The 72,089-nt window shown below is 40.9% G+C and overlaps 1 protein-coding gene and 1 pseudogene across 9 annotated transcripts; both read left to right on the forward strand.

The window, feature by feature from the left end:
• The first annotated feature begins 16,656 nt into the window (after positions 1–16,656).
• PRKAB2 (protein kinase AMP-activated non-catalytic subunit beta 2) lies at positions 16,657–44,576 on the forward strand. 9 transcript variants are annotated; one of them, XR_010729405.1, is made up of 9 exons: positions 16,836–17,407; positions 22,159–22,325; positions 23,078–23,171; positions 23,400–23,520; positions 27,263–27,396; positions 36,303–36,371; positions 37,491–37,663; positions 38,627–38,663; positions 39,746–39,833. XR_010729405.1 is itself a non-coding variant. In XM_066261756.1 (8 exons), the coding sequence occupies exons 2-8, from the start codon at positions 17,252–17,254 to the stop codon at positions 39,821–39,823; spliced, it is 819 nt and encodes a 272-aa protein (XP_066117853.1). In that variant the 5' UTR covers positions 16,657–16,674; positions 17,227–17,251; the 3' UTR covers positions 39,824–44,576. The 9 variants fall into 9 exon arrangements, 7 of the variants coding, with proteins under 7 accessions (XP_066117853.1, XP_066117852.1, XP_066117856.1 ...); XM_066261756.1 differs by lacking the exons at positions 37,491–37,663; positions 38,627–38,663 and adding an exon at positions 16,657–16,674 and having other exon boundaries at positions 17,227–17,407; positions 39,746–44,576; XM_066261755.1 differs by lacking the exons at positions 37,491–37,663; positions 38,627–38,663 and adding an exon at positions 16,674–16,692 and having other exon boundaries at positions 17,227–17,407; positions 39,746–44,576.
• A 7,447-nt stretch (positions 44,577–52,023) lies between these two features.
• On the forward strand, positions 52,024–52,849 carry LOC136322567 (ER membrane protein complex subunit 2 pseudogene; annotated as a pseudogene).
• Positions 52,850–72,089: the final 19,240 nt, after the last annotated feature.

Genomic DNA, 72,089 nt, shown 5'->3' on the forward strand with positions numbered 1-72,089 from the left:
CCAATATCTTTAATGCATACAGATGCAAAATCTTTAACAAAATACTAGCAAATCAAATACAACAACACATTAAAAAATAATACATCATGACCAAGTGGAATTCATTTCGGGAGCACAAAAATGGTTCAACATACGTAAATCAATTAACGTAATACACCATATCAACAAAACAAAAGTCATATGATCCTATGATCTATTAAACAAAAGTCAATAGATATAGAAAAGGCATTCAATAAGATGCAACATCCATTTATGTTTAAAACACTCAATAAAATAGATATAGAAGGAAAATACCTCAACATAATAAAAACCATATATGACAAACCATCAGCTAATATTATACTAAATGGTTAAAAAATGAAGGCTTTACTTCTAAAATTAAAAACAAAACAAGGCTGCCACTCTCTTCCTTTTATTCAACATAGTTCTGGAAGTTTTAGCCAGAATAATCAGTCAAAAGAAAGAAATAAAAGGCATTCATATCAGAAAATAAGAAGTAAAGGTATCACTTTTTGCAGATGACATGATCCTGTATGTAGAAAACCCTAAAGACTCCACCAAAAAACTACTAAAAAGAATAAACTAGTACAGTAAAGTTGCAAGATACAAAATCAATAAACAAATGTCTATTACTTTTCTATATGCCAATGATGAAATTTTGGAAAATGAGTTCAAAAAACAATCCCTTTCACAATTGCAACAAAAAAATAAATAAAATACCTAGGAGTAAACTTAACAAAGGATATGAAGGACCTATGTACTGAAAACTACAAAACATTATTGAAAGAAATTGAAAAAGATACAATGAAATAAAAAAAATTTTCATGTTCATGAATTGGAAGAATCAACATACCATATTTCCCCATGTATAAGATGCTCCAATGTATAAGACACACCTTAATTTTGGGGCCCTAAATTTGAAAAAAAGAAAATGTATTACATAAAGTTATTGAACTCAATTTTTATTCATCATAAAATTCATACAAGTCCTCATCACTGTCAAAACTCCCACTGATTAGCTTGTCCTCATCTGTATCTGATGACAAATCATTGTCTTAAACAATGAGTGCAAAAACAAGTGCAAAAAAGCAGAAATGCCAGTAAAAAAATCTACAACCACTGTATAAGATGCACCTAGTTTTTAGACCTCACATTTTTCAGAAAAAAGTGCATCTTATACATGGGGAAATATGGTATCATTAAAATGGCCATAATACCCAAAGCAATGTACAAATTATGCAATTCCCATCCAAATTCCAATGTCATTTTTTCAAAGAAATGGAACAAAAAAAAAAAATCACCAGGTTTGTAGGGAACCATAAAAAAATCTCAAATAGCCAAAGTAATCCTGAGAATAAAACAACGAAGCTGAAAGTATTACAATACCTGACTTCAAATTACACTGTATAGCCACAATAAACAAAACAGCAGAAAAACAGACATACAGACCAATGGAACACAATTGAGAGCCCAGAAATAAAACCACATATACATGGACAAATCATCTTCAACAAAGGAGCCAAAAACACACAATAGAGCCTCTTCAATAAATGGTGCAGGCAAAATTGGAAAGCCACATGCAAAAGAAGGAAACTTGACCAGTTTGTCCCCCTGCACAAAAATTAATTCAAAATGTATCAATGACCTAAATATATATAAGATTTGAAACAATAAATTACATTAAAAAAAAACATAAGTACTAAGCTCATGGACCTTGGCCATAAAGAACAATTTATGAATTTGACCCCAAAGGCAAAAATAAATGAATGGGACTATATCAAACTAAGAAACAACTGCACAGCAAAAGAAACTGACAACAAAACGAATAGGCAGCCATGCCTGACCAGGCAGTGGCGCAGTGGATAGAGTGTAGGACTGGAATGCGGAGGACCCAGGTTTGAGACCCCAAGGTCGCCAGCTTCAGCACAGGCTCATCTGGTTTGAGCAAATCTCACCAGCGTCGACCCAAGGTCACTGGCTAGAGCAAGGTGTTACTCGGTCTGCTGAAGGCCCGCGGTCAAGGCACATATGAGAAAGCAATCAATGAACAACTAAAGTGTCGCAACGAAAAACTGATGATTGATGCGTCTCATCTCTCTCTGTTCCTGTCTGTCTGTCCCTATCTATCCCTCTCTTGACTCTCTCTCTCTGTCTTTGTAAATAAATAAATAAATAAATAACAAATAGGCAGCCAATTAAATGGGAGATGATATTTGTAAACCACAGCCCCGATAGGGAGTTAATAGCCAAAATATATAAAGAACTCACAAAACTCATCAACAAACAATCCAACTAAAAAATGGGGACAGGACCTGAACAGACAATTCTCCTAAGAAGGCATGCAAATGAACAACAGATACATGAAAAGATGCTCATCTTTGCTAGCTATTAGAGAAATGCAAATGAAAACTACAATGAGATACCACCTCACACCTTTTAGACTGGCTATTATCAACAAGACAGATAAAAACAAGTGTTGGAGAGACTATAAAGAAAAAGGAACTCTCATATACTGCTGGTGGGAATGCAAATTAGTACAACCATTATGGAAGACAGTATGATGGTTTCTCAGAAAATTAAGAATAGAATTACCATATGACTCAGCAATTCCTCTACTGGGTATCTACCCCCCAAACTCAAAAACATTGGTTTGTAAAGACACATGCGCCTTCATGTTCATCACAAGATTATTCACAGTGGCCAAGACATAGAAACAACTAAAGTCTCCCTCAACAGAGAATTGGATAAAGAAGATGTGGTACATATATACAGTGGAATACTACTCAGCCATAAGAAATGATGACATAGTGACATTTATAATTTCTTGAGAATTATACTGAGTGGAATAAGTAAATCAGAAAGAGCTAAAAACTGTGATTTCACACGTAGGTGGGATATAAAACTGAAACTCATGGACATAGATAAAAGTGAAGTGATTACCAGGGCAGGGGGGTATGAAAGAGGGGATGAAGGACAGGGGAGGGGAATAGTGTAAAGAGGTATAAATACATGATGACAGAAAATGATTTGACTTTGGGTGATGGGTATACAACATAATCAACAGTTCAAACGCTATAGAAATATTTACCTGAAACCTATGTAATCTTATTTATCAGTCACCTGGTTAAAGTTAATTTTCTAAATAAAATTTTTTTAAAGATTTAATAAAATAGTGAATATGCCTCAATATAAATAAATAAATAAATTTTTTAAAATGGTTAATAATACTTTTATAAAAAGTAATTAAGGCCTGACCAGGTGGTGGCATAATGGATAGAACATCGATCTGGGACTCAGAGGACCCTGGTTTGAATCCCTCAGGCTGCTGGCTTGACTGTAGGCTTATCTGGCTCTGAGTAAAGGCTCACTAGCTTGAGTGCGGGGTTGCCGGCTTGAGCATGGTGTCATAGACAGGACCCCATCGTCACTGGTTTAAGCCCAAAGGTCACTGGCTTGAAGCCTAATGTTGCTGGCTTGCGCCCAAGGTTGCTGGCTTAAGCAAGGAGTCAGTGGCCCAGCTGGAGCCCCCACCCCATCAAGGCACATATATGAAAGCAAATCAATGAACAACTAAAGTGCCTCATCAACAAGTTGATACTTCTCATCTCTCTCCCTTCCTGTCTAGTTGTCTCTGTCTGTTCTTTCTTTCTCTCTCTTTCTCTCACTAAGAAAAAAAAATGATTAAGAAGATTAAGGAGTGCTTAATTTTGAAATGTTTAGGGCAAACTTGTTCTAGAAAATATTCTGGAATAGATCACTAATCTGAGTCAGCATGTCATCTCTATATGTGTTTGAAATACAAGTGATATGTCTTGTCTATAACTTACAGGCATACTTTAGAGATATTTTTATTTTAGTTTCACATCATCATAATAAAACAAGTACCACAATAAAGTGATTCTTAATCATTTTGCTAGTGGAGGGTCTTGCCTTCAATCTGTAAAAAAAAAAAATGCAAAACCTGTGAGGCACAATAAAATAAAGCACAATAAAATGAGATATATTGTATTTCCTCAGTCAAACACAGGATTTAAAAAGTCAATATGTTAATAAAGGAAAAAGGAGCAGTAAATGTCTGTTTTGGCCCTCACTATTTTTTTGATCCTCATGACTGTTTCTCTCTGCTTTCTCAAATTCAACTTTTCTGAAGCACTCACTACTTCACCTGTTTGAAGTTATTTACAGACATCCTTTTACTTCCTTTCATTCACTGAAGGTTTTAGCACCAAACTCTGCCTCTCTCTATAACTACCCCTATAGTTGGTATTAACACCTATGTCAATAATATTTTCACCAATTCAATGTATTATTTAGGATTAGGTTCATCTGCCTATAATAGAAAAATCCAAAGTAACAGTTGCTTAGACAAGATTGAAATTTATTTTTATCTCATATAAAAGTCTGAAGGAAGACAGTCCTGAAATGTCTAACAGCTTCACAGCTCCTCTTTCTTCTCTGCTATCAGCATGTGGTTTCTACCTCATGGTCCAAGATGGCTACTGGAGCTCTTGCTGTTATATGAACATTACACAGAAGAAAGAGAAATGTAGAAGTGTGCAGACCTTTTCTTTTAAGGAGACTTACTAGAAGTTCCATATAACATTTCCACTGAAATGTCATTAGACCTTAGTCACATATACCTAGCTACTAGGGAGGCTAAGAAATGTGTGTCTTTATACAGAGAGGCAATGTGTCCAGGTAAAAATCAAGGTCCTATTATTAAGGAGGAATAAAGAATGAGTCTGAGTGTGGAGGTAGATCTCTAACTCTCTCTGTTTAATGATCTTATTTCAATGATTTTATCATCTACCTCATCTTAGCTACCTACACCCATGGCCATATCTAAGACATTATCATTATCAATAGCTCCAACACCACCAGAATCTCGATGTCAAGCATCCCTCTCCCAAAACCATCTCTTATCTTTTCAGCTTATTCATTCTAATCCCAACAGTCCTTAGACTCCACTGGGCCCTCCATCAACCTGCCCTGTGTTCCCTTTCCAGACCACCAGATTTAAAATAGTGTAACATAATCACACCCTACCCATATACTCTCAGCTTCCTTATTCTTCTTTCCTAAACTTGCTTGGCTGAACTTTACCTTTAGTTATGTGCCAGAAATAAAAGAGCTAAAAATGGCAACAGAATACCACTATGATGACTTATCTTAAATTCATCATGACCAAATCTAAGTGGGCCTTCAGTGCTACCTACCAATCCCACCTTATTTTTTCTAGTCAATTCTCTCTTCTACTCTTTCCTAGTTGATGATTTCACAACCTCTACCTGCTCAAACCTCAAATCTGTCCCCTCTCCCACAGTCAACTTTTTGCTTCTTCTTTCCTCTAAAAAAACAAAAACAATCAGAAGGCTTTCGCCTCTTTTCACTGTCCCCAAGCTTTTTAAATGGGGGCTAGTCACATAGGCACCTGTAATGCCAGTGGTTGAGGCCAGGCAGGTTCACACTGGATTCTGGCAGAGACAGTAGAGGAACTGCAGAGCCAGAAAGTACTGGGCCATTTCTGTTTATTAGAATCTCACAGTGGGTGAACAAAGAAGCAAGGGAAAACCTCTTCTCACAGCAGTGGGTGAGCAAAGAAGAAAATTACCCCTCACAGTGGCAGGCAAGCAATCCACATGGAGGGAAAGTACCCATAGCCTTATATAGGCTACATACACACACATGTGGCTATCTGCCATGTGCTCACACACTAATCATTCAAAGTGCAAGTGAAAAAGCCTAACAGCTGTTTTCCCTGCAGCACCTTCTGCCTTGTGCACATCAAAGGAAAGCAGGTATTGAGCATAAAACATATGGTTGCATACAAACAATTTAGGCACAGTGAGTCTATCAGTTTAGGGTAGTAAGTGGTAAGAACCCTTCCAAAATCCAAGTTCCCAGTTACCAGCCATAGGCCAAACTTGGAAGCTGCCTATGGGTAAGCAGTCTCAGGCCTGGTGTTATGCTCCACCTCCTTGAGGGGGCAGTATCTACATAAATTATTTGGAATTCTCCTGTATAGGAGGTTTGCTCCCCTACATCCTGGTTGGTTTTAATTTTTTTTTTATTTTGGGTTATGGGAAGCATTATTATAGTTCCCAGAGTCAGCTCTTTTCTGCACACTGCCTTTTATCAGTGGTCTCCAATACTGGTCTTCAAACTCTTCTTTAGCCCAGCATTTCTCAAATTGTGGTACTTGAACCAGAACCATCAACACTTTAAGGAAACCAGCTGCTTGCTTGCATTTTGTATGATTAGTGCATAAGCACATGGCAGGGTGACATGTGTATAGCCTATGCAAGGTTACAGCTGCTTGCCCTCAGGGCAAATTGTGGATTGTCTGCCCACCACTGTGAGGGGCCATTTTGCTATTTGTTTGCCTGCTGCCATGATGTAATACTAGTGGCCAAGGCCAGGCAGGTCCACAGTGGATTCTGGCAGATGATAGAGAAACTGCTGAGCCATAAAACATTGGGCAATTTCATTTAATAGTTTTGCAACAGTGGACAAACACACAGGCAGGGGAAAGACACTTCTCAGGCAAAGAAATAGCAAAATAGCCCCTCACACTGGTGGGCAGGCAATCTGCCATCCACAGTCCCCCTAAGCACAAGCACCCATAGCCTCACATAGGCCATACACACGTGGTGCTGCCATGTACTCACGCACCAATCAGGCAAAGTGCTTGCAGCCTAACACAGCTGCTTCCCCACACGTGAGAAGCAGTTTTCCCTTGCCTGTTTGCTTGTCTACTGTTGCAAGACTCTAATAAACCAGAATGGCCCAGAGCTTTCTGGCTCTGCAGCTCCTCTACCATCTGCCCGAATCCAATGTGAACCTGCCAGCGTTACATCTGACATAGTGGTCAGGATTCAGATCACTGCTGGTATGGAGCCACCAACACCCTGGAAGGGTAGAATAAAAAGGTGGCTAATTCCTGTGGCTACTCTGTTAGGAGCCGTGGGCTGGGAATCTTTTAGCTCTGTGAGAAGAAACTGAAAGCTCTGTGCAAGAGACTGCATGAAGTCAAAAGCTCCAGAGTGAGCTGCAGACTGAGTGCTGACAATGACTTTAACTGGAATGAGTGCTAGAGAAGGAGGCTGGCTGCTTTTGAGAGCTCCAGTGTGAAATGCAGGCTGAAAACCAATGGCGCCTGCAATTGGAACAGTTGCTTGAGAAGGAAATGCAGGTTCGAGAACTCCAGTTGGTCCTAGAACATTGGCAGTGACAGTTGTTAGAGAAACAACTGCAGGTACAAGAGCTCAAGCTTCAGCTTCAGGCTGAGAGCTGGCAGCTGCAAAAGCTGAAGTGGTTGCTGAGGAAGGAGCAGCCTTCATGCCAGCGGAGTGGCTCTGAGCTGGCAGGAGCAGGTGTTTCCAACTCCTCCTCTTCTGAGAAGGAGGAGGCTTGGGTTGAAACTTCCATTCACAGACTCAGAGCTTGGCTGGTGGTCACCTAGAAGGTAAAAACCCAGTAGCCAAGAGTGCCTCAGGGGCAGGCATAAGCCCCTCCACAAGTTCTTGAGCACTCTGTGGTCTGGCCCTACATCCAGACACAGCTGATGGAGTTGGGAGCAAAATTCAGGCAGAAACCACTGAGTCCCTGGAAGCTTGGTTGCTATAGTTGTGGGACATAGGGGGTGGATGGCATCATGCTCTCAAGAACAGAGATGGAGAAATTAGCCACAATTACCATGCACTTCACCCTGAGGCAGCATCTTCACAACTACCATGACAATCCAGGAAACCATACCCTATTAGAATGGGTGATGGCTGCCATTCATAATCTGGCAGAATGCTGGAGACTTGCCAGGGGCAGTAAATCTGTGGCAGTTGTTTACTGAGCTGCAGCAGATCCTCCAGGAATTAGGTATGAGGAATGCTTTCAACCTGAGGTTCTGTGGGCCAGATGAGGAAGTATTTATAGCAAGGATGAGGAACCTTATTCTCTGTAGCATCCTGTGAGCCCTTTTTGGGTCACTTGAGCCCCTATGTGGGGCAGCACAACAATACAGTTATACAGATGGTGGCATATTTGGGGAGGTGGAAGTAGCACAAAACAATAAGGTTGTGTAGGCTGCTGCCTGTGTTGCCCCCACAACTAACAAGAGAAAAAGGCCTATAAAGGTTAGTCAAACACAGATGTAGGTAGACTTGATTGTAGCCAGAGAGTATAGGAAGAAATTAGATGGCAGGTCTAATAAACTTCTTCTAGAGCTTTGGTGGCAGCTTAAACCAGAACAGAGGTTCCAGCTGCTGAAAAAGCAGGGGAAGCGGGCAGCCCTGGCAGCTGCCAAGAAAATGGCTGGTATTCAGGTTGCATGGTTGCAAGATTATTTGTTGGAGATATCTGAGGGAGAGGAGGATCCCCAAAACCCATTGTTCCAGTTTGAATAGGGGGAAGGCCGAGGGACCTAATGGATAAGGGGAGGCTGAGGCCCCATGTAAAATTGGTAATCCACTGATCCCCTTCTAATGTACAGCAGGTGTTGACCTTAGAGGAAAATAGGTACTTTTTGCAGCAGAAGCAGCAGCAGCAGCAGCAGCAGCTAAGAGATTTATCAAGGTGGCATAGGCCTTGAGTGTGTTTGACCCCTCCAGGTCCTTTGAGCTTGCTGATGGGTTTGGATCAGGCTTGTGGCAATGACAGAGCACTTTTAGAAAGGCACTGAGTTATATTAATAAAGAGTTGTATGGCTAGGTGCTTGTAATGGACTTTCACCTTGAGTGATTTGCAGAGACAGCTGGGCTGTCTATTGTGGACTGATCATTGAGCGGTGTAATGGACTCCTGGAGCAGGAGACGGAGCACCGGCTCCCTTGCTGAATGGACACGCCACTTGTGGAGAGTACTATAAGAGAGAGACCTTGAAGGGGGGGGACACAGCACCTGTGGAGGCCCTTCTACACCAGGAAGCTGCTTCCATCCAGTTGCAGAGATGCACCGAGGACACTTTCTTCAATGGACATGGCCCTGGACTTTACAGGCCCCCCCCCACATACAATGGGTGGCCTTGTTGGCACCGTGGGGCAAAGGGATAGAGGTGGGTCTCCAGTTAACTCCCTGGGTAGAGTGCTAAGGGAGACATTATGAAGGGCACCTTTATAATTATTGTCATTTTTGGTATAGTGTATGCCTTTATAATTTGGTTGCTATAGTTGTACCATTTCTGTTTATGTAATGTACCTCACTCCTTGCACAGGGACCATTGTGGAAGATAACTGTCACATAGATTGTGAAGTGAGCAACCCTAAAGGGGTGGAATATCAGGAAAACGGCTGTGTTAGGCTTGCTTGCTTGCACTGTGCATGATTAGTGTGTGGGCATGTGGCAGGGCCTCCTGTGTATAGCCTATGTAAGGCTATGGCTGCTTGCCCTCAGGGTGGATTGTGGATTGACTGCCTGCCACTGCAAGAGGCTGTTTTGCTGTTCGTTGACCTGCTGCCATGAGAAGCAGTTTCCCCCTGCCTGCTTGCTCATCTGCTGTTGCAAGACTCTAAGAAATGGAAATGGACCACTACTTTCTGGCTCCGCAGTTCCTCTACCATCTGCCCAAATCCAGTGTGAACCTGCCTGGCCTCAGCCACTGGCATTACAAGCACCATCTGAAACTTGATAAAATTTTTAGACTGCCACCCCAGACTTACTGAATCAATAGCTCTGGGCATGCAGCCTAGATATGGTGTAATGCCAGTGGCTGAGGCCAGGCAGGTTCACACTGGATTCACGCAGATGGTAGAGGAACTGCAGAGCTGGAAAGCTCTGGGCCATTCCCATTTATTAGAGTCTCACAGAGACAGACGAGCAAACAGGCAGGGGAAAACCGCTTCTCACAGCAGCAAGCCAGTGAACAGCAGATGTGCCCTCATAGTGGCAGGCAAGCAATCTGCACTGCGGGAAAGTACTCATAGCCTTACATAGGCTATACTCACATGGCTCTGCCATTATGCAAAGTGCAAGTGAGCAAGCCTAACACAGCTGTTTTTCCTACATGTGGTAAAGTTTGAGAACCACTGATTTAGCCAAAAGGTGAGGGAGGAAGACCTGTCTTGTTTTACCTTGTCAGGCCTCAAACTAATCTGAGGTCTTTATTATACTCTACTGTCTGCCTAAACCAATAGCTGTTGACTTATGAAAATTGGGTTGGGATGAGGAGTGATGTGGAGTGGAGGATATTCAAACTAGCATCTTCCTATCCTTGAGAATTTTATTAAATTTTTATTTATTTATTCATTTTAGAGAGGAGAGAGGGAGAGATGGGAGGGGGGGCGAGGAGCAGGAAGCATCAACTCCCATATATGTGCCTTGACCAGACAAGGGCAGGAATTTGAACCGGCGACCTCAGCGTTCCAGGTCGATGCTTTATCCACTGCGCCACCACAGATCGTGCCCATCCTTGAGTATTTTAAATAAATTTATTTTAAAGCTATCTTCAGAGAATTCTTTTTTCTCTATTTCTTGAATGCAAATTCTCTAATTTCAAGCATCTTCTGACTGTAAACCATGAACCTGGACTTCCTCATGCATTTTATTATTTTGATTAGTAAATTTTAAACTTTTAATTTTGATCAGATTTCAGTCTTTTGGGAAAGGTGCAAAAATAGCACAGAAGGTTTCCTGTACCCATGATCCTTAAAGATAACATTTCACATAACATTACAACAATTATCAATACAATAAAATTAACATTGATACAATTGTATTAACTAAACCACAGACTTTATTCAAATTCCACTGCTTTTCCTCCGGAATTTCCTTTTCCTGTTCCAGGATCAACTCCAAGATCCCATACTACAGTTAGTTGTTATGTATCCTTAATCTCCTCTAATCTTTGAGGAGTCTTTTGCTGCATTTCAAGACCTGACACTTTTTAAAAGAACTAAATTCCAAACTTTATTCTGATTTATTTAGTTTATACCTAATGTTCTTTTTCTGTCACAAAATCTCACTCAGGATACTACATTACTCCTCATTATTAAGCTCCTGTAGATTGTGACAATTTCTCAGATTTCCCTCATTTTTGATGATTACAGTTTTGAGGAGAACTGGTTAGCTATTTTGTTGAATATCCCTTAATTTGTGATTGTCTGATATTTTCCTCATGAATTGGCTGGGATTATGGGTTTGGGGGAGGAGGTCCACAGAGGTAAAGTGTTATTCCCATCACATCAAGGGTACAGGTATTAATGACTTATCACTAACGTTAACCTTGATCACCTAAGGTGGTGTTTTTTAGGTTTTTTCCGTGATACAGTTTTTCTTTCCCCTGTTCCTTTCCAGACTGCACTCTTTGGAGGGAAGTTATTATGCTCAGCATGCTCAGCCCACATTTAAGAGTACAGAGTTGTGCTTCATCTCCTTGAGGGCAGACTATCTACATAAAGCTTTTGTAATTCTTCTGTATAGGCAGAATTCTCCCCCCTTTATTTACTTAATCATTTATTCATAATAGTATAAACTCACAGATATTTATTTTATAACTTAGATTATAATTCAATATTGCATTACTTATTTTATTGCTCAAATTATTGCAGCTTTAGTCATTAGAAACTGTTTCATTGACACATGTGGCCTTTTGACATACCCTCATCGGTGGTTGTTGTTATTAAGCGTTACTTTCTGGCACTATAAGATGATACAGACTTAGTTTGCATATTCCCTTTCCCAGTGCTAGAAGCAGCCATTTCTCCTGGTTCCTTTTGTGAGAAAATAGTATTATAAACTAAAAGCTAGGTGCTAGGTATGCCTGTTGCTACTGGGTTGTCATTGTGTCTATCCACTTCAGAGGACAGAACTTGTAAATACATGTGTCTATACTTATTCATGAATACACATATTTATAATTATTCTACATTTATCCATCTGTATCTATATTAAACAAAGCATGAATTCATAGTGATGTCTCCACCTCTAATCCTGGATTTAGTGATCACATACATAATATTCATTTTCCATATGAAAATATTTACAATTTGAAAGATAAAGATACTCGCCCTAAGGCATACAATGTACCGTTATTAGTCTCTTTGCACCCAATCAATACTCATGTGGTGATGCTGTATACATCAATTAATGCATAATAATTAAGGTGGTAGTTGACATATTATTTCTTCCAATAATGTAAGTCTATAATTTTGTAGGGCATTAGAAATGCATGTTTAATCATCTATAGACATTTCTGTGTCTATAAGTTTCAGGTTTGGGGTCATATCTAATTGAAGTCATAGTGGTTTCCTTGGAGATCTCCAGATTATGAACCATTCCAGAGCAAGGGCTACTCAGCATAGGTCCAGCAAGTACTAGGCCCTCCATCAAGGTTTGTTAATATAAATGGACTATACCTATTATTTTAGGAATTCCTGGCTAAATGTTTAAACTAAACCTCTGTTCTGTCTACTCTCACAGGTCAGTCTTAGGGATCTCATGATATAATTTACATGCAAATCCTTTGGAAACTGAAAAACAGCATTATGATAATATATGAAAAACATACTAGACCCTGATTTATTTTAAATTTTATTTAGAAAATTAAATTTAACAGGGTGACATTGATCAATAAGAGTACATAGGTTTCCGGTAAACATTTCTATAGCATTTGAACTGTTGATTATGTTGTATACCTATCACTCAAAGTCAAATCATTTTCCGTCACCTTATATTTGTCCCTCTTTACACCTTTATCCCCACCCCCTTCCTCACATCTCCACATCCCCCTCCCCCAGTAACCACTTCACTTTTATCTATTAAACCCTTAATTTGGTCCCTCTTCCTTAGGTGGGCAGGCTGTGAGAATTTCACTTCTCAGCTTGTATAAACACTACATATTTAAAATTAAAAATAAGAAACCACAAAATAACTCAAATAGCCAAATAAATCTAGAGAAAGAACAAAAAAGGTGGATATATTAAACTTCCTGTTTTCAAACTATATTACATAGCTATAATAATCAAAACAGTATGGTACCAGCATAAAAACAGACACAAAAACCAATAGAAGAGAATAGAAGCCCAGAAATAAACCTACACATATCCAATTAACTAATCTTTGACAAGGGTACAAAGAACACAAAATGGGAAAGGAGAGTCTCTTTAATAAGTGGTGCTGGAAAACTGTATATCCTTCTTCAAAAGAATGAAACTGGATCCCTATCTTATACCACTCTCAAAAACTAGCTCAAAATAGATTAAAGATTTGGGCCTTGGCTCAGCAGTAGAGCGTCGGCCTGGCATGTGGAAGTCCTGGGTTTGATTCCTGGCCAGGGCACACAGGAGAAGCAACCATCTGCTTCTCCACCTTTCATCCTTCTCTCTCTCTCTTCTCTCTCTCTCTCTTCCCCTCCTGCAGCCATGTCTCAAACGGTTTGAGTAAGTTGGCTCCGGGCGCTGAGGATGGCTGGGTGGCCTCGCCTCAAGTGCTAAAATAGCTCAGTTGCAGAGCAATGAAGCAGTGGTCCCAGATGGGCACAGTATCGCCCCATACGGGACTTGCCAGGTGGATCCCCAGTCGGGACGCATGCAGGAGTCTGCCTCTGCCTCCCTGCCTCTCACTTAATAGAAAAATAAAATAGATTAAAGATTTGAACATGGAACCTGAAACCATAAAATTACTACAAGAAAACATACAGCATAAACTCCTTGACATTGGTCTTGGCGATGATTTTTTAAATTTGAAACCAAAAGCAAAAGCAACAAAAGCAAAAATAAACAAGTGGGACTATATCAAACTGAAAAGCTTCTACACAGCAAAGGAAATAATTATATTGGTATTGGTTAAGAAATATTGCTTCTTTACCTAGTAATTCCTGTATCTAAGGAAAAAAAAAAAACTTGGTACTAGAAAGAAGCAATTAATCCTTCCTACAGTGTCAAATTATTTTTGTCCTGTGTCTAAAACATGCAATATGCAAAGTTAACTTTTATTATTAACTGTGGGCTGACATATAAATGCTATTAGAGTAGAACAGTGTCTTGGATAATTCCCTGACAAGAATATAAATTCTGAGCTGTCCTAAATTAAATTATAGCTGGCCAGAGTGTTCAAGGAAGAGACAGGAGAAGTTAATCAGTTAACAACTGCAGGGCACAATCATCAAAACACTGCCTAAATTCCTGAATGAATATTGAAACTTTGAATTAACTTCTAGGTGGCTATTTCCACAATTCTGTAAAGAGACTAGCCAGTAGCCGAGTACCAGGTACAACTGACCACCTGCATCTCCACATCTACTATACGTGATCTTTCCAGACTGTTGCCCACAGCCAGTCATAACATTTCTTCCTTACAGACTATGCACCTATCCTAGAACTAGCCCCCTTCACCTTTTCCCACCCACTTAATCTATAGCAGTGTAAATTCTTTCAAAACAGCTTACACCTTTCTCCCTCAAACTGGAGGTATAAAGGAACCCATTAACTCCAGTAGCGCTAGCATTTTGTCTTTTCCACCTGGCCCTGTTGCTGGTGGTTCACATGACCGCCCCAGGACCTGGTCCTTTTCTGGCTAGCATTTGGCTCAAAAAACCCTTTCTTTTCAAATAGCATTTAACCGTGAACATTTCTTAACACCCCCAAATCAGATCATCTAAAAAATCATTTCTATTTAGCTTTAGAAAAACAGTTCCTTTTCCTAATGAGTTTTGCATTGGCTAATATAATCCTTGGTTTGCTTCCCCTATGCTGATTTGACCACTCTAAGGAAATATATACATACCAGAGAAACCACCCTGGCATTCTGAATAGTACACAAGTTAGCGATTTAATGTATTATTCTTCCAAGGGCTTTCCTTCAGAGTCCTATGGAAAGGATGAAAGAAATGGGGTAGGGGTGGAGGGGAACCAAATAGGAAGTAAGCAGACAATCAAGATTTTGGAGCTTGACCAGGCTGTGGCACAGTGGATAGAGCGTTGGACTGGGATGCAGAGGACCCAGGTTTGAGACCATCAAGGTCACCAGTTTGAGCGCAGGCTCATCTGGTTTGAGTAAAAGTTCATTAGTTTGGGCCCAAGGTCGCAAGAGGTTACTTGATCTGTTGTAGCCTCATGGTCAAGGCACATATGAGAAAGCAATCAATGAACAACTAAGGTGCCACTTCTTGTCTCTCTCCGTTCCTGTCTATCCCTCTCTCTGACTCTCTCTGTCTCTGTAAAACAAACAAACAAACAAAAAAAAAAGATTTTGGAGGGGTGAGCAAAAAGTTGCTGTAAAAATGTGTATTTTTAATGCAAACTGCCTTTGGTTAAGAGCCAGAAAACAACCGGGTATTAAAGGCAGAGCACAGATGAAAGGGAGACAGTGGATTTGGTGGACTTAAGTGGATGGGGTTTTCAACTTAATATAAAAATGAACTTTGCAATAAATAGCTTACTCATTTAGAAAAGGTGACCTGTGTGACTTCAGGTTCCCCATCACCGGCTGTGTTTAAGCCAAAGTGACATTATCTTGCGAGAAATGTAAACATATCCTTCTGTTTGCAAGTGTTATTAAAGTTTACTCTGTACAAAGTGCGTGCAAATACGAAGAGGAATCAAATCGAGATTTGCTCTCTGCCAACTCTCCAGCAGTGCTTCTTACACTTCAGTGCGTACAGTCTCCCCTGGGGATCTTGTTAAAACGTAGATTTCTATTCTATAGGACGAGGCTCAGATTTTGCAATTGGAATGAGCTCTCAGGTGAGCCAATGCTGCTGGTCTGTGTAACACATGTTGAGTAACAAGGGTTGCTAGTAGGGAATGAGACGCCAGTATAAGTATATATAATACATATCAGTAAAAGCCTGGATTTATCCCAAACCCAGGACTGTCTTTGCCCTTTTCTGTCTACTATTCCTTCTGTTGTTTTTGTTGTTGCTCTCTTTCTTGAACTTCATTTCCTCTAGTGCTGTTCACTGCATATCCTGTTTCTTAGCTTGTAATAGCTTTCTCCTCTTTAGACTGACATTTTACTAATTTGTTAAGGTTTATCTCCTAATCACTCCTTCTCTGGGTCCCCAGTCGGGCTGACTGCTCCCTAAAGCATTACTTTAACCTCGAGCAACCCCACCTTCAGTGGGAAGTCCGTTTTCCTATTCCCTCTAGACTAAGGTGACCAATCATCCTCCTTTAGGCAGGACAGTCCTTCTTTTGTAAAATCCATCCTCCCTCAAAAAGTGTCGGCCTACATGTCTTCCTTTTTGAAATTGGAAGACTAATCTGTAAATGTCCATATTCGATCTATGCAGAGTCGATCCATTGCATGTGATGTGACGTATTTGTATCTAAATGAGTACTTTTTTCTTACAATTATTATTAAAAATTAATAGGCATGTAAGTATAATTACAACATAAAATATTACAAATGTTTTTATTATGCATTTATCATATCACAGTGTATTATTGTTACAATGAATAACATGTTTCTTTTATTTACGATATTGTTTTCTTCAATTAATTTTTTTTCCTCCTTTTCAGTGTAAAAAAGTTGGTCACCTTACTCTAGACCCGCCTCTCCGGTCGCCTGTGACAAACGGTTTTTGGCGAACTTAAAGGCAGCTGAGGCAGCGGGAAGGAAAGCAACACCGCCCTCACGGGTACCGAACACGGGAGCCAGGACGGCGGCCCCAGTGTCATTCGGTACAGAGTCCTCCGTGTGGCAGGCCTGGAGACTCAGCGCAGGGTTTCCGGAAGCCGCTTATCCGGTGGGCAGTCCGGGTCAGGTCCGTAGCTGACAGCCCGCAGGCGCCACCACCCGGCGCAGGCGGAGGAGCGTGGCCGTCCACCACCGAGGCAGCCGCGCTAGAGAGGCCGGCGGGCCTTGGCGCAGCGCGGCTGCGGGGACAGCGCGAGGGAGGGGGGGCGGCAAAACGGGCCTTGTAGCCATTTTAGGAGGAAACCCGGGTCACTAGTGCGGGGTGCGGCTTCAATTTCAATAACTTTATTGGTGGCATTACCCTCAAAACACCCATCGCGCCAGTGGCACGCGAAGGAAGGAACGCTTCGCGGGAGGTGACTCGGGTGCGGGCGTGAGCTCGGGATGCAGGGGAATTCCCGAAAGTGGGTTTCCTGAGCAGCGGACAGCGAGGGGCTTCAGGGATACCAGGCGTTCCTGGAGGTTCAAGAGAGAAGGGACCCTTGGACTTCCCTGCAGCGGGGATTCCCTTAACCTGATCCCCACACGCAGGGGCGAAGCCAGGGGTACCCCTGACGCAGCCGCCGGGGTGTTTCTCGCCCCGTGTTGTTCCCCAAGGCAGGTGGCGCCGGCTTTGAGCTGCAGCCATGGGAAATACCACCAGCGACCGGGTGGCTGGGGAGCGCCACGGCACCAAGGCTGCACGCGCTGAGGGCGCCGGTGGCCATGGCCCTGGCAAGGAGCACAAGATCATGGTGGGCAGCACCGACGACCCCAGCGTCTTCAGCCTGCCGGACTCCAAGGTGAGCGTCCCCACGCCCCCTGTTGGTCCTCATTATGCTGCAGGCTGGGTGTCAGGGCTCCTCTTCCCTTTCTTAGTCCTCATCACACTGACCTGGGTTACGGTGTTTTAATTAAAGGGATTTTTCGGGAACGGCAATATTGAATGGCAGTTCCTCTAGTAGTACTGCCTCAAAACAGAAGTGAGAGTTCTTGTTTTCTGACTAATCTTTTGGCCACATTTTTAGGATGACAGTAGGATACCCCTCACCTACCCCGCCCCCAAATCTTTGGTTCTCTTAACAGGCAGGGGAAAAAGTAGGCTTACAGTTGTGAGTACGTGAAACAGAGTTTATTCTTGTATTATTATTTATTTTGTATTGCAACTGTAAACTTAGTTCTGCTCACCCCGAATATGGATTGTAAGCGCTGGTGGAAAACTTCAGAGGGTAAATTGCCCCAGTTTGCTGACCTCAGTTGGCAGTTTCTCACATTTGCCCTGATGTGGGTAAATAAATTTTTCCTCTGACAACTTCTGTGTATCAGTATCATTATTTTTGCCCTTCTAGGCGCTCAGCACTTCTTACCCTTTTTCCCTTTGGCTTGGCTGTGAGCAGCAACCACTTGCTTATTTGAATACTTTCTCCTAGCCTTGGGGATCAATAAAAGCCTTCGCTGCTCAATTTTTGTCCCATACTCTATAGCTGTGGTAGCTGAAGTTGTGCTTCATTGACGCCTAGCTGCTCCTCAAGTGGCAGAGCAAATAATTCCAGGATTTCTTCATTTCCCAGTAGTACGTCATAATGTCGCCACAGTCTGAAAACGACCATCCACAGCTGCTCTGAAGACCTTGTTCTCAATTCCAAGGACTTTCAGGAAAGCCACAACTTGTGTTCACTCTACTGAAAGGATAGATGGAGCTGACAGCAATGTGATTACCACACAAATATATCTAATCACTTTTAGAGCTGTCAGCACTAAATGCATTATGGCCAACTGGGATGAAGTAGAAAAATGGAGGGATTGAGGAGATTGGAATGTGTTTGATGTTTATCTCTTCCATGAAGTAAAAAGAGAAAGATTTGCCAAGTTGGTAGCACATGGACTTTGGTTATTTTCTTGGATCTCAAATGAGAACATAATCAGAGAAAGGGGAAATGAGGGGATGATTAAAAAGACCATTTCTTGCCCTGGCCGGTTGGCTCGGCGGTAGAGCGTCGGCCTAGCGTGCGGAGGACCCGGGTTCGATTCCCAGCCAGGGCACATAGGAGAAGCGCCCATTTGCTTCTCCACCCCTCCGCCGCACTTTCCTCTCTGTCACTCTCTTCCCCTCCCGCAGCCGAGGCTCCATTGGAGCAAAGATGGCCCGGGCGCTGGGGATGGCTCTGTGGCCTCTGCCTCAGGCGCTAGAGTGGCTCTGGTCGCAATATGGCGATGCCCAGGATGGGCAGAGCATCGCCCCCTGGAGGGCAGAGCACCGCCCCTGGTGGGCGTGCCGGGTGGATCCCGGTCGGGTGCATGCGGGAGTCTGTCTGACTGTCTCTCCCTGTTTCCAGCTTCAGAAAAATGAAAAAAAAAAAAAAAAAAAAAAAAAAAAAGACCATTTCTTGGGGTTTCTTCTCTGTTCCTTCTTCCTCTTCAGGACTTCTTTCTTATCATTTGGGCTGTCCACCCAGCCATTTGAATTTACTTCTTCAAAGCTTTACAAGGTGAACTGCCTCACAGTATTTTTACCCTTTTCCTACATTGATGACTCAGGATTTAAGTACAGTGTATTTGTCAAACTGTGACTGTGGTAATCAGTGAGTGCCCTGAATAAAAGCCAGGTTTCTGTATCTGAAATGGAGCCTAATTTGAATCATCCTTTTCCTTACCTCAGTCTTGTCATTTGGAAAATAAGATAATTGGTTCAGATAATTCCTAAGGTCTCCTTCATAGCTGAAATTGTATAGTTCTCAAATTATTGTCTGTACTTCTTCTCTTAATGTCTTTTAAGAGACATTAAGACATTTTAAGCTGAAATACTAATTGTTTTGTCTCTTTTCCTCATGACTTTGCTGGCTATTTAATTTGAAGTAAACAGTCTTTCTGCTAGTCAGCTGTACTGATGCCTACTACAGAAATGTCATGTTATACTGGAAGGGCTTTCTTCCAAAGCTAAGCATATTAATAGTTTGTAGCTTTCAAATTCTAAACTGAAATCTTACATCATAAATGTAATTGATAGAAACAGTGGCTCTGGGGCCTACATTGCTTTGAATGTCAACCTTCTTCAGTTCTGAATTCTGTTTATGTATTAAAATCACCTGACATTTGTTTAAACACTTTATGGAAAATTTGAAACATTTTCCATGTTTCAAAGTATAGGGAGAACAATGTAATGGAGTTCTAAATACTGTCGCCCTGTTAAAACAATGATCAAATTATGAATGAATATTTATCATCCATACCCAATTCACTCCCCCCTTATCATCAGTTACTTTGAAGCAAATTCTAGACATATCAAATATTATTATTTTATCTAAATATTTAAGGATATATCTCTAAAGAGGAGGTATTTTTTATTTCTTTGTGTAACATGTCATAGCATTATTATGTGGGAAATTTAAAGAAATTTCCAGGTCCTATATCTGAATCAGAATCTGAGGATTATTTTTAAGCATATGTAAAAACTTCTATAATTCTAATGCAGCCTGTCAGACAAGAGTGCATTGCTTTAAGAATATGGAGATCAGGTTTTCTCCTAAGACACTTACATAATGTGAAAGGCCCTTCAATTTCCTTTCTCTGTTTACTTTGGATTATGCTGTCACTGGTGTCTCAATGCAATTTTGAGGAATATCTAGGGGTGGTATGGAAGGTAACCTACCCCAGCCATTTTGAAAATAAAGCCTAATGAATAAGCTACTACTATTTTTTTAAACCACATTATTTTATTTGTTAATCTTTTGGCTTAATACTGTACAGTCTTATTAACCTGTTTACCAAAGTCATTTAAGCTGATGTAAAAGCCAAGATCAACAATCTTTTTCTATAAAGGGCCAGATAGTAAATATTTTAGACTTTTTGGACCATAAAGTCTCTCACAACTACCCAGTCCTGCCACACTGTAGCATGAAATCATTTGTAGGTACAAAATAAATAATGAATATTATATTTTTCAATAAAACTTTATTTATAAAAGCATCTGGCTCGCCGGCCAAAGTTTGCCAACTCTTCTTCTTAAGGAACGTATGTGAAGACAGTGTTCTAAGATATGAATTCTGCCTGACTCTTGAGCTAGATCCAGATAGATCCAGGCCAGAACAGATTACTTCAGAGACTGTCTGATCGATCCCTCCCCTATTCCCCAGGTGTGCTTGTTTCTTTGGAAAAGGCCCTCTGTTTCCCCTTATCTAGGGCAGCTGTTGCCCTAATACCTCTGACCATTCTGCTTTTCTATATAATTCTCCAACACCTGCTACAGGGCTTGGAGTATATCCACATTATCTTGCTGATGCCCAAAGGAGCCTCATGTAAGTTCCCTTAATAAACTCTTGATGTAGTTATGGTGTTGTCAGCCTATTTCTTCAGTCTCAGCCCCGGGAAATTTTCCCAACATGGTAAGGGAAACTAAGTAAGGAGTCAATATTTTTCAGAATCCTACAGACCTCATTTGATATTGGAACTGCTTTTGTTGAAAGAAGCTGTGTTTTTGATCTGCTGTTCCTTGAGACTCCAGAATTTTCATTCCTACTCCTGAAATAATAATTAGTATAAACCTGACATGGGTGAGCAAATAAAATTTCGTAACAACTTCTCAAAATTTAAGAAACCAATGATCTGGTTTTTATATGGGGGTTTTTTTTGTATATATATATATATATATATATATATATTTTTTTTTTTTTTTTTTTTTTTTTTTTGTATTTTTCTGAAGCTGGAAACAGGGAGAGACAGTCAGACAGACTCCCGCATGCGCCTGACCGGGATTCACCCGGCACACCCACCAGGGGCGACGCTCTGCCCACCAGGGGCGATGCTCTGCCCCTCCGGGGTGTCGCTCTGCCGTGACCAGAGCCACTCTAGCACCTGGGGCAGAGGCCAAGGAGCCATCCCCAGCGCCCGGGCCATCTTTGCTCCAATGGAGCCTTGGCTGCGGGAGGGGAAGAGAGAGACAGAGAGGAAGGAGGGGAGGAGGTGGAGAAGCAAATGGGCGCTTCTCCCATGTGCCCTGGCTGGGAATCGAACCCGGGTCCTCCGCACGCCAGGCCGACGCTCTACCGCTGAGCCAACCGGCCAGGGCCTGTTTTTATATTTTTAATATCATCTGTAACCTGTTAGCTAAAATGGAGTTTATGAATTACTTACGAATTTCGGTACCTCTAATTTCCATTACAGCTGATGATTGAGAGCTGTTCATATTTGCATGTGCAATATACATGGCTAACTTAGTTTTTTTTTTTTATAGAATCATACTTTGTTTCCACATTTTTTCCTCTTAAGAGGCACTCAGAAGCATATTATAGTTGCCTGTGTGTGAGTTAATGTGATAATAGGAAATAGACTTGGAAGTTAGGATGGCATTTGGGCAGCCCTTGAACATGAGCCTTTGACTATTTTGGTCCTAGATGAGTTATTTCTCTATAGTGTGCTCAAAACCTGATTTAGTTGCTAATTTCTAGGCTTATTGATCTTTAGCAGAAACCTAACACCCCTCTCTGCCTTAGGGAGTAGAGTGACCTTTTAACAATTCCTGGGTCACAATTGAGGGATGACCTAATCCTTCTTACAGCTCCCTGGGGACAAAGACTTTGTATCATGGCAGCAGGATTTGGAGGACTCGGTAAAGCCCACACAGCAGGCCCGGCCCACTGTTATCCGCTGGTCTGAAGGAGGCAAGGAGGTCTTCATCTCTGGGTCCTTCAACAATTGGAGCACCAAGATTCCACTGATTAAGAGGTGAAGACAAGTGTCTTGATTGAGTCTACAGAGTCCAAGAGTTGAGACTGGGTTACTTTTCTCCACATGCTAGGGACTCTTGAACATTTTCTGTGACCAGTGACTGTATCTGTGACTTTTTTTAAACCTCATAGTGAGTCAGAGGTGTTTTACCACTCAAAGGGGCTTACAGCTCTGTGGGTACATTCTGGAGGACTTATTAATTCAAGTCCTTTCTGTGCTTGTGCGAAGTGTTCTGTAACTAGCTAGGTCCAGTTACTCTGACTTTTGCACTAGAATGAAACACATTGTGATGTTCTAGGAAGTAATATTATTTGTTGCCTGCAGAGCAATACAGTAATGAGTTATTTAACTGGTTATCAGAAAGGCCTACTTATCAGTACATAATTTTCCAGAGGATGCTCACCAAAATGTGGAAAGGTTACTTTGAGCCACTTCTGTATCCTGAAGGGATCTCTTCTGCTGAAGCAGGATAGCTGTACTAAGGTCAAACATTTTAGGAGATTAACATCTTTATTATTCTTTTCCAGACATTAATTAAGAACTAAGTTATTGGGAGGGGCTGGAAAACACATGCTGAACATGATGTAAGAAAGGAAACTGGGTTTAGGAATTATTTTTTACTCCAGGGGGTATAATCACTTAGCAATGTGGGAGATAATTGGTATAATATTTTGGTTGACTCACGTTTTTACATTACATTCTGTCTTTTGATAGGAACTTGACCTGTTTAACTTTGTTTTCTTCTGCAGCCATAATGACTTTGTTGCCATCCTGGACCTCCCTGAGGGAGAGCACCAGTACAAGTTCTTTGTGGATGGACAGTGGGTTTATGATCCATCAGAGGTAAGGCCTTGATCACTGACTTGAGTCAGTCTCCTCTTAGCTATTCCCCTTGGTGTCAAACTTCATTGCTGCCAGAAATGATGAGTAGCAGCTCTCCTATACTGGAGGATTTCTCTCTAGGTAAAAGATGGAGGTAGCATGTATGATCATTTTTGAAAAGAGGACAGTTGAGTTGAACAGATGGATTTCAAGCAGGGACTCATAAATTTTTTTCATTCACTGTTTCAGCCTGTGGTTACCAGTCAGCTTGGCACGGTTAACAATTTGATCCATGTCAAAAAATCTGATTTTGAGGTGTTTGATGCTTTAAAACTAGATTCAATGGAAAGCTCGGAGACATCTTGTCGAGGTAATTTTGTTGTATTTGCTCTTTCTTGACGTGTTTTTTGTATAATGCATGCTCCTTCCCAAGAGTGGTTTTTATTTGTTTTTTTCATATTCTCCTCAGGAATCTTCTGAGTTATATACAGGGTAGGGCAAAAGTAGATTTAGAGTTTTGAATATGCAAAACAGCTTATTCTTTTATTTTTTATTAATTATTATATTATCTTTTATATGGACAACCGTAAACTACATTTTGCTCCTATATAATTCTGTAAACATTTAGGTCCCCTTCTCTAAGACAAAAAAAAATCTTGGTTTAGAACATTTGATTTTACTTTTTAAACAGGATCTATAGTAAGGCTTTTGTTTTACATTGTAACCCAATACACACACATACACACACACACAACTGTAACACAAGTCTTACAGAACGTTTGCCTTCATTACATGTGATGCATTCATTTTCTATTTTATCTTCTTTTGTAAGCCACTAATGGGCTATGGCCTATAGCTTAGAAAGCTATTTCTAATACTATTTCAAGATTTTTACTGACCTTTGGTGGAATCACCCAGCAGAGGCTAGATGCTGTCTGGTTTGCCTTATTATGCTCCTTCAACTTAATCCTGCCAGTTGATAACTCAGTGATAGTTCTGCAATGTTATAGGACCCGATAGGTATGGCAGTCTTTGGGGGAAAAGGGTTTACAAAAGCCCCACAATTCTTTTACATGCATGTTAACTGAAGTTTTGTAAGTTTTTGATTAAAAATTCCTTGGGAGAGTAGAAGGCCTGTATCCTTTCCTTTCAGTATTATTTTTTCCAGAGCTTCTATTTCTATGTACATTTGCTGCAGCACCAGAAGAGTAATTTGCTAACCATACTCACAGTTACCTTTTTGTTACTTTACAGTAAAGGCTACAACTGTCTGCAAAACAGTGTGTGCTGTGTTCCTAGTGAGCATACTTTTCTCCCATGTGGGTACAAAGCCTGCCTCTGCTTCTGACTAGCTTTGCCATCACAGACAAGTCCTTCAACCTCTTTGGTTCTCAGTTCCTTATGAGTAAAATCAGAGGCTTAGAGTCTCACTGATTCTCAGCTGAAGAGATACAGTACCTAAAATGGGGCATATTAGAATCTCAGTCACAAAGGTGGCTTACTAAAATAAGCAGTTTATAAAAGAATAATCAATAGTATAATTGTCTTGGCTGGTAGGGCAGTGATTAAAAAGAGTTTAAAAATACTGAATTAAATAATAATCCACGTGTAATCATGCATTACATGATTCTGGCAAAGCAACCAATAAATAATAGATATACAATCATAATTTTATAGAGAGAGGACTAGCACATTTTTGATATTTCTTTCTTCCCTCTTTCATTCAATTTCCTGATCCACTGAGGTAAGGTTTAGAATACATTTTATTAGAAATCTGCAAACAGTGGGTTTTAACCTACACTCAGTGACCATCTTGCTATATATGTGATGTTGGACAAATCACTTTACCAATTTTTTTTTATTTGGATGAAAAGAAAATAAAAACTTTTTAAGTACTGCCTAGGGGTATTTTATGGATCATATGACAAAATAACTGCAAGTATTCTATAAAGTTTTAAGTTATATATATTTTTAAGATGTTGTTTAATATAACAGTATTACTACTGTTTTCTTTTGCCTCTCATATACTTAACTGGAATCTGAGTTCTTCTACTGAACTGGTTATTAAAATCTCTTTTACTAGAGACAATAAAACAATTGTTTTTCAACCTTTTTACGCTTTGGGACTGGTGGAAATAGGAGAATCATTTCAGGAACCACTAAGGCAAAAATCACCCTGAGCATAAGCAGATTTGACTAAGATCATTGTGTCTATAATCTTCATACAGCATCGGGGTGGTTAACTCTTGCACTGACTAACACGAAATTTCTGGCAGACCAGTACGTATATGGACCAGTGGTTGAAAAACACTGCTATAAAAAGCTATTAAAATTTGCTAAGCAAAAAAGTATAATTCTCTTCAATTTTTTGTGTGTATTAACTTCTATTCTTGTCTGTATCCATTTTTAAGATATAATTCACTTACCATAAAATTCACTCTTTTAAAGGTACAATTCAGTAATTTGTATTATATTCACAGAATTGTATAACCAGCACCACTGTCTAATTTCAGAGCATTTCTTATTGCCCAGAAAGAAACTCTGTACCTATCAGGAGTGGCTTCCTATTTCCTTCTCCCTTGTCCCCTGGCAACCACAAGTCTACTTTGTATCTCTGTGGATTTGCCTATTTGGGACATTTCATGTAAATAGGATCATACAATATGTGGTCTTTTGTATTTGACTTCTTTCACTTAATGTGTTTATCTATATTGTAATATGCATTAGTACTATATTCCTTTTTATAGCAGAATAAAATTATATTGTATGGATATACCATTTTGTTTATCCATTCATTAGCTGATGAACATTTGGATTGTTACCACTTTTTGTCTATTAATAAATAATGCTGTTATGAACATTTATGTTCAGGTTTTTGGGTGGACATATGTTTTCATTTCTCTTGGGGATATATATGTATATATCTCCAAGTAGTATAATTTCTGGGTCGTATGGCAACTTTATGTTTAACTTTTGGAGGAACAGCCAAACTGTTTTCCAAAGTAGCTGTACCATTTTACATCCCACCAGCAATGGGAATACTAGTACAGAGTTTCCAATTTCTCCATATACTTGCCAACAATTATTGTCAGTTCTTTTTATTATAGCCATCTTAATGAATGTTAAGTAATATCATACTGTGGTTTTCATTTGCATTTCCCTAATGACTACTACATTATTAGTAATTTTGGCCTCGTTGTTGCAATCATGGTAGTATCAATAGTCTTATTAGGCAGTTATTTATTTATTTATTTATTTGCCAAAAGGGAGAAAGAGAGAGAGAGAGAGAGAGGGAGAGGGAGAGGGACAGACAGGAAGGGAGAAAGATGAGAAGCATCAGTTCTTTGTTGTGGCACCCTAGTTATTTATTGATTGCTTTCTCTTATGTGCCTTGACCAGGGGGCTCCCCTAGAGCCAGTGACCCCTTGCTCAAGCTAGCGACCTTTGGGCTCAAAACAGCTACCATGGGGTCATGTCTATGTTCCCATGCTCAAGCCAATTACCTCGTGCTCAAGCTGGATGAGCCTGCACTCAATCCAGCAACCTTGGGGTTATGAACCTGGGTCCTCAGGATCCCAGGCCAGCGCTCTATCCACTGCGCCACCACCTGGTTAGGCTCAATAGTCTTATTAGAGTTTATAACTTTGTGTGTTTCTTGAGTGGAAAAAAGAAGAAAGCTAATCTTTTCACATTGTTTGACAGTGTACAAGGCCTTGTCACATTTATTATCTTACTTGATTCTTTTAAAAACATTGTGAAATAGGGCAGAGATTATTTTTATGTTATGAATGAGTAAACTGACCATAATGACAAGATTTGTCCTATGTCATATAACTGATAAACAGAAGTAGTTCTTCCCTAAACCGACATCTTTTACCCCTCATCTCCTCAATCTTCTATACATGTTGCCATGTTGAAAAACTTTCTGGTTTCTATTCAGGATGTCTCAGACTTTCTTTTTAGCTCCCTTATAGTTGTAGGCACCACATGTCACAAGTTTATGATCCGTGACTTCTATGTATTTATCATTAGCTGCCATGGTAATGACGTTTCTTTCATGCATTTTTACTAGTTCACCAACTTTCCCTTCTATTTGGATAAATGTCTTCCAGACCTTTCCAGCTCACCACCAGGGCCTTATGGTCAAGAAATGTATGTGTTTCGATCTGAGGAGAGATTCAAATCCCCACCCATATTGCCTCCTCACCTTCTCCAAGTTATTCTTAACAAGGACACTAATATTTCTGTAAGTATCCTGCAAGTATTGCAGGGCTATCTTGAAGTCACTACAACAATTTGAGCTAAAGTTTAGTAATCCTAGAGGTTGGGGTTATTACAAAGGTGTGTGTATGTGTGTGTGTGTGTAAAAGACAAGATCTAATCTTTTTCTACTGTTAGATAGATAGATCTACATATATGAATTGTAACTTTTCCAGGTATTGATGTCAAAATTCATAGTTGTCTTCGGGTCCAAATAATTCAGGCCTAGAGCTATGGATTACTAAAACCAGTTTCAGACACTTATATTCAAACATAAAATAAGGAGTAGTTATCATCTGAGATATAGAAAAGAAGTATAAGGGTTTTTGGAAGTTTTGGGGGGGTTTTGTATAATTTACATCTCTAGTCAATTTACTTGGTTCCTATTAAGGTTGTTTTTGCCTTTTAACCTGAATTTTCCACATGTGTTGTGGGCAAGATTTTTGTCTTAGCTCTATTATGGAAAATGAATAGATGCTGAGGCTTAGTGTTTCTGCCCTAGACTTTTGAATTTTCCTGTAATGAAAATGTATTGATATATTCAAGGATGAGTACATACAGTATTTAAAAGAAATAACATAGACTAGTTTAGAGTTTCTCAGCAATCACAAAGGGCTTGGAGGAGGAGTAAACTGCTTGGTTTAAGAATGTGCATTTAGAGTTCCAAGATGGTGACGGAGTAGGAAGATGTTCCAACAGCCACCTCCCAGGACCAAATTGGATTACAAGTTAATTTAAAAACAGCCAACATTGAATTAAATGAAGAGTCTATAACCAAGGATCTCTGAAGAAGCCACAATGAGACTGGTAGGAAGGGCAGAGATGCAGAAAGGACTGCCCCTCTCCCAGGATCAAGTGGCGGCTGAGGGTCTAAAGGGACTTTCACTGTGGGGAGGGTCACCCTGAGAAGCAAGGGTCCTCAGCCCCAGGCCCAACACCTCATCCTAGAGCTCCAGAGCCTAGAAGAGGCACCCATATACCATTTGGCAGAGAAAAGGGCTGAGGTTTCTGTCTGCAAGAAAGAGACGGAGCTTTTGGAGACACAGGCTCCATCTTAAAGGGCCAGTGCAGAAAATCTCATTCACAGCCACTTATCTGAGATCCTGCAGAGGGAGGGCTGAGAAGACTAGAGTTGCGTGAGGAGAGTGTAAAGTTGGTGGCCCAGGGAGAGACATGGTGGGGGATGGCCACCGGAATCCCTGTGCTGAGTCACTCTCCTATATTGCAGTCACCATCTTTCTTGGGTGAAACAGTCCCCTCTGAGCACCATCAGCCTGAGGAAAAGCAACTGCTCTGCCTGCCAGAGTCTCTCCTGCCCCACCCATGGAGACTGGGTTGTTCTGACAAGCCAGGAATCAGGGGTCGCATCAGTGACTCAGTTTTCTGGCATTGAGGCCAGGGCTTTCCCCCCACACGCTCCTGACTCTAAGACTGGTGCTTCCGCATCACAGGGACTCAGTAGAACCTGACTGTGGGCAGACCACACCTCTGGGTCTCAGAGGCCACACCCACCAGACTCCTGGGACCACACCATACTGAGATCTGTGAAAAAACTCTGGACAGACTGATACCTGGGGCCAAGCCACACCCACCACCCCTCCTAATCCCTGAATTGCCATAGGCTCTATACTCTACCAGAGGTTTTTTTCAGTGGCTAAGCCCAACAAGCAACCAGCAGACAGAGTCTGCAGGAGGCAGGACTCAGGGAACCTTGGCCTTTTAAGTGGACCTTCCCCCAGGCCCAGTGTGGGTAAAACAGCCTAGGCACACAGCTCGGAATTTCCATGTGCACCTGGGTCCAGCAGACACAGCCAAAAACTGAATTGCTTATAGCTCAAAGGTTAAAGAAGGCCAGTCACAGGCAGTGTCTCCCACTGGTCTGCACCACATTCCTTCCAGGGACACCCAGGGATGGCATAGCCAGTTGACAGCTACAGAGAGCATCGGATCAGAACCTAACAACCCTTGCTAGTGGGATAGCCTAAGGAAGGGTTCCTCATATTTGGCCCAGCTGAGGCAAGTTCTGCTCTCTGAGGCCAGTACGTGCACAGCTTCTCTTGTGCATTGGATAGGGTGGAACCTCACAGCCAGATGGCCCAGGTGCTGGATTTCCTGCCATGCTGGGCTATATTCCACAGGGCAAAGGGAGAGAGGCTTGGAGCACGGGCATTTAAAATGAGCATCCCTGCGAGCCCATTGTTGGGTCTGGTCAAGGGGCTTAGCCACTTTCTGGGGGCACAGTCAGCCCCAGGGGAGGACTCTCTCATTCTTCCTCCCTGAGACCAGTGTCTCACCAGCTGTAAGAACTTCTGCACAGGGGACTGCTGGCCTCACTAGATCTGAACCTGCTGCTCACCTTGCTGGGGAGAAATAAAATTTGAGTATCTAGCAGTGGCTGAGGAATTAGGCTCTGGAGTAGGGGGCACTTTCCCCATACTGAGCTAATGACCAAGAGACCCCTGAAATAGGGGTCACACTAATATTATATTCCCAAATTCAGCTGTCCTAACCCACCAAGCTATCAAACTGTAGAGGCATTGGTTGAGTGAGACCAGTCTGAGCCCACACTACATTCATTCTACAGAAGACTATGGGAAGACCAGGCAGCAGCAAGAGAAGGTGGAGCAGCTGAAAAGTAGAGACAAATATTAAAGAGCCTGGGGCTTTTACAGAGCTGCTGTCAGCTCTAAACAAGAGGAAGTTTATCCTTATACACAGGTTGGCCCCTCCCACACTACCCAGGCACAGGAAATGCAGACACAAATAGCAAACAGAGCAATAGATCCAGACAGGTAGCCCAAGGCACGTTACAAACAATGGCTGATGCCAACCCAAAAAGACCTAGAAACAACATAACCAGTAGTGAGTGGCAGACAGCGCCAACCCTAGACTTGGCTAACTACACAAGCAGCATGCACAAAGGTGGAGTCTAGCAGGCACCAGACACTGTGGAGACTAAATACACCCAAGAGGACAGACACTGCACAATGTCTAATACACATGATCAAGGTTGACCCTTAGAGCCAGTCAACCTGAAGAGATTACCACACCCACAAAAGGACCAACTGCATTCAATTCTCACATACTATAGGATAGAAAAGACTACCCTAAAGAAGCATTCCTAGACCAAGGATTTCAAGTGGCCTGGAAATCAGTACCACTGAGCCCATCTTCCTCATAAAAACACCACAACAAATTTCAAAGTCAGACAGCACTACCTAATACACAGACAAAATGGGCAGACAGAAAAATGTGACCCAAATGAATCAACAAGAGAAATCCCCAGAAACAGAACTGAATGAGATGGAAGTAACCAAACTACCAGATGCAGTGTTTAAAATACTGATTTTTAGGATGCTCAAGGATCTTAGAGCAACAATGGATGGTCATAATGAGTACCTAAAAAAAAAAGATAGCAAACATCAAAAAGTATATTGAAATCATAAAAAAGAACCAGTCAGAAATGACAAATACAATATCAGAAATGAAAACTGCACTAGAAAGAATCAACAGTAGGCTGGATGAAGCAGAGGATCAAATCAGTGATTTTGAGGACAAGATAAATGAAAGCAAAGAAGCAAAACAAAAAGAGACTCAAAAAGACTGAGGAAACTCTAAGAGACTTCTGTAAAAATATGAAAAGAAACAACGTCTGCATCATAGGGGTTCCTGAAGGAGAAGAGAATGAACAAGGGATACAGAATATGTTTGAAGAGATCATAGCTGAAAATTGCCCTAAATTGATAAAGGAAAAAGTCACACAAGTCGAAGAAGCACAGGGAGTCCTATTAAAGAGGAACCCAAGGAGGCCTACACCAAGACACATCATAATTAAAATGTCAAAGTTAAGAGAAAAAGAAAGAATACTAAACGCTGCAAGAGAAGAGCAGTCAATTACCTACAGAGGAGCCCCCATAAAGATGACATCTGACTTCTCAACAGAAACACTTGAGGCCAGAAGGGAATGGCAAGAAATACTCAGTGATGCAAAACAAGAACCTACAACCAAGACTACTTTATCCAGCAAGTTTATCATTTAAAATGGAAGGAGAAATAAAAAGCTTCCCAGACAAAAAATAAAATAAAAAAAAGGACTCAAGGAATTCATTACAACCAAACCAGTACTGCAAGAAATGTTAAGGGGCCTGCTGTAAAAAGAGCAAAGGAAAAAAGAAATGGAGAGAAAGATTGTAGATTTAAAGAATAAAATGGTGACAAATAAGTACATATCAATAATAACCTTAAATGTAAATGGATTAAATGCTCTAATCAAAAAGACATAGGGTAACTGTGTGGATAAGAAAACAGGACCCATACATATGCTGTCTATAAGAGACACACCTCAGAACAAAAGATACACATAGATTGAAAATGAAGGGATGGTAAAAGTATTTCATGCAAATGAAAATGGAAAAAAAGCTGGGGTAGCAATACTTATATCTGACAAAATAGCCTTTAAAACAAAGACTATAAATACTAAGGGATAAAAAATATCACAACATAATGATAAATGGAGCAACCCAACAGGAGGATATAACTATTGTAAATATTTATGTGCCTAATATAGGAGCACCTAAATAAATATATAAAGCAGATTTTGATGGACATAAAGGGTGAGATTAACAGTAATACTATAATAGTAGAGGATTTTAATACCCCACTAACATGAATGGATAGATCCTCCAGACAGAAAATTAACAAAAAAAACCAGCAACCTTAAATGACACACTAGATCAACTGTATTTAATTGATATCTTCAGAACCTTTCACCCCAAAGCAGCAGAATATACATTCTTTTCAAGTGCTCATGGTATATTTTCTAGGATAGACCACATGTTAGGACACAAAACAAGTCTCAATAAATTTAAGAAGACTGAAATCATATCAAACATCTTCCCTGATAACAATTACATGAAATAGAGATCAACTACAATAGAAAAATTGAAGAACATTCAAACACTTGGAGGCTAAATAGCGTGTTATTAAATAATGAATGAGTTAACAATGAGATTGAGGAAGAAATCAAAAATTTTCTTTAAACAAATGCCAATGAACATACAACTCAAAATCTATGGAATACAAAAACTGCAGTCCTAAGAGAGGGTAGTTCCTAACATAGCAGGCATGCCTTAAGAAGCAAGAAAAAGCTCAAATAAAGAACTTAATTCTGTACCTAAAAGAACTAGAAAAAGAACAACAAATAAAGCCCAGAGGAAGTAAAAGGAAGGAAATAATAAGGATCAGAGTGGAAATAAATGCCATAGAGTGCCACAAACTAGCACGGCTAGTAATTCCAGGTCCTGAGTGGGAACAGTGCAGAATTAAGAAAATAAACTGAAAGAGAAATAGGATGGGATCAGGAGGCCTCTGCAAGCTGATGGCAAGAACAGAGCGCACTCTCCATCCCTAACCCTGTCTTATTTATAGGTCAGAGAGAGTCATTAGCAAATCAATGATATCTCTGATCATATTTCCAAGGCAACCCAAGAATTCTACCGAGTGCAGAAAACCCCCACCATACATAACATCTTAACTTCACAAAACAAAGTATAAAAAGAAATCAGCCTCAAGTCTTTCCGAGGGACATGGGGGATAGGATGAGTATAAACAATCCAGCACCATAGCTAACATGAAGATGTGAAAGAAAATAGCCTTTAGCAACTTCACAGAACAAGTGAGGTGGGGGGTTGGGCAGACTGTCTGCTTACTGCCAGTTCCCCACATCTCTGTCCCCCAAAATTTTAAACTGCAAAGACCCTGTTAGCTTTCAGTCCTCAACATTAGATCTTCAACAATGCAAAAGATCAATGTAACCAAGAACTGGTTCTTTGAAAAGGTAAACAAGATTGACCAATGTTTAACCAGACTCATCAAGAAAAAAAGAGAGAGGACTCATAAATAAGATTAAAAATGAAAGTGGAGAAGTAACAACCGACACTGCAGAAATACAAAGGATTGTAAGAAAATACAATGAAGATCTATATGCCAAGAAATTGAACAACCTAGGCAAAATGGATAAATTCCTAGAAAGATACAATGTTCCAAAACTCAATTGGGAAGAATCGGAAAACCTAAACAGACCGATTACAACAAATGAAATTGAAGCAGTTATCAAAAAACTCCCAGCAAACAAAATTTCTGGACCAGATGGCTAAACAGGCAAATTTTACCAAACATTCAAAGAACTAACACCTATCCTTCTCACGCTATTTCAAAAACTTCAAGAGGAAAGACTTCCAAGCTCATTTTATGAGGCAAGCATTGTCTTCTTTCCAAAACCAGATAAAGACACTACAAAGAAAGAAAACTATAGGCTAATATCCCTGATGAACGGAGAGGCTAAAATTCTCAACACAATATTAGCAAACCAGATCCAGCAATACATTAAAAAGATCATATATCATGATCAAGTGGGATTTATTCTAGGGAGGCAAGGCTGGGACAGTATTTGCAAATCAATAAACATGATTCATCACACAAAAACAATGAAGGCTAAAAATCACGTGATCATATCAGTAGATGCAGAAAGATCATTTGATAATATCCAGCACACATTTATGATAAAAACTGCTAGCAAAGTGAGAATACAGGGAACATACCTCAATGTAATAAAGGTCATATATGACAAACTGACAACCAACATCATACTCAATGAGCAAAAGTTAAAAGCAATCCCCTTAAGATCAGGAACAAGGCAGGGTGCCTTCTTTCACCACTCTTATTAAACATAGTTCTGAAAGTCCTAGCCACAGCAATCAGACAAAAAGAAATAAAAGGCATCCAAATTGGAAAAGAAGAAATAAAACTATCATTATTTTTTGGTGATATGATACTCTACATAGAAAACTCTAAAATCTCAGTCAAAAAACTACTAGACCTAATAAATGAATTTAGCAAGGTGGCAGAATATAAAATTAATGTTCAGAAATCTGGCATTTTTATTTACCAACAATAAACTGTCAGAGAAATTAAGGAAACAATCCCCTTCACTACTACAACAACAACAAAAAATGAAGTTCCTAGGAATAAATTTAACCAATGAGGTAAAAGACTTGTACTCGGAAAATTATGTCATTGAAAAAAGAAATCAAGGAAGATACAAACAAATGGGAGCATATACCGTGTTCATGGATAGGAAGAATAAACATCATTAAAATGTCTATATTACCCAAAGCAATCTATAAATTGAATGCAATTCCTATTAAAATACCAATGGCATACTTCAAAGATATAGAACAAATATTCCAAAAATTTATATGGAACCAATTAAATGAATTGCCTCAGCAATCTTGACAAAGAAGAATAAAGTGGGAGGTATCACACTTCCTGATATCAAGTTATAATACAAGGCCATTGTACTCAAAACAGCTTGGTACTGGCATAAGAACAGGCATACAGATCAGTGGAACAGAACAGAGAAACCAGAAATAAATCCACGCCTTTATGGTCAAACTGATATTTGACAAAATAAGAGCATACAATGGAGTAAAGACAGTCTCTTTGATAAATGGTGTTGGGGAAAATTGGACAGGTACATGCAAAAAAATGAAACTAGTCCACCAACTTACACCATTCACAAAAATAAACTCAAATTGGATAAAAGACTTAAATGTAAGTTGCAAAACCATAAACATCTTGGAAGAAAACATAGGCAGTAAACTCCAATATCTCTCATAGTAATATTTTTGCTAATTTATTTCCACAGGAAAGTGAAATGAAGGACAAAATAGACAAATGAGACTATATCAAACTAAAAAGCTTTTGCACAGAAAAAGACACCATTAACAAAATAAAAAGACTACCCACACAATGGGAGAAAATATTTGCCAACACATCTGATAAGGGGCTAATAAAATTTATAAAGAACTTCTAAAACTCAATACCAGGAAGGTAAACAATCCAATTTTAAAAATGGGCAAAGGAACTGAATAGACACTTCTCCAAAGAGGACATACAGTTGGCCAAAAGCATATAAAAAAATGTTCAATGTCACTAATCAGAAAAATGCAAATTAAACCCACAATGAGATACCACCTCACACCTGTCAAAATGGTGCTTATTAACAAATCAACATACAATAAGTGCTGGCGAAGGTGTGGAGAAAAGGGAACCCTCCTGCACTGATTGTGGGAATGCAGACTTGTGCAGCCATTGTGGAAAACAGTATGGAGATTCCTCAAAAAATCAAAAATGGAACTGCCTTTTGACCCAACTATCCCACTTTTAGGAATATATCTTAAGAATTTCAAAACACTAATTCAAAAGAACATATACACCCTCATGTTTATTGCAGCATTGTTTACAATAGCTAAGATCTAGAAACAGCCCACGTGTTTGTCAGTGGATGAGTGGATTAAAAAGCTATGGTACATAAACACACTGGAATACTACATGGCTGTGAAAAATAAGGAAATCTTACCTTTTGTGATGGCATGGATGGACCTGGAAATTATTATGCTAAGTGAACTAAGCCAGGCAGAGAAAGAAAATTATCATATGATCTCACTTATATGTGAAATCTAATGAAGAAAGTGAATTGAGGAAAGGAATAGAGGCAAAGGCATGGTCATATGGAGCAGCGGGACAGCTGTCAAAGGGAAAGGGGATGAGGTGAAATTGGGAAGGGATTAGTGAAATTGTATTATACATAACACATAGATACAGATCACACAGGATAGTAAATCCCAGAGAGGAGTTAGGGGAAATCCCAGAGGGAGTTAGGGGAAGGGTGGCAAAGGGAGTATAATGGGGGACCCACAGTAGGGGGTGAGTGAGGGTATTATATTGAGTGGGACACTTGAATCCATGTTAACACAAATTAAAATTAATAAAAAATAATAATAATAAAGATTGTGCATTTAACCCCATTCAGTGATTTCTTTTCTCTTTTAGTGTGACCCAGCCTTGCTTCCCGAGCCCAATCATGTTATGCTGAACCATCTCTATGCATTGTCTATTAAGGTAAGTGGTGGGGCTGACTCTTCACAGAGCTCCCCAAAATGGGAGGGAAGGGTAATATATGTTCTCCAGCTGTTACTTGCTCTGCTGCTTCACTGAAGCTGAGGCTGGCAATAATGGCCAAATTATAAAGAATTTTTTTTAACTAGTGCTTGGGATTTTTGATTTTTTTAAAATCTTGGTGTCAAAAAGCTTCTGCACAGCAAAAGGAACCACCTACAAAACAAAAAGGCAACCAACCGAATGGGAGAAGATATTTACAAACAACAGTTCCAATAAGGGGTTAATACCCAAAATATATAAAGAACTCGTACAACTCAACACCAAACAAACAATTTAATTAAAAAATGGCCTGAGGCATGAGTAGGTAGTGGCACAGTGGGTAGACAGGGACGTAGAGGAACCAGGTTCAAAACTCTGAGGTCACTGGCTTGAGGGTGGGCTCATCCGGCTTGAGCGTGGGGTCGCTGGCTTGAGCATGGGATCATAGACATGACCCCATGGTCACTGGTTTGAACCCAAAGGTCACTGGCTTGAAGTCCAAGGTTGCTGGATTGAGCAAGGGGTCACTCCCTCTGCTGTAGTCCCCTGGTCAAGGCACACATAAGAAAGCAATCAATGAACAACTGAGATGCCACAATGAAGAGATGAGAACATCTCTCTCCCTCCTGTCTGTCCCTATCTGTCCCTCTGCCTGACTCTCTCTCTGTCTCAGTCAAAAAAAAAAAAAAAAAATGGCCTGAGGACCTGTACAGACACTTCTCCCAAGAAAAGATACAAATGGCCAATAGATATATGAAAAGATGTTCAACTTCACTAGCAATTAGGGAAATGCAAATCAAAACTACAGTGAGATACCATCTCACACCTGTTAGAATGGCTGTTATCAACAAAACAAGTAATAAGTATTGGAGAGGTTGTGGAGATAAAAGAACCCTCAATCACCCCATTCACTGCTGGTGGGAATGTAGACTGGTACAGGCACTATGGAAAACAGTCTGGAGTTTCCTAAAAAAATTAAGAATAGAGTTACCGTATGATCCAACAATCCCTCTACTGGGTATCTGCCCAAAATACTTGTAAATATTTACAAAGATATATGCACCCCTATGTTCATTGCAGCATTATTCACAGTGGCTAAGACATGGAAACAACCAAAGTGTCCTTCAATGGATGAATGGATAAAGAAGATATTGGTACATGTAAACAATGGAATACTACTCGGCCATAAGATGAGATATTGCCATTGACAACAACATGGAGGAACCTTGAAAATATTATGCTAAGAGAAATAAGTCAGTCAGAAAGCTAAGAACCATATTATTTCACTCATGGGATATAAAACTGAAACGCATGAACACAAGCAACAGTGTGGTGGTTACCAGAGGGAAGGGGGTGGTAAAGGGTAAAAGGGGCCAAATATATGGTGATGGAAGGTGATTTTTGGTGGTGGGCTCATAATGCCATATATAGATCATGTATTAGAGAAATGTATACTTGAAACATATATAATCTTATTAATCAGTGCTGCCCCAGTAAATTTAAACAATCTTGAGGCTCTATATCTGTGTTCTGGCTAGCTGAATTTCCCTGTGATTGAATGAACAGTTTTGCTCCCTGCTTTCTTTTTGGATAGCTATAACCTTTATACTGCCTGCTTAATTAAGTGTGAGTTCTTAGTACTAGAGTTTTTATTTGCAGAAAAAGAAGTTTAGCCTCCAGTTGAAAGAATGCTTAACTGTGAAATTAAGGCTCCCACTTTTTTAAAGGTGGATACAGCTGCTTTCAGATGCTTGGTTATATATAGCCAATATAGTGCTGTATATACTAGGGGAGAAATGTGACCAGATTTGCCATGCGCCCTCCAACTCCTATTGGTTTCTCTGCTGCATTAGAGTTTAGGTTGAAAATATTTGTTCAATATATTCATAATGGTTTGGCTATTGGAATAAAGTTTTCTATTGCTCTATGTTATCAAACTAAGCTGGTCATCACCAGAATCACCTGGGAAGTTTGTAAAAATTACAGATTCAAATGCTACATCCCCAGGGATTCTGAATAAGTGCATCTAGGAGGGGCCCCAGTAATCTTTTTAAGCTGCTTATATTTCTTAGATGTACATCAGATAAGGGAAATCACTGATCTAGCTTCTTTAACAGATTGCATTTTTAACAGGTACTTTTAAAATCTATATTACTGAATTTTATTTTTATAACAACATTGTGTGGTAAGTATTATTTTTAACCCCTGTCTTATAGATAAAGAAACTAAGGCTCAGAGAAGGTGAAATTGCCAGTAAGTACCAGAGAGAGGACTAAAGTCCAGTCCTCCTGTCCTCATTCCATTTTCTGTCCTAGAGAGGAGTGTGCCAGGTCTTTCCAAGTAGGTCTTGCTCTCACCTGCTCCTCATTTCTACCAAACCCTTCCTGGAGCTGAACTTTTTATCTGCCTTGCTCTGTCATATTTAGACTGTGATCAGCATTCTCTGGTCACAGACCCTTAATCTGGGAAGCATTCATTGTGATAAGCAGTATAGAGGAAAATACAAAGATGCACTGGTTTCTCAATTGGATCTGCTTGGGTTCTTTGGGATCAACTGAATTTTGCCTCCTGTAACTACTCTTTGGCTATCAATGGATGTCCGCAGGCCTACTTTGTTCTATGGTACACAAATGATCTGTAACAGCCTGGGAAATTGTAACTTTTACTTTTCACACTGGTCTTAATTATTGTGATTCACCTTGGCCTTGGCCCAGATTGTTTAGGCTGTTTGGAATCAATCCATTGGACTGAGTGTCTTTCCTAGGAGGATGTTTGGGTCCACTTTATTCAAGGATAGAAAGGGATTCCTGAGACCCCTCTTGATCAGACAAGACTTTTTAAATTCATCCCTGGTATTAAGTGGAACTTAGACCTGCGTCAGGACTTGGAAATGGTTTTTTAAAAGGACCACTGTCCTTTTTTCTCATTTCATTTCAGACTTCCTTCTAGAAATTGATGCCAGGATGTTTCTTTGCTAGTTTTAAATCCAATATTCAAATTTGAAATGGGGGAGTGAGTAGGAGACTATAGCACCTAGTATGTGTCAGGTATTATGCCAGGTATTCTGCTCTAATAATCAGTCACCTTAATTGCAGGTATTATCCTTATAATGATGAGGGAAAAAATGATTTAGAGACATTAAGTAGATTATTCAAAGCCACAAACAGTAACAGAAGGATTCAAGATCAGAACTAAAGTTGATTTGACTCAAAAACCAACCTCCTTCTATAATCAAACTATGTCTCTTAAAAGTGAGCACCTGTGAAGGACTGTCTGGGAAGAGCTGCATACTGCCTGAACTAATGAATAGCTGCATATGTTTCTTTTCCTTGCAGGACAGTGTGATGGTCCTTAGTGCAACCCATCGCTACAAGAAGAAGTATGTCACTACTCTGCTGTACAAGCCCATCTGAAGGAATTCCTTCCTGCCTCCCGGGCTTCAGAAGCATCTCTCTTGCATTTCTGAACTGGACCAGTCTTACCTGAGACTGGAAGGCTGATTTGCTTTGAGGCTGATGTGTGTATTTCAGGGCCTCTAAGTAGAATGCTCTGCTTTTGCATTGGATTGAAGATGAGAGCTTTCTGAGCTCATGAAATTTATTTTAAGAAAAAAAGTTACATATATATATATATACATATGAGAGGAAGGTTAATGGATGTATTCTAGCTAGATGTATTTTCTCTGCCTGTGGTGACTCACCAAGAACTGTTTAGGGGAGCTGCAAAAGAACCTTCATTGCTGGAAGTTTTTTTTCCTAAAATGAATGATGAGCAAACTCAGGACCCTTGATGGGTGGATAGTCTGTCACGGCTACCTTGGCTCTCCAAGAGATGGCCTTGTGCCAGATTCCTGCCGTGCTTACTGCTGCCTCCTTGGAGGGATAGCTTTTCTTGCATGGGTTTTCTGCATTCCCAGAGTACGTGGCACAATCAGTGTTGTTTTTATATAATACCAGATGCCCCACGAGAACCCTTTTTCCTCTCATTTGACATTCTTGCTTTGATAACCTCTTTCAGATCCTATACATGACCCTCCCTTAATCCAAAACGTCATTGGGTAAATGACCCCTTTCAAAGGCTGTGTGAGATTTGGCCCACATCAGAGATTAGGGTTGCCAGAAAGTCTTTTTTTGTCCAGCACAGGCCCAGGCCACTTTGTTACCACTTGTTTTAACTTCTACTTGTTTTAACTTCTAAGGAAGATATGGCTCAGCATTATAAGAAAAGCAGGAATGCAGAAGCCTACGTTCTTACTTTATTTTGATGCCACAGCTTAGACTGCGTTCGCTCATTCTCAGAGGTTTTCCCGCCTGTCCTGGCTCTTGTTGCAGGCTCACTCTCTCAGAGATGACAGCTTTGAAGGTGGGAGTGAACCAGGGAAAGTTTTCATGTCTTTTGTCCTTGGAAGATTTTTATGTGCCTACATTTTTCTTTCATTAAAAAAAAATGCCGGAGAGTGGGTAAGGGGTGGAGGGTGGAGGGTGGAGGGGAAAAAAAAAAAAAAAAAGCCTTTTCATTGGTCTTAAGAGACTGCATAGGAGAACTTCAGGCCCTTGATAAATAGTTCCCAAGATTTTCTCCCCTAGTCTAGCCCTCTACAATCTTTCATTTATGTAGCTGACCCTGTGCCCATCATTACACTAAATACTGCTCTAGATACAGATTTATACAGGCCCATTTGATGCTCCTAAAAGGTTCCTCAACTTAAAGATTCGCTAGGGCAAGAAGCATGAAAAGTACTACTTCCCTGCACTAAGTGTTAGCAGGATCATTTTGTTCTTCTGCCTCTTTTTTAAGATATGGTTGATGATGAAGTGGGGTCAATGATTTCCATTTGTGGAATGAAAAGTAGCTACTCAATCCACTCTTAGGGTTCGAATATAAAACATTTTTTTCCAGGTATCTGGCTCTTCCATTGCAGATAAATGCAAGTCAAACACTCAACACCAGAGGAGGCAAAACTTGGTGCTTGAGCGACTCCTTGACTGTTAAGATGAGCCCAGCCATGCTCAAAGGGCACCCACAGGTCAGTTTAGTTACTTCCTGTTTTTTAAAGCTGACAGAGTTGTCTTGGGGTATATAGACCTCTTAGCTTGTGGGTGTGAAGCAGTAGGGTATGGAGTTGTTTTGTTAGGAATGCAAATTCTAAGTGCTTTGGTGGTTAATCGCTAAGAGTAAATATTGCTTTAGCCACTCAAGGCCACCATCTGCAGCAAAAGCCTTTTGTGGAGAATTTTTAAGGACCCATCCACTTTTTGAATGATGTGCCATTTAAAAAATCCAAGTCAAATCCTATTTTAACCAATTCTTAGGATCTACATTGTCTTCAATTAAACTACAATTTTTTTTTTCTAATACCCATTAAGTAAGTGGGCCAGGTAAGGGGGTTCAAAATATTGGTTGTCACATAAAGGATTTTGTTATCCTCGTATTTCTTGTCAACAGTATTGAAATAGAATTGCCTTGTGTTCAGGTTTTAAATTTTTATTCCACACAGGTATATGTCAGTAACAGGCATCCCCAAACTACGGCCTGCTGGCTTCATGCGGCCCCCTGAGGCCATTTATCCTGTCCCCCGCAGCACTTCCGGAAGGGGCACTTCTTTCATTGGTGGTCAGTGAGAGGAGCACTGTATATGGCGGCCCTCCAATGGTCTGTGGGACAGTGAACTGGCCCCGTGTGTAAAAAGTTTGGGGACCCCTGCAGTAGAGTGAGGCAGGAAAAGAGATCCCTTCAGTTTCTCTCAAACAAGAGGCTTTTTTGAATTGGGTCTGGCTCTAGTGACAGTAGGTTTTGGTGCTGGTGACTTTTACCACTTTCTAATCTGGAAATGTACAGAATGTCAGTTTCCCCAGTTCTGAGGTAATCTTTCAGCCTTATGTGAATAGGAGCCTAGCAGCTGGTATAGAAAGTGATGAGTAAGAGGAACTGAATGGTGACTCCTTCAGTGTTGTGACCCCTTGTTCAAGCAAGTGAAATTGGGCTTCAAGTCAGTCAGCGACCTTTGGGCTCAAGCCCGCGGCCATGGGGTCATATCTGAGATCCCACACTCAAGCTAGCAACCCCGCGCTCAAACTGGTGAGCCCGCGCTCAAGCTGTATGAGCCTGCACTGAAGCTGACAGCCTCAGGGTTTCGAACCTGGGTCCTTTGTGTCCCAGTCCAACGCTCTACCAACTGTACCACCGCCTGGTCAGGCCAACTTATCTTTTTATATTGATTAAAGGGATGTTTTTACTTTCTGCAGAAGAGTTTGGCAGATTTTGAAAATGAATAAAAGTACAAAAAATAACGTTTTTAGCTTTCTGAGGCCGTGGGCTATACGAGTTTTACAGTCAGAAGAGTAAGAAAATAGCTCTCAGGAAGGTTAACCTTTAAAGAACTGTTTTGGGGTTGTGGGAAAATTAAAGAATGACTGATTTGAGGAGTAATACTATAAAAATAAAGACTTGAGTAACTTGGAACTGTCCTTTTTTAAAAAACTTCACATCAGACATTACATACTGGTTGGATCTCACTGTACTGTATAAAACATCTTCAACCCTTGTTTTTGTTCTCTCCCCTTTTTTTCTATATTCTGCTTTAACTTCGTTTGTCAGACAGACTTTACCAGGGTCTCAATCAAACATTACCTAAAATAAACGATATGCAGAACTTTCAGTCATGGTTATTAGCTTGCTTTAAACGTAGAGTTGAATGGGATTTAATCACTATAGGCAACACCCCTATAAGGCATTCCTGGCCTCAATAGTGTTGGCTTTTTAAAACAATGCTTATATGGTAAAGAAACCCTATAAAAGAAGAATCCAAGAGAAGTTTCTGAGAGGAGCCTAAAACCCTGGCCCACTCACTTCCAATTATTTCTAGTCTTTTGTAGTCCTAGTGGATCTGAGATAAAACCTTTAAAAAGTGTCAATACTCCATGTATGCTGCTAAAATGAAGTTACATTTGGAATCAAGTGTTACCTCCCGGCTGGGTTTATATTAATCTGCGTTATAAAGGAAGGAGACATACTAATGATAGAATTCTCTGTTTTTAACTTGGGAAATAGGGCTTATAAAATTTTGACCTCAACTAAAAATGATATGCAATAGTCTGTGTTTGTAGGTGTTTGAAATACATTCTATTCTCAAAGATTTCTAAATCCTCATGGTCTAGTGATTTGGGGCATGGGCTTACTAGCTTATACATTGTTTCTGCATATTATGACTTATCCTTAAAGCCAAGTTCTTGCTGTCTTCTACCAGGGACTGTTGATTCCAGTTCCCAGTGGGATAGAGGACTCAGGGGTAGGAGTTCAGAACTCTGGATCTAGGGATTTGTCTGTTCTTAAGCACCAGTCGCAACTGAAGCTTGAAGGGCTGTGATTTCTGTAATGAGTCCAAACTTTTAGAGTAAAAAAATTAATCTAATTTTAAATCATAGAAAAGATTCAAGTCTGTTACTTATGAAATCCACTTCTTAGTAATGGAATCTCTCTAGGGTTTGTATTGGGCTTTGTCTTGATTTGCTTTTCTCAGTTGTGCTTTGAAGTGAATAAGTTGTTGAAAATTAAATTTTTATTAGTTTCAACATTAATTGGAGATAAATTAAGTGTGTGTGGCACAGTGCTTTTGAAGTAAGATTGTTGTGAAATACTACACACAGCATTTTGTAGTCAGGTTAAATGGTCAAGGGATACCTACCATAAGTATTATATATTGATCATCTTACTTTTCTTTTCCATCTATAGGACACTTACCTTAACCAGGTTCAGGTGCTAGAACAGCCAAGCTTACTGATATGATTAGTCCTAATCTCTACACTGGGCCCCACATGTGAGACTTGTTTGAATTTTGGTAAATTGGAAGGTGGTGGTAATTACACTGAAGCATTTTGAATGAATGAAGCTCAGTCATAAATGGGGAATAAGACTATAATTTGAAGAGAATTAAATATGTGCAAGTCCTTTAAGTGGTGTTTTTTTTAACCTTTAGTGCTGAGGTACAGAGCTGCTATTCAGTATTTCATAAAGGAATGGCACACAAGAATGGATTTTAAAACTTTTATCCAAATGTAATGTGTCTCTGGACGCTGACATGTCTGAAAATTATGTGATGTAACATACAGAAATGTGAGTTTTTCCCATAAAACTGTTGAATAAAGGTATCATACAGCAATATTTGAATTCTTCATTAATTATTGATTGTATTATCAAGATCTGTCGGCCTTGGTAGTCTCAGGATCTAAAGAATGTAAATTGCCATCCAGGCACATCTGGGATAGAACACAAGTGATGCCATGTTTACACCTGCCACTTTTTCTTTTCTTTTTGTTCCAAGGTATGCCCACATTAACTAGAGAAGTACAAACCTAGCTATTTGATTTTCAGTACTTTTTGTAAACTGCACACTTAGCCTTTCTTACCTCACCCCGGTTCAGTTTCTAGAACAGCCAAGCTTACTGTTCCTAGACTAGTGTTTTCACCCTTGGCTACACATTCATATAACCTATGTAGATTCCATAAAAGTATTGATGCCTAGTTGAGTACCTTTACCCCAATTAAAATGAAAATCTCTAATGGGGGTTCAGGCATCTGTATTTAAGCTCCCTAAATGATTTTAATACACATCCAGGGATGAGGACCATTATCCTAGACCTTCCCTACTTGTTCTTTCTCTGCCAGGTATATATCTCATTATGTATGAATACAGATTATATACTTCATTCTGACAGCAAATCACTCTCCTCAGATGGCTTTGTTCATAGTCATGGTTGTAATAAGGTAATTTTTGTTTTCTAGCCCTTTGTTTCACAGGGGTTTTATATAGTTGGCCTCTGGACTTTTCCAAAAACAACACAGCCAGGCTCCTTTATAGTTACTGCTCTAAAGATTCAACTGAGTTAAATTTCTGTAAGGGAGAAAGAAGAATGACATCATTGGAGTGCAGAAGGTGAGAAGAGTGGGGTGAGTTGAGAGAAGTGGAGATAATTAGTAGGACAGGTAATGAAGACTTGTGATAGAAATGGACGGAAACAGTTCACCTCAAACCTTAATGGCAGGCCAAGAGATGCCTGCAGGCTATGGTTGGAGAGTGGTGAGTGTCAGGTAGACTCAGCCTCTGGCAGAATGGTCTAAATATCTTGTACCCTGGTCACTGAAACAACAAGTGACACCAGCCCAAATTTGCAATTGATGTGTGCCTTTTAAAGCATTTCTAACAGGTTTACTTGGCCTTTCCAAACACCCCTACTCCCCAGCATCGACAATTACCCACGACACAGGTGGTTCAGGGACGTTGTGAGTCTCCGTCTTGCTCCCCAGCCTATGTGGTCACTGTCCATCCAGCAGCAGATGCAGGTCTGGAGTACGACCGCCATTTCCATAACCCATTCCCTAACTCCAGGGCACTGATATTGTCTGAAGATGAACTCCATGCTTTCCTACCAATAACAATTCTTCTGGCACTCAGTTGTGTTCTGCAGGAGACTCCTGTCAAGAGTTTTCTCTTCATTGATTTCCCAGGGAGGAGAGGAAGTTTCTTTGTCAGAGGTGCATGTGCTGTATGATATTTTTGTTGGAACCCATGGGAGTCGGAAAAGACCAGAGTAACAGGCTTTATTGAAAGGAATAAAGGAATCCTGCCGGGCTGACTCGAAAGGGGAGTTGCACGCCAGGCACAGCCTGGGAGGAGGAGTGAGACGGGTTGTGGGGCATTATTAGCCCATTGGCTGCTGGACTAAGGAGGGTGTTTTATGGAAGTTTGCCAGGAGTTTTCGGCTTGTGACGTCAGACATTCCTTTGCGGTTGGTCGTTTGCTGCAAGCCCTGAAACAGACTTACTGGCAGGGTTAAAGAAATGAAAACTAAGAATTTTAAAACCTAAAAGTAGTTTATTACAGGCTTTTCAACTACTCCTGAACTAATTTCCCTTCACTACAGCTTCCAAAGTCCTCCTGCTAGTGATAGCTTATGATGAAAACATCAGGTGAGAATATTGAGCACTTGAAACATGAAGATAACTGTGGCGGTGGGGGAGGGGGTGCAGATCTTAATTAATTCCAGGCCACTGACCCTCCTAACTGAACTACACACCTAATTTAGTTCTTGTTCTCAGGGACCTTTGTTATCAATTACAATAGTTCTGGGTCACAATTAAAATTTAGGTGTTGGGAATGGGTAGTTGGATGGGTGTTACATTCAACAGAATCTCAGAAAAAAATATTTTGTGGACCAGGGGACAGGCTGAGGATATTCTGAGTGGGGTCTTTTGATGTATACATAAAAAGAAACATGCCAACCTGAAGATACTATTTCTTTTTCTCCCCCAGTTAGCAGAGCTGGTTCTTATAGGCTGTCTGGGAGAATAATCTAGAGTTAGGATATCTGGGGAAGGAGTAAAGGAATTTAACAATCTAGGGATCTACCAGACCAAGAGCCAGTCTGAGCTCAGAATGGATTTGGAGGGTGGCATCTTATTTTTAGATGTAACAGAACTTTGGTGGCAACCAGGACTAATTGAGTGAAACTAAAATTGTCCAAGGTGAACTGAGATCACTAAGCCATCTTATTACTTGTAGCAATTTGCTTATTTGGGGCATGGGCTAAGGATAAGTTTTGCCCAGCAGAAGGTATCTAATGGGGGTAAAATGAAACCAACAGAGTTCTAAGTGGTGCGTGTTAGAGGGATCCGATAGAGGATGAGGAAAACTGGAGAGGTTTCAGACACACACCTGGTTTTCCCAAAGGACAATTACTGACGTCTGGGCTGTATGGTAAGCTTAAGAGCTCTCACTAAATTAAAAGCCAAATGAAATATCCCAAAGTGTCATGGTGTTGAGATAGTAAAGACTAACTAGAGCAAGGGGGCTTGAATACATACAAGGTCTCCAAGGCACTGTGGTGGGGTTGATTCTTTATAGGAAACATGGAAAACAGGAAAAACTAAGGGCAATAACCTAATTTTATAAACAAAGAAACTGAGACTGGCAAAGAGTACGAAACTTGCTAGAGTTCCAACAGCTTGGTGGCGGAGGCACCTTTCTAAACTTGAGAGCTAAAGACCTCAGGTCTGTGCTCAGCACTGTGCACACGGCCTCACACTAGAGTATCAGGGGGCTGTGGAATAAAAAGTAGTCTCACTTTTAAGACAAAAATTCATAAAATTCTTTCCCAGGAAAATATATTTAAATGAATTCCATATGACTATTTTTATGCTCAGTCAGCCTTCAATCCCCAGCTGATGAAATTGGACCAAGGACATGTAAGGACAGTGGTACCGTGAGATATGAGTTTAACTTGTTCTGTAACCGAATTCGTAAGTCAGTCAACTTGTATGTCAAACAAATTTCTCCCATTTAAAATAACTGAAATAGATTTAATCTGTTCCAGCCCTGTGAAACATCCCCAAACCATCCTAAATTATGAAAAAAGACATGTTTTTAATTAAGAAACACATATATACTTTACCAATGCATAACAAAATATATGAAATAAAATAAAAAAGTGTTATTTAGTACTGTATTCTTACCTTGGAGACAGACGAGTGCGGCTAATGGAGGTGAATGGAGGAGGAGGAGGGAGGGAGGAAGGGATGCAGGCACTGTAGACACATAAACTAAAACTGCACTTTCTTAACACTAAATGTAAACTAAAACTGCATTTTCTTTACTTAAAATGAAACCACAAAAACTTAATTGTAAAAAACAATGCACTTTCTTAACTTTAAACTTAACTTAAGTTTAACATTACGTATTTTTCATTTAATCATCACCTGTTTTTGCCTTTTTGGCTGCGCTTTTGGCACTTTCACTTGCAGGACTTTTGAATAAAAATCTATCCAAAGTGGTTTGCTTTTGCCTGACTTTTAAAATGTTACGGAAATGAGACAAACAAGGGTCATTAAAATGTGCTGAAGCACCACCAGTTGAAACTTTCTGGGTGTTTCTTTTCAATGAAACTTGAAAGCTTCTCCCACATTGCCTGCATGTCTTTAATTTCACTTGTAGAAATCACTTCCTCTGACTCTACCTCCTCCTCACTACTAGTCTCTTGTAGAAGCTCCATATGTTGCATCACCAACTCCTCAGTTGAGAGTTTCTCCTCATGTTCCTCAACAAACTTGTTTACATCACCCTCATCTACCTCCAGACCCATCAACTTTCTGAGGGACACAAACTCCTCCAATGCTTCTACCTCAGTCTTGGTCTCTGGTTCGAATTCTTCAAAGTCCCTGTTTGCAACAACATCAGGCCATAACTTTTTCCATGCCGAGTTCAAGGTTCTTCTTGTAAGCTCTTGCCATGCCAAGTCAATAATGCATAAACATATCACGATGTTGTAGTAATCTTTCCAAAACTCTCGAAGGGTTAGAATTGTATTCTCAGTCACCTCAAAGCAGCGGCAGAACAAGTGCTTTGTGTAAAGCTTTTTAAAGTTGGAAATGACCTGCTGATACATAGGTTGCAAGATTGAAGTCATGTTGGGTGGTAGGTAGAGGACTTTCACAAATTTAAACTCATCAAGAATGTCATCTTCAAAACCAGGTGGGTGGGCTAGAGCATTATCAAGGATTAATAATGCTTTCATCGGGAGTTTATTTTCTTGAAGATATTTATTCACTGTAGGACCAAAGACAAGATTTACCCATTCAGTAAAAAACTGCCACATAACTCATGCCCTAGCATTGGCGCACCACATAACCTGCAGTTTTTCTTTAAGTATCTTGTGAGTCTTAAAGGCTCGAGGATTTTCAGAATGATACACTAGCAGTGGCTTTACATTACAGTCACTGCTAGCATTTGCACACAATGCAAGGGTCAGACGGTCCTTCATGGGTTTATGGCCTGGCAGCTTCTTCTCCTCTGTGGTGATGGAAGTCTTCTGAGGCATCTTTTTCCAAAACAATCCTGTTTTGTCACAATTGAACACTTGTTGGGGAATGTAGCCTTCCTTTGCGATAAGTGCAGCAAAATGTGTGATGTACTCCTCAGCTGCCTTAACATCAGCACTCGCAGCTTCACCATGCCTCACCACCGAGTGGATGCCAGATCTCTTCTTGAAATTTTCAAACCGTGACTTGCCTTAAACGTATCTTCCGCTGCCTCTTTTGAGGTTGATGGTTCTTTCTTCTTCAAGTCACCATAAATAATACGTGCCTTTTTGCATATTACAGTCTCTGTCACTGTATCTCCTGCCAGCTCTTTCTCTTTCACCCACACCAGCAGACGCTTCTCCATTTCATCATGGATATTTGTCCTTAATTGGGACAGAATTGTAGTTCCTTTCACTGGATTTGTGCTTTTGATGGCATCCTTTGGTTTAAGGATGGTACAAATTGTAGATGTATTGCAGTCATACAGTCTTGCCAGTTCAATCACTCATACACCATGCTCATGTTTTTCTATTATTTCTTGCTTTACTTCTATCAACATCATTCTCACCATTGTCCTTTATACTTACTTTCTTTGGCCCCATGATAGCACACAAAAAAAGTCAGCAAAAAATGCAAAAATGATGCAAGAACAAGTACAGCACACGAGATTTGACTTAAATCTGTGGGTAATATGTGAGAAAGAATGAAATGCTGGTGTTGTGCTGCCGATACGGGACCTGTGCACCAACATGCCAACTAGTGGCAGCTTCCCGAATCACAAGTCATATCTTGGAGTTTTGCTTGGATCTCTAACAAAAATACGGACTGAGTCGCAGCTCATATCTAAAAAAAAAAAAATTTGTATGTTGGTCTGCTTGTATCTCAAGGTACCACTGTAATAATTAACATTCATCACAATCAAAATGTATTTAGTAGTTATCTATATAATGGCCATTAGAAAATAATCATGTGAGTAGAAAATAATTATGTGAGAAGAATCCCCCCATATTCTCTGCCACATAGAATAGTTATTAAATGCTTTTTGAGCCTGACCTGTGGTGGAGCAGTGAATAAAATCTGGAATGTTGAGGTTGCCAGTTTAAAACCCCAGGCTTGCCTGGTCAAGGCATATACGAGAAAAAAAATGCTTGTTGAATTAATGGATAAAAGTAATTTTAAACAACTAATATTTATCATCCTTGGTTCCAAGTGTATTCCTTACCAAATCATTTATTGGGGTTGGATTGAAGCAATAAAACCATGGATTTGGAAAAGACATTATTGTACTTGAATACCAGTCCACCACTTAATTAAATAAGCAATAGTAGACAATTTCTTTAACCTCTTTGACCCTCATAACCCAATTTTGCAAAGTAGAAAGTATAATATGACATATAGAGCTTTTGGATGGTTAAGTTGTGGTGTGTGTGAGAGTGTGTGTGTGGAGAGAGAGAGAGAGAGATACAAAGAGAAAGCCAGGGAGAGACACAGAGAGAGAGTTACTGAGCTCAGTGAGAAGTCAGTTAATGTGAAGTCCTCCTATTTCAATCCTGAGTATACTGGCTGCAAATATAGGGATCACTTACACCAAAACCACATGAAGAACTTGTTGAGACTCTATAGGCATAGGGATAGAGCACAGGAATCTTCCTCACACATTTCTCTGATAATCTTACCCAACTTCTGAAGAAACAAAGAAAATAGGTAGTTCAAAGTCTGAATAAATGAAGAATCATCTCCTGGATTGGCTTAGCCCCTAAATTAAGATTCTCACAATTCTACAGTTTCAGAACAGGAAGCACAGTGATTGCTGTGGGATCAAGAAAAAATGCTTTGAAACATGGGAAAGGGGGTTTCAAAGAACAGGGTTTCTAGAACAGGGTTTCTCCATGAGGGGGAAGGAAGGATAGGTCTTGAAAAAGTATTGTCATGGAGGAGGGAGAGAAAGAGACACATGTATTATATATTTGAGAAAGGGGAGTCAATTTTTTCATTTTGTGTTTAGGAAAAAACTAATAGATTATAGAAAGCAGAGCTCAATGATAACCCTTGACAGGTAGGGCTGTGCATTAGGGAGAACCTGTGTTTTGCATTTATCAGAGATTCTTAAGAGCATGGGAAAGATTAAACAAATTGGTGTTTCAGGTTGGCAACGCTGGGAAATAAAATAAGCCATCCTAATACCATGATATGGTTCAATTATAGGTTTGAATGTGGGAACAAAGCTGCATTTTACTGGTCCATAACATCACACATATAAGTTTGTTTAGTGCTTAATACAGGCAAACCATTTTGTTATGATACAGATAAGAGGGCTGACATTAAGGATGATAACATGAAAAAAATAACCACACAATGATAAAATTCTTTAGGGAAAGTACATGGTACCAGGAAAGTGAGTGTTGCCTTTGCGCACTGAGAGTTCAGAGTTCTAGCATTACTCTGCTGCAGACTATTGTGCCCCTTTGTTCTAGTCACTTTACCTCTGTGGACTTTAATTTTCTTAGCTATAAAATGAGAATAGTAAGCATGACCTCTAAGTTTCTTTCAACCCATCATTGCCTTGTGGTATAATGAAGTTTAAACAATTCATTTCAGGCATTGAGACAATGGGCATGAAACAGAGGTAGAACACCTTCAGTGCTATACACTAACAAAGATCATTTTCATGACAATGAAATTTTCAGTAACTGGCCCTTGGTACTGAAAGAACAAATGGGTCTCCTCATCCTGTACCTGGCTGCTTCTATATTCTGGGAAGATGGCAGAGGTCTCAGAGCTTTATGATATTATTTGGGAAGAAATGTGAGATAAAATGAGAAAAAATTAAAGAAAATTTCTGAAATAGTGATCAAATGATAGAATTGGAAGGGTTAGTCAATGAATATGCTTCTAAACCTGGAGATGATATTTGGAGAATATGTGAATAGGTGATGATTGCAGCCCTAGGTTCTGGTTAGTAGGCCTTAGCATTGTTTTGACTTCAAGAGTTGAATTTTCTGGAAGCCACAGAGTCAAGCAAAACTGGAAGCCAGGGAGAGATACAATAATGCTGTGTAGCTACATAACCCAATTTTATAAGAAGGTCCAACTGATACTGCTGCAAGAAAACATAGCACTGATAGTCAAAAATTCACAGAGGACCTGTGGAAGCTGTTCAGGAATAATATGAATGAGCTTTAGAACAATTTCTTGGGGACCAAGAAGCATGACAAGAACTATCAATGAACCTAACTATACAATGAAGCCTTCTGTTTAGAAGAACTTGTAACAAATCCACACAATACTTATTCTGTCAGATCTACAGATGCTGTCAACAGGATCCTGAAGTTAAATATAACCAAGGTAGACTTGAAAATCTTGACCTTTCAATGAAAAGTATTTTGGCACAGGCATTGAAACTGTTCAACATAAATATGAGAGCTTGGTTTGGACTTAAGTGTATGCAAGTTAAATTGCTTCTGACCCAAAAGCAAGCACAAAGATGGAAAGAACATGAAATATGTTCATTGGGCAGCTAATCAACTAACAGAGTTTATCAGTTTGCAGGTTGAAATAAGAAAACCAAATACTCTTTCACCAGTTAAAACCATGTTGGAAATATTGTAACGTATTCTGTCTTACGGTTGCAAATGCTTTTGCACATTATCTTTTACTCTGTTGAATTTATTGGCCTGTAACTTACTAAATGCTCAATGCTGTTTATACTAAATCTCTGCTAATGAGGCAATTGCATGTGTGAGAGAGAGTGAGAGAGCGAAATAGAGAATAAATGATTTAATACCATTTTATCTAAATGCTACAAACATGAATGCTCTCAATTTCCCAATGTTATCAAGGATGACATATTGGTAAAAATCTCAGGGTAATCACTGATCAAATTTTTATTAATTTGTTTTGTGTAAATTTCTATATAGAATTGCATTTTTAGCCATACTGAGATTTTTGGTTATAATATAGAATTATCCAGAGCCATTCATTCTCATCATACACATTGATATTTGCTTTTCCCTTACACAATGCCCCTTCTACAAACTACAGATTAGAAATTGAGATACTTCTGGAAAAAATATTAAAAGAACCTCAGTAAAGCTGACTGTATCTAGTATTCTTAACTATTAATAGTACAAAAAATAGCCCTAGCAGGGTTGGTTGGTTGGTTAGAGTATCATCTTGATACACAAAGGTTGCAGGTTCCATCCCAGGTCAGTGAACATACAGGAACAGACTGATGTTTCTGTCTGCCTGTCTCTCTCACTCTCTCTCTCTCTCTCTCTCTCTCTCCCCCCCTGAATCTCTCTCTAAAAATAAATAAATAAATAAATTTAAAAATTGTATGGAAAATAGACTCATGGGTACAATTTCTCAGTGTAGGCTACTACCATTGCCTCAGACGTTTGTCAAGACTGTACAAATGACTGCAACTTGTACAAGGATTTCTGCAAGGATTTTCAGGACTTTTACGCAGAAGCAGATAACTTTGTGGAAGTAGATTATTTACCCCAAGATCAACAAAACATAAATTGATTATTAAGGCTAAATGTAGCGAAAGAACGAACCAAACGGTGGCTAATGTTCTCTTTTTAGTGTGCATATGAGAAAATCCCTTTTCTTTTTAATATACCCTGACTTCTCAATTTAGCAGGGTCCGTTATACAAACTGAAATGAAACATTATTTAAATGGCATTTGGGGTCAACTGAGTCTTTGCATTAGTAAAATAAAAATAAAACATCCCATGGAAACCTTACTATAGATTGTGAATGAGTTAGCCATCAAGAAAATTTAAGACTATTGATTTCATAGAAAATAATATGTATTGATTGGCCCTACAAAACTACTTGACACAATGTAACAATGGTTAAACATAATGGAAAGTGCCTTTATTAAATTCCCTTAGTTTTCATGATCTTGTAGTTACTTAGAAATATTCAATAAGAATCCTTATTCTTCCTATCCTTATTCTTCCTATATATCATATCATACCATGACAATAACTCAAATCTTGTTAAACTTGGTGTGCATGCCCACTATAAGAAATGAGAGCCATATTTTACCCACAGAAAAGATTTCTACAAAATCCTCTCAGGAAAATAGCCTCTTAACCTGGTGTATGGCTTATGGAATCCCAGACTTACAAATACTGAAAGATGTCCCTTCCTATATGCCAGCAACATCCACATGCACAGGGATCGTAGGAGAAAAGGACCCATACAGTTTTAGGGGCAGCAGGTAAATCCTGGTAGAGGTAGTCTGAATAATTATTAGTTCTTGATCTCAGTAAAGCTGATAAGAGAATCCAATACTTCTTATAACCCCCCACCCCAGCCAGATAAATTACAATCCTAGAGGCTTTACAAAGCTTCCAGAAAGAAGTTAAGTCTCAGGCCTTGGTATGTAGTTATATTAACTATATATTAACAAGAACGTTTATGGGCATTAATCAACATTTCTTTTTATAGCTATGCTAATAAAACTTGCCAAATAAAATTCAAATTCAAAATAATTATAATGAACCAGAAAACTGCTAAGCACTTAGGTGAATGAAACCATGCCTTAGAGGTGGAAATCTGACTGCAGGGAGGAACTAAGATAGTAAAACCAACATTTTGCCCTTTTGCCAACATGCTCTACAGTCAAGAAAATAAACACATCTAAAACCTAAATAAAGTCAACAACAACAACAAAAAAAACAATGGAGTCACTCTATTTGGGTTGGTCCACCCAAAAAGATAAAAACTTAAACATTTCTTGTAAGCATGGACTCTCTAACAGAAACAACCTCATTATTCCTTCCATACTTACTATTCTATAAAATACAGTTTTCAGCCCTGGCCGGTTGGCTCAGTGGTAGAGCGTCGGCTTGGCGTGCAGGAGTCCCAGGTTTGATTCCCGGCCAGGGCACACAGGAGAAGCGCCCATCTGCTTCTCCACCCCTCCCCCTCTCCTTCCTCTCTGTCTCTCTCTTCCCCTCCCGCAGCCAAGGCTCCATTGGAGCAAAGTTGGCCCGGGCGCTGAGGATGGCTCCATGGCCTCTGCCTCAGGCGCTGGAATGGCTCTGGTCGCAACAGAGCAATGCCCCAGATGGGCAGAGCATCGCCCCCTAGTGGGCATGCTGGGTGGATCCTGGTCGGGCGCATGTGGGAGTCTGTCTGACTGCCTCCCCATTTCCAACTTCAGAAAAATACAAAAAAAAAAAAAAAGACAGTTTTCCCTCCTCCATCATTTAAGTATATTACATATACTATGTGTATAACAGGCATATTATATGTATTCCTTTCTTATTCAACATGTTATAATGAATTATAATCATTTTTATTTTTGATGTTCCAATGCTCTAATTTGACCAGGTGGCCTATTCAAACTGGCTTCTGTGATATTCTAACATGTCCCTACTAATCTTTGGGCACAACAAGATATTCCAGGCTCACCTTGTACAAAAGTACAAGGGGATTCCCCCAATCCCAAAGCAGGAATTCCTATAAGGAATCCTATTTTCTTTTCATAGGAAATGGAATTCAGAAACCAAGGACTAAATATGCTCAATGATGAGGGGTTTTCACTGTTTCTAGACCCTATCAGGGGTATCATAAGTTGATATGGAAATCTCCAATTCCAATCCAATGCCATAGATTTCTTCCTCAACTTTTCCCATTTCGTATTATATCCTCCTTCCAAGATAATAACCTTGATTCCTGATAATATCAACATTTCCTACTAATTTTCTCTATCCTACAATACACACAAAACAGTTTCACAATTATAATACTAATTCCACTACCAATAATAAACCTACTAAGTAAAGTTCAAGATGTCTTAGGAAATACCCCACTATGAGTATACAAAAAAGTACTGCCTTGAATTAATTATATTCTATGTGATTATATTATCATTTCATATATAATTAAATTCATTTGTTTTGCTTTTCAGTTTTAAAGTTAGCTTTTTCAATCTCTTTTGGAATATGTAAAACACTGACCTAGTTTTAAAAATAAAATCTGTAGTATAGCTGAGGTCACTGGTTCAAACCCTGGGCTTGCCTGGTCAAGGCATAAATGACAAGCAATCGATGAATGACTAAAGTGAAACAACTATAAGTTGATACTTCTTGCTCTCCCCTCCCCTCCTCTCTTGGTAAAATCAATAAATAAAATCTTTAAAATCAATAGTGCCATTGACTGGTCAAACCTTTCTATTAAAAAAAAAATCTGTAGTATAATACACTTAGAAAAAAGCCCCTCCCATTTCTGTATCTTGGCCTCCATGCCAACGCATCCTAGATTTTTTTTAAATGCTATTATTTTCTGGCTAGATCCTTCCTGCAAAACAAGCATATCTATTTCTCCTTTTCCTTACACAAAGGATAGCATACTGTATACACAATTCTCTTGTACTTGCATTTTTTTCACACAAAAAAAATTATATCTGGGAATAATTCCATATCAGTTCATAGATATTTCCTCACATTCATGGTTGCAAAGTACTCCATTGTATGTATGTATTAACTGGTCATTCTTAAATGTGGGAAATGGTGTCCAATCTTTAACCCTTGTGATTAAAACCCTCATTTCACAAGCACAGACAAGCCTTAGGAGGGAGAAGGCAGTTTTGAGAGAGTAACAGTGTGGGTATAGGTCCCTAAAAACCCACCTGAGGGAGAATGCTGTTCAGCCCAATGCCTAAACCTCCTGCCTCTGCTCCAATTGGCCCCAGTGCAGCTCCAGCTTCCTGCCCTGGAACAGTCCCGGAACTCTGGCGCCCTCCCCGAGTTCTTTCCCTTTAGGGCTCTCCTTCCCCCCGCCCCCACCCCACTCCAGTTAAATTGCCTCAGCACTGGCATCTGAAGCATCTTTCATTTTTTCTCATTTTATTCTTTTTTTAAACATAAGGAAAACGCTATAATACAGCATATTCTCTTTGTATGCTACATGATAAAAAAAAAAATGTGTAGAGGCACGATTTGGGTCTGCAAATGCCCCGTGTCAGCCATATGCAGCCTGCATGTTTAATAAATCTCCTCCTTTAATAAAAAAAATGTATAGAGGAAAAATTCCTCTTCCCCACACTAACTTCCCTAAAAGCAACCACTGATAACAGGCTATAAACCACAGCTGTGGCTTATTTATAATCCTCCAGTGAATCTGATAGTACACTTCAGTCTAAAGAGCAAAACGTTTTCTCTTTCTCCTTTCACACCCAATGAATGAGTGTAAGATCCCACTCTCGAGGATCCAGTCGCTCAGATATTGGGCTGTCTGCACCTCTGGAAGTGTAAAAACGAGAGGGCTGGCTGCAGCAGGTTGGGGCTTCTATGGCTCATTAGCCTTTCTCCTGCCTGGCCGCGATCGCCAGGCTCGTATCTGTGGGACTATCCACGTTCTGAATCCCCAAACACTAGACAGTTGCTTCTTCAAGCCCCGCTAGTAGCCGGGAGAGAGGAACATACCTTTTTTTCTTCGAACTTTTGTCGATAGATGGTTGGACTTAAGCAGATCACTGTGCGTCGTACCAATCTAGCCACGAGGAGGCGCTACGGAGAACCATCTCTCAGTGGAGGCGGTAAAGGCCCTACATCGGCTTGGTCTCGGGTTCCGCCTATCCTCGGTGAGCTGCGCGGAAACCGAGGTTCTTTTCGTTGGGGTCGCTGCGGCTCCCGTACCGTCCCGGGCGGCAAGAGGCCCGCGCTGCCCAGGCTTCGAGCACTGGCTGTGGGCGCTCTGCCTTCTTGTTTCTCCCGCAAAGACCCCCACAGGGTCCTGACCCGAGAAGCAGTCAGGCTTCTCGCGCTGATGGGAAACGTTCCCTCACTTTCCTGTGGGACTGTGCTGCGCGTCCAATGTCCGGAGAGCAGGGGCAGGGACGGGGAACGAGGACGTGAGGGGGAGGGTAGAGAAGGAGGTGAACGACGCCGAAAGGAAAAAGAAGATCGCAAAGACTGGGAGAGGTGCGGAAAATGAGGAGAGGAATTCCAGGAAGACCCGTGTCCTGTTCTGAGGACATCAGAGCACCCAGGGCGGTGGGAGGAGGAACACTGCACAGGAAAGGGACACTTTTTTATCCTGACAGGAATCTTACCTCAGAGCGGGGCCTCCTGTCATCCAGGTAAAAGGCCTGGATAAAATTGCCCCTCAGGCAGGGTCTCCTGGAAGCCAACTTGTCCCACATACGGAGAGAAGGGACGCGCTTCCCGCCCAGCGTTCCCCTTGGGACCCGTTGCAGGATAGGAAGGTTTCTGTCCTGCTCCCGCCGCGTCCCCAGCGCTGTTGCCGTCTCCTCAAGAATCGAGACGGAGACTCGGTCCTCAGCGTGGCGCGGTCCATACGGACATCAGGCAGAGCCCAGCGGCCTAGCAGCCAAGCCAGTGCTACCCGTTGTCAGGGTCATCCCCGGACTGAGGGGATAAAAGGCAGGGGCAGCATCCACTGAGTCCTGGCCCAGGAAGGGTTCTGCGTGCTGCACGTCATGCAATTGCACTGATTATCCTGTTTGTACACAGATAGAAAATAATTTAAATGTGAAGTAGCATTTCTTAGCTCAATCACGGGGTGGTGAGACTGAATTTCCAGGTAGTGTTGGGTGCATTTCATTTTCCTTGGATCCTTTCTAGCAGTTATCAGAAGAATTCCGAGCACCTGAGTCTCGATTGAGGCCAGTAGTGGCTGCATTTGTCCTGTGTACATGAGACCGGAGAAATCTCCTCCTTTAGTAAACTCTGCCAGAAAGAATGATTCTGACTGGGGATTCCAGGTCCCTGACACATAGCTGCCAGGAACGAAGGTGAGACTAACCAGAGCAACTCGGAGGGCCATGTCCCAGACCCGCGGGGCTTTTGGTTTGTCCTGCCCCAGCTCCACATCAAGGACACGCCAGTGGAAAAGAAGGCCATGTCTCTTGTATTCATAGAAAACTTTAGGTGAGAAATTTGAAGGACCTTTTTACCTAGTTGAAATGTCTTCCACCGCTCGAGAACATTGATCCACCCAAGAATGTTGTCTACCCAGAAAGCCTGAAGCTGTTTGTGCCATGTTTATTTTTGCTGTTTCCTTTCACTCTTTGTAGGGATGTGATAGGTTACATGAATCCTTTGTAACATGTGCATGGTCGCAAAGTCAGATACCCTGTTGGCTTCCTTAAAGTTGACTGGCAGGTACCCTCTCCCCCACAATCCACTTCCCTTGGCTTCCCTTGCAGACTGAGTGCCTGCAGAGCTGGGAAGTTTCCGGACAGCTGAGATCAAGTCAAGGACTGCAGGCCAGAGATTCCATTGCTGAGCTGATTGCATATCCAGGGACTTGAGGTCTGTCCAAAAGACTGGGTAAAGGAAAACTCATGGAGGTGATCAACAGGCTTCTCCACAGCAACCCAGACATTTATACTCCTAACCCCTCATTCAGATCCTTCACTTCTTCTCCTTAAGGAGCATTTAGTTATTATTTAATTTTTATTTTTAAATGAAATTGCAAGTTTGTAAATAGGCTCTATTCTCCTCTCTATAGTTCACAACCATCTCCAGCTGCCTATATATTACGCATCCTGGGTCCCCATCACATCCCTATCTGGTGCTTGGAATATTTTCCTCAGCCTCACAAAGAAGATATCTTTTCCTTTCTTTTTCCCATCAAAACTGCCAGGCCCCTCACCAGGACAGGCCCCCCACCAGTCTTATCACCCCTTCCTGTCCATGTCCCTTTGCAAGGAGTAGCTTCTGCTTTGCCTGGGAAAAGAAAGAGGGAAATAAAACAAATTAATTTGGATTGACCAAGCTGTGGCACAGATATAGAGCATCAGACTAGGATGTGGAGAACCCAGGTTCAAAACCCTGAGGTTGCCGGCTTGAGTGCATATTCATCCGGCTTGAGCGTGGGGTCACTGGCTTGAGTGTGGGGTCACAGACATGACCCCATGGTTGCTGGCTTGAGCCCAAAGGTCGCTGGCTTGAAGCCCAAGGTCTCTGGCTTGAGCAAAGGGTCACTCACTCTGCTGTAGCACCCCCAGTCAAGGCACATATGAGAAAGCAATCAATGAACAACTAAGGTGCCACAACTACGAGTTGATGCTTCTCATCTCTCTCCCTTCCTGTCTGTCCCTATCTGTCCCTCTCTCTGTCTCTCTGTCACAAAAAAAGGTAAGTTGAAGGAAGGAAATAACAAAGATAGAGGTAAAATAAATAAAGCATGAAATGATAAAACAAAGAAAAAAACAAAAACAGGTGATATTTCTTTGAAAAGATTAATAAATGATATACTTTTAGCAAGACTAACTAGAAGGAAGAAAGACATTTCAAAATATACAATGTCTATTCATGATAAGAATTTGCAACAAATTAGAAATAAAAGGGAGCATCCTCAATCTGTTTAAGAGTATTTGCAAACAACCTACAGCTAACATTATACTTAATGATGAAAGACCAAATGCTCTTCCTCTAAAGACTAGAAACAAGGCAAAGATATTCGCTTTCACCACTCCTATCAATATTGTACTGGAAGTTTACCCAGGGCAATAAGGCAAAATAAAGAAATAAAAGTCATCCACTTTGGAAAGGAAGAAATAAAACTATTCCTGAATCACAGAAAATATGATAGCCCACATAGAAAATCCCAAGGAATCTTGGGGGAAAAAATCAACACAGAGCTACTATAACTAATAAATCAGTTTAGCAATGTTGCAGAATACAACAAATGTATTCCTATATACTAATTTGAAAAAAAAATTAAAAAGAAGAGCATTTGAAATAGTTCCCCCATAAATGAAATACTTATATGTGAATCTAACAAAATATATACAGGATCTATAAGTGACAACTGATAAAAACTGATGAAAGAACACCTAAATCAGTGGAGAAACATATTCTGTTTATGGATTAGAAGATTCAACAGAGAGTGATCTACATTCACCCCAAATTGACCTATAGTTTTAATACAATATGTGTCAAAAACAAATTATCATTTGGGAGTAAGGGGTCTCAAAAGGACACCCTCCACCAAGAAAAACCTAGAAGAGCTAAACATAAAAACAATAAAGTTAAAGTAATCACACTACTCAATTTTATGACTTACTGTAAAGCTGCGGTTAGTAAGATAGGTATTGATCAAGGAGTAGACACACACACAGATCAATTGAACAAAAGGAATAGAGGGTCTAGAAATACAATTACAGAAATAGGGCCAATTGATTATTACAGAGTTGCAAAGGCAACTCAGTGAAGAAAGATTTTTTTTCTTTTTTTTCTTTTCAACAAATTGTGCTGAAATAATTGGACATTCATATGTATAACAATTCCACATAAACCTCACAACTTATACAGAACTAACTCAAAGTGGAACTCAGACTAAATGTAAAATTAGAATATTTATAGAAGAAAACAGATGTAAATCTTCATGACCTGCGGTTAAGCAGTGTTCATAGGTGTGATATCCACCAATATCATGATCCATTAAAGAAAACATAAATGAACAACTTCATTGAAATTTAAAATGTTTGCTTTCCAAAAAAAAAAAAAAGTTGAGAGAATGAAAAACTATGGTTTGAGAGAAAAAAATGAGCAAATCACAAATATGACAAAGGAGCCTGACCAGGTGGTGGTACAGTGAATAGAACATCAGACTGGGACACAGAGGACCTAGGTTTGAAACCTCGAGGTCGCCGGCCTGAGCATGGGGTCGCTGGTTTGTGTGTGGGATCATAGACATTACCACATGGTTGCCAGCTTGAGCCCAAAGGTTGCTGGCTTGAAGCCCAAGGTCGATGGCTTGAGCCCAAGGTCGCTGGCTTAAGCAAGAAGTCACTAGCTCTGCTGTAGCCCCCTCCCTATTAAGGCACATATGAGAAAGCAGTCAGTGAACAACTAAGATGCTGCAATGAAGAATTGATGCTTCTCATCTCTTTCCCTTCCTGTGTGTCTGTCTCTAACTGTCCCTCTCTCTGTCTCTCTGTCACTGTCACCAAAAAAAAAAAGATTTGTGACCAGAATATATAAAGAAATCTTAAAATTAATATTAAAAAACAATAACAACAGAGCCCTGGCCGGTTGGCTCAGCGGTAGAGCGTCGGCCTAGCGTGCGGAGGACCTGGGTTCGATTCCTGGCCAGGGCACACAGGAGAAGCGCCCATTTGCTTCTCCACCCCTCCGCCGCGCTTTCCTCTCTGTCTCTCTCTTCCCCTCCCGCAGCCAAGGCTCCATTGGAGCAAAGATGGCCCGGGCGCTGGGGATGGCTCTGTGGCCTCTGCCTCAGGCGCTAGAATGGCTCTGGTCGCAACATGGCGATGCCCAGGATGGGCAGAGAGTCGCCCCCTGGTGGGCGTGCCGGGTGGATCCCGGTCGGGCGCATGCGGGAGTCTGTCTGACTGTCTCTCCCTGTTTCCAGCTTCAGAAAAATGAAAAAAAAAAAGGGTAAAAAACAATAACAACAAAAAATAGTTAAGAGACATGCACAGGCATTTCAGTAGAGGATATAAGTACATAAAAAGATATTCAATAGCACCAGGCATTAAGGAAATGTAAATCAAAACCGTAATGAGATACTCTTACACACCTGTTAGAATGACAATACTGAGTGGCTAGGAGAGGGAGCAACTGGAATTCTCATACACTGCAGTGAGAACACAAAATGATACAGGCACTAGTACAGAAACCTGAAAAAATTTAGCAGTTTCTGATAAAGTTAAGCATACAAATACCATATTTTGCAGCAAGTCCTATCCTGGCAACTTATCTACCTTAGAGAAATGAAAACTTATGTTCACACAAAAATCTCTACCAGAATGTTTCTAGCAGCTTTATTTGTAATAATCAAAACTAAAATCATCAAATGTTCCTCAGGCTAATTGATAAACAAACTGAGGTATACCCACTGGATGGAATTCTCCGCAATTAAAAAGAACTTGGACAACTTGGATTATCTCTAAGTCATTGTGCTAAGTGAAAGAAGCCAATCCCAAAAGAATGCTTTTATTCTGATGATGTTCTCAAAAATATACAACTATAGTGATGATCAGTGGTTGCAGGGTTGATGATTGCAGGTAGATGTTACTATGATGAGAACACAAAGAATATATTTGTGGGGATAAAACTGTTAAGTATTCTAATTATGGTGATGACTACACATATCAACATGAGTAAAAATTCATGCAGAATTTTTACCAAAAGAAAAGAAAAAGTTAATTTTACCATACGGTATTTAAAGCATTAGCGGAAGTTGTACATTATAGACTGAGCAAATTGGATGTTGCAAAGCAAAGCTTTTGCCTTCTACCTATTAGTAAGTCAGTTGCCGAAACTTTTCATAAGAATTCGCTTTCCAAGGCAATGCTGGATGCCTTTCTTCAGTCTTATCTGTAAATTGAAGTTAGCAGTCCCAGGTGCACGGTCTTTGTAGTAGCCATTTCTTCCTTACAGCGTAATCAGGCCCTTGAGCTGCCTTTGCCTTGTTTCCAGGGGAAACGCGGGTGCTACAGACCTTCGTTCCTGGTGACTTGCAGCGTTTCCCCCAGTTCAGGCGGACCACCTCTCCTTCTGCCCGCAGTGAGGCTGGGAGTTTCCGCATGCAGGCTCTCTTTGAAAACCTCACTCGACTATTCTCAGTCTCCAGTTTCGAACCCGGAAATCACACGATATTGTCCTGGGTTCAAAGAGGAAAATAGCGAGTTAGATAATGTCATAAAGTGGATTCAAGCCAAGATTTCTGGGGTTGCAACGCAGTGTACTAACCACTGTACAACTGCCTCGCACCACTGACAACCTGTGGTGACACAAGTAGCCTCAACGTTTTCTTTCTGGTTTCGCTTTTAGAGGCTAGAGTTTCCCTTTCTGTGTAGCTCAAGCTCTTTTTCCTGTCCCCACCCCTCAGCCCTTTCTTTCTCATACTCCAGTGTGCCCCTCACTGCCACCCACTTTCTTCTCTTTAGCTTCCCGCGTCCACCCCCTCCCTGCCACCAGCATCCCCCAGGCTGAGGCCGCTGCACTGTCCTGGGCGGGGAGCTCAGCAGTTCCAGGTGATGCTGCCCAGACGTTTCCGTGATCAGGACCTTGACCTGGTTCTAAATAAGCTACTAGTATAAAAGTTTTAAAGAACGGCCACTTCTGAAAAATCTTTCATGTCTTCCTATTCTGAGGGATCTTTAGGACTAAAATTTGTAGCCCACAGTGGAATTCTCGGTGTCCTCCTCCGTCTTCCCTAGGACCTGTGGTGAACACATCTTTCACCAAGCATTGATTGGGTGCCTACTAGGTGCCGGGCAATGTTCTGGGCCAGGGGCGGCATGGTGAATGTAATGCCGGTGGCCAAGACCAGGCAGATCCACATTGGATTTGAGCAGGCGGTAGAGAAACTGCGGAGCCAGAAAGTGTCGGGCCATTCCAGTTTAGGAGAGTCTCCCAACGGCAGAGGAGCAAACAGGCAAAGGAAAACTGCTTCTCAGGCAAATGAAGAGCAAAATGAACCGTCATAGCGGTGGGCATGCAATCTGCAATCCGCCATCCGCCCTGAGGGCAAGCTCCGATAGCCAGACATAGACTATACACATGTGGCACTGCCACTTGCTCATAGACTAATGATGCAAAGTACCAGCAAGAAAGCCTAACATAGTTGTTTGTTCAACAGTTGACCCCTTAGGGTTGCTCGCCTCAATCTACAGGACAGGTATCTTCCACAGTGGTCCCTGTGTGAAGAGTGAGGTGCATTACATAAACAAACAGAGCCTACAGCAACAGCACAAGTTATACATGCAAAAATTACAGTAATTACAAAGATGCCCTTTACAATGTTTCCCTGAGCACTCTGTCCAAGGTGTTAACTGGAGGCCCATCTCTAGCCCCTTACCCCATGGTAGGTGGGAGGGCCTGTACAGTCCAGGGCCATGACCATTGAAGAAGGCATCTTTGGTATGTCTCTGCAACTGGATGGTAGCAGCTTCCCAGTGCGGGAGGGCCTCCACAGGTGCCACCACACCCCATCGAGGTCTCATAGTACTGTCCACAAATGGCATGTCCATCCAACAAAGGAGCTGTTGCCCTGTCAGGTTGCAGTCCAAGAGTCCATACCACTCAATGATTAGTCTTGCAGTCCAAGAGTCCATACCACTCAATGATTAGTACACGATAGCCCAGCTGTCTGCAAATCATCAAGGTAAAGGTCCATTACAGCCAATTAGCCATACAGCTCATTATTAACACATCTCAGTACCTTTCCATAAGTGCTCCGTCCATTGCCACAACCCCATCAAAACCTCTCAGCAAGCTCACAGGGCCTATGCCGCCTTGACAGTTTTCTTTCCTGCTGCTGCAAAAAAGCACCTATTATCTTCTAACACCAACACCTGCTGCACATTACAAAAGGATCAATGGATTATCAATTTAATATGGGGCCTCTGCCCCCCTGCCCATCTCCATTTGGACAAGTTCCTTGGCCCTACTCCTATTCAAACTGTAACAGCGGGTCTTAGAGATCCTCCTCTCCCTCAGCTGTCTCCATCATATAATCCTGTAACCATGCAACTGAATGCCAGCCATTTCCTTGGCAACTATCAGGGCAATTCGCTTTCCCCACTTTTTCAGTGGCTGAAACTTCTGTTGTGGCTTAAGCTGCTGCCAAAGCTCTAACAGTACTTTATTAGACCTGCCATCTAATTTCTCCCTATCTGCCCTGACTGCAATCAAATCCACCCACATCTGTGTTTGGGTGACTTTTACAGGCCTGTTTCTCTTATTAGTTGGGAGGCAGGGGCAGCACAGGCAGCAGCCCTCACAGCTTTATGATTCCATGCTGTCTCCAGCTCCCCCAAATCTGCTACTGTCTGTGTAACCACGTTGATGGGCTGTCCCACATAGGGGCTCAAGATAGCCACTATTGATCCAAAGAAGGCTGATAGGGTGCTACAGAGAATAAGTTCCCTCATCCCTATGGTAAACACCTCCTCATCTGGCCCATGGAAACTTGGGTTGAAGGCAGCATTCTTTATATCTAGTTCCTGGAAAATCTGGGGCAGCTCCATCTGTGTCTGCCACTGACTCACTGCCCTCGGCAAGTCTCCAGCATTCTGCCAGACTGTACAAATTGCAGCCATCACCTGCTCCAATAGGATATGGTTTCCTGGGTTGTCATGGCAGTTGTGAAGATGCTGCCTCAGGGAGGAGTGCATGGTAATGGAGGCCAATTTCTCCACCTCTGTTCTGGAGAGCATGATGCCATCCACCCCTATGTCCCACAACCACAGCAACCAAGTTGCCAGGGGTTTGCTGGGTTTTTGCCTGAATTGTGCTCCTAACTTCACCGGCTCTGCCTGGATGTAGGGCCAGACTACAGAGTGCTCAACTACTTGTGGAAGGGGTTGTGCTTGCCCCTGAGGCACTCTTGACTGCTGAGTTTTTACCTTCTGGGTGACCACTGGCCAGGCTCTGAGTCTGTGGACAGCAGTTTTAGCCCAAACTTCCTCCTCAGAAGAGGAGAAGTTAGAAACGCCTGCTCCCACTGACTCAGAGCCACTCCACCAGGACAGATGCAGCTCTGTCTTTAGTGCCTGCTTCGGCTCCTGCAGTTGTTGGCTCTCGACCTGAAGCTGAAGCTCAAGCTCTTTAACTCACAGTTGTTTCTCTAGAGACTATCACTGCTTCTAGGGCAAACTGGAGCTCACAGACCTGTAATTCCTTCTCCAGTGACCATTCCAGTTCCAGGTGCTGTCATCACTCAGTCTGTAGCTCATTCTGAAACTTTTGACCTTGGGCAACCTCTTGCACAGAGCTCTCAGTTTCTTCTCGCCAGACTGTAAAAAACACCTAGCCCATTGCCCCAAAGGAGAGCCATAGGGAACCATATGTTGGAGAACAATGACCACTCCCCTACCCCACCCTTCAAGGGTGTTGACGGCTCCATACCAATCTGATCTGAATGCCCACTATACCAGATGTAATGCTGGTGGCCAAGGCCAGACAGGTCCACACTGGATTCGGGCAGATGGCAGAGAAACTGCAAAGCCAGAAAACGGTGGACCATTCCCATTTAATATAGTCTCGCAAAAACAGATGGACAAACAGGTAGGGGAGAACTGCTTCTCAGGCAAACAAATAGCAAAATGGCCCCTCACAGTTGCAGGCAGGCAAATCCACAATCTGCCATCTTCCCTGAGGGCAAGCACCCGTAGCCTTACATAGACTATACATACATGGCACTGCCATGTGCTCATGCACTAATCAGGCAAAGTACCAGTGAGTAAGCCTAACACAGCCATTTTCCCAACAGTGAGCAAACCCAAGATTCCTGCCAGGGAGAGTCCACATCTGGAAGTATCAATAGTACACAGTACAGAGGAAGCACAGCTGATTCTGTCCTTCCCACATGAACATGCCCACACTCAGGGATCTGGGTGGACTTGTGAGGAGCACAACAGGTGAAGTAGCACAAAGAGTTGGAAAATGGATGACCTCACACAGAGAGGCTGTGGTTGTTACTTGGGGGCCTGGTGTTGGATCATCAGAATCCTACACTCATTCAGCTCCATAACGTCCAACCATGCTCGACCATACTAACTAACTCTTAGCCTCATTGTCTCCAGCACCTCCAGGACTTCTGGGAAACTGAGAAGCAAGGCAAAACAGAAGAGTTGAGGATGCCCCAGCATGGGCATAGAGAACACTTCTCTGTACTTCTTTACAATAAGACAATTGTGTATAAGGCAATTTTCCCCAGTTTTATTGCCATAGAGCACTGTGTAGGTTTAAGGTGTACGGCATAATGACATGACTTACATATATTCTGAAATGATTACCACAATAAGTTTGGTTAACTTCCATCATCTTATATAGACACTAAAAAAAGTTTTTTATTTTGTGATGAGAATTCTTAGAATCTATTCTCTTAACATACAGCAGGGCTAAGCATAGTCATTATGTTGTACATTACATCCTGAGTACTCATTTATAACTGGACATTCACACCTTTTGACTACCTTTTGACTACTTTATACAAAATGATTATATATAATACAATTGATAAATAATCCACCACAGCTGCTATTTGGTGTCCCTGTAGCCCAATTTGTTAATGTGTTAGGCTATTAACTGAAGAAAGGCTGGTGCTTTGAGCCCACCTATGGAGCATTTATTCCTGTGAATTGTTTTTCCATCATCTCTTTGAATACCCACTTTATCCTCAAGTTTCCTTCCTCTTGTCTCAAGGATTAAGTTCCTAATGAGGAGGAGCCACTGAGCCACTTCACCCGCAGGTGTTATAAAGTACCAAAAGCTACAGAATTAATATTAATATTTTGGGAGGCTTGAGAAACATTTTGTTGATTTGGATTAAGGTGTGGAGAGAAATTGTAAGAATAGTCTCTGTACTATGTGATTAGCATAGTCAGGATGACCCTTGGCATTGTATTGTAAATGTAAAGGGGAGGGAAACATGGATCCCCAGACATTCCACCACGCCTGTGGGGAAAAGGGTGAATGGCTAGCCAGGTACAAGGAGAGAAAAACCAAAATAAACCTTTTTTCATAGCAATGAGCCATTTGCGGGCATTTGTCCCCACGGAAACTACCTCTCCTATGTAAATGCGTGTGGTTAACACGTGTGACTCTGGACAGAGAGATAGCAGATGAATACTAGATAATATAGGAATGCCTTTTAATATGTAAAGAGACATCTTTCTACCATTGTGTTGGCTTGTAAACTTTGTTTTCCCCAAAAGGATGTATGGCTTGCAAATTGAACGTGGTCCTATCATGTTAAAGGACATATGACTATAACCAATAGTGGTAAGAGGCTCCTAATTACAATTTTTGCTTCTGTACTTCCCACTTACAAAACTATAAAAACTAAGTAGAACAAAGGGCCGGGGCACTCTCCGTCAGATTTCTGTCGGAGTTTCCGCCGCTTGGTCAAGCTAGACAATAAAGTTTTGATGTGTAATCTACGGACCTTGATCATGTCTTCCATGTTTTGGGTCCCTCCGAATTAGGCTTAACACTAAGGCACCTCAAGCAAAGAATACTGTTTGGGACAAAAGATATAAAATATAAATAAATAAAATAAAAACACTTTGGAGCCCCCCATAAATCTTTCCTTACTTTTCCCAAGGTTGGGTTTTTAAGCTTAGCATATCTGGAACACTGGAACTCTCTAAATTGAAAAACAAGAAACCTGAGTCACACCAGGCTCTGCGTGGGAAACCTAAGGAGTCCAACAAGATATTTGACTTTTTTCTGCCTCCATTTCTACATGTAAAATGGGCCAGATGGAGTACTTGTGCTGTCCAAAGTTTAAATGAGTTGTTCAAGTAAAGCCCAGTGCCTCTCACATAGTAAATGTTCAGTATATATTAGCTCTTATCAGTGCCACTGCGATGAGCATTTTCATTATCTGCTTTGTTCTTTTTAATATGAACGTATCACTTGCCAGATCAAAATATTGCACATTTTTAATTTTGCTATCTCCTGCCTAATTCCCCTGAAAAAAAGATGTAGCAGGTAATATTCTCAACATTTTGTAAGACTATTCTTTCTCCACCATTTTGCCAAAAGTGTATACTACTTACCTACCATTTCCTTTGAACTTGTTTTTCCCATAATTTTTATAGACCTACCAGGAGAGAACACTGTGCATGACACCAAACCCAGAATCATTAAATGAAAACTTACTGATATGACTACAAAAAAATTTATACTCAAGATGCAAACAACAAAATGTAACAATACACATGTGTCTATATACACCAAAGGAATTATTCTGTATTTAGGGCATATTTTTTATCAAAGTTATATATACTTGTAAATTTTTTTAGAAAAACTGCAGTCTTCTGTTTTCTAAGTTTTTAGTAAAGAATGTTATTCTACAAAATTTAACATATGTAATCAATTATTTAGATATCTTCTTATTTCTAAATAAATATTACTACTTCCTGATATTAAAAATGTAGGCATTATTTCTCTTCCACATCACAACCACACCCAAACACACCTCCCCTTGACTTTTGATTCCAACATACTTGAATCATAGTTTGATGGGTCAATTATTTTAACTATGTGAACTCTATTTACAGTTCAGTCACATAGGACATAAATAGCAGAAATAAAATAAAAAATAATGTTTTCAGAGACTCTCTATCAAGTATGTAAATCAGAGATTTATTCAATCTTAAGTCACCTGTCCTCCCTTATTTTTGTATCCTAGGGAAGCACCAGATATGATTGGCTCAGCTTGGGTCAAGTGCCCTCTCCTTGAGCAAATAAGGGCAGGGCACCTTCATGAACAGTGCCAGGAAGACAATATCCAAAAAGGAAGTGATAATTCCAAGAAAGAAGAAAAATGCTGGGGGCTGAGTAGGCAACAAGGACAAGAAAAGCATATCAGTTTGTGATAGGTGCGTGTAGTAGAGGATGGATTCAGGGTGAGGGAAAGGAGTTTTGTGAGGTGTGGGCCTTGCACTGCCTCTATGGTTTGATGTCACACACACCTGTTGGGGGCTGCAGAGGGGCTGGGAGCTGAGGAGAAACTTCCCTTCACAACCTGGGGAGCCCGGTGAGGGGACTATCTATTGTAGGTCACCAGGCAGAGACAACCTGTGCTGTCCTGGTGAGAAAAGAAAGAAAAGGGCTTCTTCTCCTTGAAGCAGAGTAAAGTCTGGAGCACAGGTCTTGATATGAGTGAGGCAACATTTGCCATTGGCAGCCAAAGATATTTAGCCAGGTAAGGGTACTAAAATCTGTGTATGAACTTGCAGTTCCATTAAAAGAATAACTCTAGTAAAGGGTCCTATGGAGAGGAGGTGAAAGACCTGATGAAAGGTGGGGACAAAAAGGAATGTCTGTGATGTTGTGGAGAAAGTTTGAGATTAGCTCTGACTGGTCGGTCCACTTGCTCAGTCTGCTGGCCAGACAGTCAGAGTCCAGGCCCTGGAGGGTGGTCTACTCAGCCACCACACCTCCAGCCAGGCTAGTCCCTGGGCATCTTCATGGTCTTGGTGACCTGTCCTTCTCCAGGCCTTGCCCTGCAGGCAATCATCCTACAAGGGAAGAAATGGGGGAAGAAGGTGAATTGCCAGTTAACTCCAAGGAATTCAACAAGGTCCTGACCTGGGTTCCAGAAACTTGCAAGTCTATATACACTCCCCCCGCCCCCCCCCCCACACACACATACACATGCACATAATGAAAAGAAACTTTGCAAGGATAAATGCTAGGCAAGTAGGCTCAGGCCTTCCAAAGGGAGACAAATTTCACCAGGGATCAGTAAGGGATTCAAACCTTCCTAGGACCACTCCAGAGTAAGGAGCATTGGTCAGAGTGGCTGAAGGCTGCAACTGAATGATGTCTATGACCCCCAATCCTTGTTCTCCCATCCCCCTTTCTCCCTATCTCCTTTCTCCTCACACTTCCTCATGTTTCTCTCATCCCTCAACTATCTTCCATAGGTTCTCATACCTTCCTTTTTAGATCCCCAACAGTGAGCCCAGTTGTATTTGTTACTGGATGGGGACCTGGCTGGAGCAGGTCTGCTTCAGGTTGGCCTGAAGTGTGTGAGTTCTTAACTTTGTGCAGGAAAGATTTGACAACACAAGTCCGGATGATTTTGAGAGTACATCTATTAAATCTGAGGACAGTGGAACAAAAGAAGGACTTAGCGTAGAAAAAGCAACAGAAGAGAGCCTAGGCGGTGCTCTGCTTTGGCTCCCTAGAAATGTTATAGAAAAGAAGTGAGCCAAGGCAGGGTTATTTTTAGCTCACTAGAAAGTCAGAGAAAAAGGGAACCTTGGAGACAAGCTCAGGGAGTAAGCCCAGAACCAGCTGCCATTGCCCACTGCTTCCCTGGTTGTAAGTTTCATGGGGATCCTTGAAGGT

The sequence above is a fragment of the Saccopteryx bilineata genome, chromosome 2 (genome assembly GCF_036850765.1).
Source record: "Saccopteryx bilineata isolate mSacBil1 chromosome 2, mSacBil1_pri_phased_curated, whole genome shotgun sequence".
In the NCBI taxonomy this organism is placed as follows: domain Eukaryota; kingdom Metazoa; phylum Chordata; class Mammalia; order Chiroptera; family Emballonuridae; genus Saccopteryx; species Saccopteryx bilineata.

Bases quoted from the DNA above. Each gene is read 5' to 3' on its own strand.
- PRKAB2 (XM_066261756.1), top strand. From the start codon at position 17,252: ATGGGAAATACCACCAGCGACCGGGTGGCTGGGGAGCGCCACGGCACC. The intron at 17,408-22,158 runs GTGAGCGTCCCC...TCCTTCTTACAG, and splicing joins TCAGCCTGCCGGACTCCAAG to CTCCCTGGGGACAAAGACTT. The intron at 22,326-23,077 runs GTGAAGACAAGT...TTTCTTCTGCAG, and splicing joins AAGATTCCACTGATTAAGAG to CCATAATGACTTTGTTGCCA.